The sequence below is a fragment of the Oxyura jamaicensis genome, chromosome 8 (assembly GCF_011077185.1).
Source record: "Oxyura jamaicensis isolate SHBP4307 breed ruddy duck chromosome 8, BPBGC_Ojam_1.0, whole genome shotgun sequence".
Lineage (NCBI taxonomy): Eukaryota > Metazoa > Chordata > Aves > Anseriformes > Anatidae > Oxyura > Oxyura jamaicensis.
The window spans coordinates 1,700,492-1,772,411 of record NC_048900.1 but is presented as its reverse complement, the minus strand read 5'-3'; the positions used below and the strand labels follow the sequence as shown (position 1 = coordinate 1,772,411).

General features: G+C 41.5%; 1 protein-coding gene and 1 long non-coding RNA gene across 4 annotated transcripts; one reads left to right on the top strand and one right to left on the bottom strand.

The window, feature by feature from the left end:
* Positions 1 to 2,960: 2,960 nt before the first annotated feature.
* Positions 2,961 to 11,349, bottom strand: LOC118170446. The gene is made up of 3 exons (XR_004752720.1): positions 10,216 to 11,349; positions 5,008 to 6,087; positions 2,961 to 3,300 (listed from the first exon to the last, which is right to left on the bottom strand). It is a non-coding gene; the product is annotated as an uncharacterized LOC118170446 (long non-coding RNA).
* A 975-nt stretch (positions 11,350 to 12,324) lies between these two features.
* Positions 12,325 to 71,488, top strand: CNN3 (calponin 3). 3 transcript variants are annotated; one of them, XM_035332674.1, is made up of 9 exons: positions 12,325 to 12,484; positions 14,019 to 14,170; positions 18,974 to 19,096; positions 65,773 to 65,894; positions 66,322 to 66,388; positions 67,869 to 68,006; positions 68,890 to 69,006; positions 69,756 to 69,902; positions 70,378 to 71,488. In XM_035332674.1, the coding sequence occupies exons 1-9, from the start codon at positions 12,340 to 12,342 to the stop codon at positions 70,723 to 70,725; spliced, it is 1,359 nt and encodes a 452-aa protein (XP_035188565.1). In that variant the 5' UTR covers positions 12,325 to 12,339; the 3' UTR covers positions 70,726 to 71,488. The 3 variants fall into 3 exon arrangements, with proteins under 3 accessions (XP_035188565.1, XP_035188566.1, XP_035188567.1); XM_035332675.1 differs by lacking the exons at positions 12,325 to 12,484; positions 14,019 to 14,170; positions 18,974 to 19,096 and adding an exon at positions 48,151 to 48,317; XM_035332676.1 differs by lacking the exons at positions 12,325 to 12,484; positions 14,019 to 14,170; positions 18,974 to 19,096 and adding an exon at positions 50,108 to 50,137.
* The last annotated feature ends 432 nt before the right edge of the window (positions 71,489 to 71,920 follow it).

The following is a 71,920-nucleotide window of genomic DNA, read 5'->3' as shown; positions in this document are numbered from 1 at the left end:
TGGGCAAAGAAATTCCAATGAAATCAAGAGTGTTCTCATACTCTTGTATGGTGTTTCATGAATCACAGAATATCCTGAGTTGGAAGGGACCCACAATGATCAAGTCCAATTCCTGGCTCCACACAGGACCATCCAAAATCAAACCACATCTCTGAGAGCGTTGTCCCAATGCTTCTTGGATGCCGGCAGGCCCGGTGCTCTGATCACTTCCCTGGGGAGCCTGTCTCAGTGCCCGACCATCCTCTGGGTACAGAACCTTTCCCTCACACCCAGCCTGACCCTCCCCTGTCCCAGCTCCATGCTGTTCCGTCAGGTCCTGTCGCTGTCCCCAGAGAGCAGAGCTCAGCACCTGCCTCTCCACTCCCCTCATGAGGGAGCTGCAGGCCGCCATGAGGCCTCCCCTCAGCCTGCTCTGCTCTGGGCTGAACAAACAAAGAAACCTCACCTGCTCCTCATAAATCTCCTCCATACCCTTCACCACCTTTGTGGCCCTCCTTTCAAGGCTTCCTAATAGTTTTATGTCGTTTTTATGCTGGTGGTACCCAAGGCTGCACACAGTACTCGAGGTGAGGCCACACTAGCACTGCGCAGAGTAGGACAATCCCTTCCTCAACCAGCTAGCAATGCCGTGCCTGATGCACCCCAGGGTACGGCTGGCCCTTTTGGCTGCCGGGGCACACTGTTATTCATATTTAACTTGCCATCAGAGTCCCTGGGTCCCTTTCCACAGGGCTGCTCTTCAGCCTCTGTACAGATAGCCAGGGTTGCCCTGTCCTAGGTGCAGAATCTGGCACTTTTTCTTGTTGAAATTCATGCAGCTGGTGATTATCCAGCCCTCTGACTTGGCAAGATTTCTCCGCAAGGCCTCTCTACCATTAAGGGAGTCAACAGCTCCTCAGAATTCAGCATCATCCACAATCTTACTTCTTAGTAAGTTTGCATTGACCCTGCATCCAAGTCATTTATGAACTTACCACACAATTACTTTCAGCATTTACAGTAAGTCCTAAAAGTATGAGGCTTATTGATGTATCTTGTGCATCTAATTTTTGCATTGAAAATACAATGCAAGGCCCAAGGGTGGGGTAAGCAATAACCAGAGTAGTAACACAGCCAGTGGGTTGCTATACAGCAACCATGGCTCAGCTTTCACAGCTTATGCACTGTTTCCTCACTCCCTTGTGATGTGCAGCCACCATTCTCAAGCCGTTGTAAAGAAGTGTTGCCACCAATAAATGGTAACTGTCAAGAAGTTCCCCAGTAACAAATACAGCTTCTGGAGACAAGCTTCAGAAGGGAAGTAAGGGCAATAGGGTTGCTATGGTGTGGTGTAAAACAAAGACACAGGAACACAGGGAAAATATATTTCCATGTTGATAAAAGGGCAGATATGCTAAGAGAGCACGGGGGTGGGGGACAACGACATGGAGGTACTACAGTACATTTGCAGGTAACAGCCTAATTCTGGTGGCTTCAATTGGATCATTTTATTTACACTATATAAGAGAAAACTGGGCTTTGCCTTTCATCTTCACTTTAATTACAATGAAACTTCTTGGCTATATTGATAATTTTAAGCTTCATGCCAAGTAGGCCTAAATATTCCATAAATGAGGAGCAAAGCTGGCTGAAATGAAGTGGGTCTGCTAAGATGGGGTAGTAAAGAGAAGGCAGTCCAACATAAGTTGAAGTCTGTAGTAACCCATCCTCAGCCAAGTTGTACACACCTGTTCCATATCCTTCTCCTTCTGTAACTGACTTTCAGGGTAGCATTTCAGACATGGTAAAAATTTCTTGTCAGCTGACTGCTTGAAACTCCTACTAAAATCTGTGAGAGAGGTGACCACGAATAGAAAACTACATGGCACCCTTTTCCAAGTATGCCTGTTATTTCAGAACTGTGCTTTCTCAGAACTGAACTTACCTCTGCCAAGAATCAAGCTTTTATCATGGTTGCTGTACTGAAAAGTGAGGCATATGTGAGAAAGCAAAATACTTCTAGAGCAGTCAAAAATATTTTGGTTGCAGCTTTGAACTTAAAACATAACTAACCTTCCTGTCTGAATTTACCAACCGTAGAAAGAATAGAATCTTAACATTTAAAGAACAACCTGATCAGTTTATGAAACAAATTATATAACATTGTGCTGTAGCAGCAGTGGATTGAACTCAGTGACCTAAAAAGTGCTCAAATTTATTTCCATCTTACAAAGTTCCTATGTCTACCTGTCAGCAGGAGGAAGTATTCCCAGAAAATCAATTATACATGTAGGCAAAAATATCATGGAGAAGAAGGAATGTATGAAAGAGAAAGCACAATTCTCCTTTCACAACGTTGTGAATCAAGAGCAACTCCACTGAAGCCAACAGTTACACTGGTGTGAGTGAGAAAAGAGCCAGCTCCATTGTCTGAAAATTGCTCATGCCACCCCTGGAGTCCAATCACAGGAACTGTAGGCAGCTAATATTACAGCATTTAATTCAGACAACCCATAACTGAAAAGACACTGAAAAGAAAGGATCTGAATTTGGTGTTAGCCAAAATAGCTGAAAAATAGCAGGGAAGTAGTGAATGGAAAAAGAAAAATAAGAAAAACAAAACAAACAAAAAAAACCACTGCATTTAAGAAAAAAAATCCCTTCCCCCCCCCAAAAAAAAATTGCATGGAAAAAACGACTGTTTCTGCATGCTTTTTGTTTGTATGTTTTTTTGTTTGTTTGTTTGTTTTGTTTTTTTTAACACTCTGCATGCTCCCAGTTAATAGCTGTTGAGTTGTTTGCTTGCCTGAAGGAAAAGTGTAATCCTCACTTTCCCACTTTTTGTATGTTGATACATACTTTGTTATACCTACTCAGACTGAGCGCTACAGAATGTGAATCTTACCTTTTCAGCACATGTCACTGTATCATACCTTGTCACATTTTCAGGTAACAGTGCACTAAATATCTTAATTTCCCCGTGTTAGTTTACTTCTTCCAAACACACCCTCCTTTTTTTCATGTCAGATCAGTTAGTTGAGCTTTCTCAGCTCCTGTCACCTCCCCATTTGAAACAGCATTTCTGACAGCAGTACTTACTCTCAGTGATCAAACAAAGGCTTGTTCTGGAAAGCTGTCTGGTCACTAACCTCTTCCCGTATCTCAGCCTCCCTTCTTCAGTTTTCTTCCAGCTTTTCTGTCTTCTCTTCTCCATTTATCTCTCATCACATGCTCTTTCATCTAGTTACACCTCACCTGCAGCATTACCCTCTCTATTGGTGTTACTGTCCTGATTATAACCATCCAGAAGCTAGTGAGGACCTGTAAAACAGCACATTGTGAGTTTATTATTCTGCATTACAAACCGTTACACTGATGTACCTTGTCAGCATTATGACAAAACATCAAACTGCATTAAGACAAATGTGCTGAATGTGATCCACAGAACTTTCAAGAACACCATCTCTCTCTCTCTCTTTTTCTTTTCCTTTTTTTTTTTTTTTTCCCTCCCCTTTTCCAGGTCACTCTTTTTGGCCTCTTTTTGCCTTTCCTACTTTATTCTCTATTTTCTTAGCATCCTTCCCTTTTATGTCACATTTTCTTCCTCCTCACAGTCATCCTTCCTGCCTTCCTTCACTGGCCACCTCACACTCCTGCCTGCATTTTCTTTCCTCTGATGCACCCATACAAAGGGCTATAATAAAGGCAGTACTGCAGCTTTGTTAAATGTGTCCTTTGCTCTTTCAGAAACAATGCTGCACCTGGGTGCATCCTTGGGATCTGCTAACTGAGGGTCTAGAAAGCATTCCATTCCCAAAGGCTTAAACCAGACAGCTCCAAGAGTAGCATGACTCCTCAGTTCCCTAATGGGTGAGATGGAACACACCAAAAGCAGTAGGAGGAAGCTTGAAATAATACAAGACTTGTTTTATTCACATGCACATATTTCCTTTTGCATTGTGGCAGTTGAGACTCTTAGCACCAAGAGCCCAGTAGAATTGGGTAGTGACTAGAATTGGTAACGTCAGAGCAGCAGAAAATGAAAGAAGATGTACTTTGTAAAGGCATACAATTAAAAAGCATTAAATTGGTGCCAAACTGTACTAAAACCAAACAAATTATTTCCCAAATATTCAAAGTGTGAAGGGCCAGAAAGCAATGTCTTTTTATTCAGACTGTCAATTAAAAATTAGCATAATTTAAATAGTGAACAAAATAGCGTACGTTGACTCTAGTTTTTTTTTGTTTTACGCATCAGCATCGGATTTTCAGAAGCAGCACATCAGGTAACAAGACCGAATGCACACTTGGGAGTGTATCACTCATCTGTATGCTAAAGACAGCTTCCAAGCCTTGCTTACATCAGTTTAAACTTTGGCACTCGCCATAGCAGCTGCACGGCATTCAACTGTGCTTCTTTCAGAACGCACCATGGTGCAGAAAGAATGGTTTATTAAGATATTTTAATGTCAGATGTATTAATTTGAAAAGGTTACGTAGTTTCCTATGAATGTCTCTGTCAATTTTCAAGATTTTACAAAAATTTATCTATCACTTCTAGTGATTTTTCCCTCCTTTGCTGCTCTGTGAAATTCTTGAGGAAACAAGGAAGGAAAATTACTTAGTGGCACAAAGAAACAATGAAGCCTCCTGCACACTCACATCATGTACGTCTAAATACTGTTGAAATCCATTTGAAAAATCTTGAGTAAGAAAATAAAATCATTTTCCACACAGTTCCCAAATACAGTGCTCATTAAAATTTGCAACAACTATATATTTTCCAGAGAACAACATGATTTTTACACTGTTCTCTCTTCAGTACTAAAACTTTTAAATCTCATATTTTGGGGTAGATATTAAAGTGGTATAATTTATCTGCTTAGGAGCCTCAGAATGAACTATTCTTCCTTGCTAAAAGATATTATAAGCAAAATAAAGACCCTGCTTTTAGAAATGCTAATTGTTAATACTGTATTTTATTTAAATTTTTTGTATTGGCACTCTTGCCAATTACTAACTCCTTACCTAGAGTTTAATTCTTAGTTTCTGTTGATATCAGCAGGTCTTGTGATTTTGCCCCTCTCTAAAGCCTTGATCTGCACGTTATTTCGTACAAGCCTCCACACAATTCTAGTCGTTCGAAGGAGATCGCATTCTGTCCTGTACCTTGCAAACCTATTATCGAAACAGCAGTCCTGGTAAGAAAGATTTAAAAGAGAAGAAAAACTATTTTTACATCCATTGGGGCTAAAGCACAGAACTAAAGTATGCCTCTCAGATCAAGTGGAGAATTCTTTTAGGTATCTTTTTCACACCAACACTAGTCAACACCAGATATATTTTTACAGATATGCAACACCCACTCTGATCGACTTACTCAAATGTCTACAAATATTAGAAAAAAAAATAAAAAACCCACAGATAATTAAAAATAAGTTCAGAAAAATGCAAAAATAAACCTAATCGTCTAATATATATGAAAAAATGCTACGGTGGAAGTTTCACCATAAAAATATATCATGCAAACATTATAAATGAGTTTGAAAAGTCTCTTTGTGAATTGCAACAAATAAATGCAATTTTTCTGGAATTGGATATTCACTAATTACAACAGCGTGATTTCTTCCCAGCGTTGCACTTTTATTTTGTTGATCATGCATATTTTGCTATAATAATCCTATTGGAACTTCTTATAGAACTTCTTAAAGAAATTCAGCATTTGTTCATTTGATTTGCTGCATTACGAGTATTACACATCTGGAGTTCCTCTGGAGATGTCCTCTTTTTCTAAGTGGAAATTATGCTTCAGCAGAAACAAGAGCTTCCCCACTGAAAGCAGGAACCTTCAGATTCAAGGTATTTGGGTCAGCAGTGCTGTGCGTACGCAGACCCAGTCCTGTGGTCCGTGTGCTGTGCTCTGCTATGCACAAGTTAGGTACGTTCTAGCCATGCTGTACTCCACGTGCATGCACGGAGCGTTGGGCTGACTCACTGGATGTGCCAGACTTACCAGGCAGCAGGTCCACAAGTTTCACAATTCAGCAAATTCGATGCTCACGTAGACAGGCCATCTGGGCACTAAACAAACTTATTTGTCAGGTTATCCTAGGGAAAAAACATGAAACCAGGTTCCAGGGCAGGCAATGCTCTGCACCTTGCACAATTAATCTATCTTAAAAAAAATAAAAATACATCTCCTTAAAACAGGACAGCCTTTTCACCTTTCTTTTATATTGTGCCTGTCCCAAAGAATTCCTGCATCCCATAACAATGAAAAACAATCCAGAAAAGAACACAGTACTTCATCCCCTTGTAACCGTTGTGGAAGCTGCAGGAACACAAGCTTCTCATGATCTGATTCTTAACCACCAAAATAAACAACGTAGGGAGAAGGTAACAAGTACCGGGCTCATAACTTTGTGTCATTTTGAACAAACTATTTTTTTCCTATGGACAGAACCTTCTACCTGAGATGGCAGCTTTCCTTGCAGTTTCTCAATTGATGCAAATAAATAAATCAACACGTATATGCACTCTTGGTGTGACTATTTCCTGCTTAAGAACTGCTTGTACCTACAATCATACCAGCCCTCCCGATACAAAGGTCCAATCAAAAAGACAACATAGTTTGTATTCTAAAAAAAATAAATCACTTTTAAGATCTCTATTTGGAAATTCTATTTTTTGTCTTTGGTCCAGCATTAGTAAATCAGAAGCTACCATGAAATCTTGTGTTTTCGCATGCAGAAATGTTTATTCTTTTCAGTAATACATTCATCATCAGTCAGCAAAATACTTAATACCATAACATACCTCTAAGCAATGGTCTCATCAGCGTTTAATTCACAACAGGAGCTGACCAACTCCTCGTGACACCTTAACAACACATCAAACTCACACCAGCTGATACAAATGATGTATTTCTTCCTAATGTTCATTTTATCAGAGAGAGAACAGTGTTGCACATTACCTGAAGTTGATGAAAAAAAGGTGAGGGGGTATCTGCCTTTAAATTGTACGTGATCACGCACTTGAGGACTTCTAAAATGTAGTGCAGAAGGTGAGCCATTGTGTTCTATCTGCACTCTTAGCTGTGCAACCTTTTTATTACCGGTTTGCTGCATTTCACATTAAACAAACTTGTAACAAACCAGATAAAAGCAATAGAAGGAATGTCAGATTTCAATTTTTTAATATATTGTCTTTGAAAGGTTATGCACAAATTTACACAAATTAAAATACTGACATAACTTAACCACTCCTTGCAAATTCTACAAACAATTCAATTTACCTCCATTGAGAGTTAGTGGAGCTGTCACGTTCAGCTGCCTTTAACAGGATCTGGACAAATCCCCAGACCTGGCGGCATCCCCAAAACAATAGTCAATAAATGACATTTTAAAATATTATTGCAAAAGACACGAGGAAAAAGGGAGGAAGGGAAGAGTAAATGAAAGACAGCGCAGAGCCAAACCAGAGTATATCATCAACTCCAGCATTTCACTAACTCAATGCTAGACCTTCAGAAACCTAAACAGCTCAGAAAACCATCCTCACTTCCAACTCAGGAGCCCGTCTTTACTGGAGAAGATATCACATGTTCTGTCCTCATAAAGAGGGGATGGAGAGAGCAAAAAAGGGTGAGGCATTTTTCTTAAGCCTAAAAACGCTAAGGGTGGAGAACAGGAACCTAGAAAAAGACCCGTGATGCCAGCAGCATCACCCCAAGTGCCTGATTTCCAGTCTGAGGGAAGAGGAGTGTGCTGATAGATGCGACAAGGCTATCTCCCTTCACAAGGAGCATTTGCACTGGCCAGAAACCCCCACCTTAGTGGGGCAATGAATATGTACAGAACACTACAAGTCAACCCGAGTACACTGCAAAATTTCATCTTGCAATATAAGCAGATTTGAAGATCTATTTTCAGGAAGATAATATCAGACTCCAAAGCTAAAAGAAGGGCCTTATTTTTACTGGCTGAGCAGCCAGAGGCACCCGGTGACCTCCAGGTTGCTCACTACTTTTAAGTTATGAAACAAGTCTCCTTCTCCTGGCTTTTGGAACAGATAAAAGAACATGAGTTTACATTATGTTACACGGACTGCTCCCTAAGCATGTTACCTGGTAATTACAGCAAATCACAATATGTAATTTGGTGTTGCCTACTATAAATGTTCTTGCTTCATAAAATTGCAGTCAGAATGCGTCCAAACTGTTACCAAGCATTGTGTCATCAAAGCAAGGCGGGCTGGCTCTGATGTAGCAGGCTGAAGCAACATCTGCTCAGTGTAGCTCATGCCTATGAGAAAAACGCCTTCCCTACAAATTGCTACTGATTGTAAAATTCATATACTGCACTTAGACCAAGATGGATTTCTAAAAACAACCTCTTCCCTCCTCCCCCACTTCCTCAGACTATATACAGAGAATTTATCGTGGCCAGAAAGACAGAAATCTTTAGGCAGTTGGAGGGAAGGCTACCTTATTCCTTCGGTTGGTGTGAACTAACGACCACTTTGCTCTCTGTTATTTAGGGCAGTTAGACACCAAAGCACACCAGTGAAAATTAAAGTGGAAAGAATAGCAAGTGTAATTGGGAGAATTCATACAATCTTAATAGAGAACAAAGCCCATTATTGGGGGAATTGGTTCCAGCTTTTCAGTTATTTAGGACAAACACTGTTCAAGTGTTTGCAAATGTTGTATCTTTGTGTTTAAACAAACAAGAGCCATCTTAAATATATATGAGAAGTGCCATTGAAACACGGCACTAACTGTAATGTTAACATAAATATTACAGATGTTATTGATTACAGATACAAATCAGGGCTTCTAAGACTGCATTTCTGTAATAGCAATGACAGCATCTTTTGTAAGTTCCTGACTCATGAAGAAGTAAAACTGCACTTAGCCCAAACAAAGCAATCGAAAGTAACTGCTGCTAGAAAGGACAAATTTTGCCACAGTCTGGCTCTGACATATCCCAATTCTGCCATCAAGTGAGATCAGCCGGCAGCTTGTACGCTCATCAGCTGCCTGCTCCATCTTGTCCCCAGCTGGTCCACAATGGTCGAGTCCCTTGCTTTAATTTAAAAGCCCTTTTCCTCCCAACAGCCGAGCTTTTTACAACATCTGTGATGATGTTACTGTTCTAAAGTCTTCCAGATGCAACTTGAATTTCTATTATTAAAGAATAATCATTAGAAGCCCAGTCAGAAGCCTTCTAATTAGAGGTTTCCTCTAATCAGAGGACATGATATCACTTCCCTTTATGTTTCGAAGAACAACTGGAAGCACATAAAAAGTGTGTTCTGCAGAAATCACATTTACTGATGTAACATTTTGTTTTTCAAATCACTTCTCTTATAAAAAATATCTTTTCGGAAACTAAGAAAAATAGATGCATTTAATGCGTAACTGGCATTTTAACATTGTAAACAGTTCCACAGTACATTGTTTCCAGTTGCAGAGACTGGCTAAGAGGATCCTACCCTCTTCCTCGCCCCTTCTCCTATCATTTTGCTAGTTCACCCCACAGTTGTGCTGATGCAGCTGTTTGTGGAAATCCAAACAAGGCAAAATGACCTCACTTAAGAAAACAAGTTCAAAAAGTACAGGGTGCAAGTGTCTTGGGGTTAGCAGGAATCTCTTAAACAAGCTCTCTAATGTGAGAATTTGTAACGTAATGTAATTAAACTCTAGGAATGCTTGCGTGGAGGCTTTGTCCAGAATAGATAGCTTCACGTAAACTTACACCTGAAGTTATTTTGGAGTAAAAATCCTAGACTGACAGATGTGAACAAACCTCATCAAATGGATCTAGAATTTAAGAACTGTTTATCATCTAGAAAGCCAACAAAACAAAATAATATCCAAACAGCACAAGTACTTAATTTTCCTGTTGCTTTTTAAACTTTCATATTAATAGCTTTATGTCTGCTTTTAGAATTCATAATTAAAAGAAGAAGAAAAAAGTAATTATTCAAAGTTCCAGTTAAGAAATTGTGAATATAAGGTATAGTTTAGTTACATGGAAAGAGTTTCTTTTTTAACAGTTAAAATTAGATCACTTAAAAATTGAATGTCAGAAAGTTAGTGACTATTGGATAGTCAAAGCTGCCTACATTTTTTTGAAAGAAAAAAATACTTTTCAGTCTATTTGCAGCCTTTCCTACTGAAGACAGAAAAAAAATGAAACTAGATAGTTTTCTCCAATTCAATTTAATACTCACCAGTGTAACTTTCAAAGGAGACATGCACCAGATGTACTAGTTTGCTTCCACAGAGAATAGTCACATATAAAAAGGGCAGCAACAGGTTTTTCTTCAGAGCATTGTCTTACAAACGGTAAATGGAAAAAATACTATACCATTTTATATATTTTTTTAAAAAAAGCTTTTTTCCTATTAAAGAGTTTAAAAGTTTTATTTTGAACAACAGTGACCAATTGCTTGGAATGAGGGTGGTTTATTTCTCCTTCAGTGAAGCAGTTCAAAGGTACTGCCTGCATAAGCAGCAGAGGTACCAGGGACAGCCCTTGTAATTACTGCACTGACACCACTCTCTGTCAAATGACTCTCAGGGCAAGTGTACTGCTTCCTCTCAAACCAATAGGTTCTACATTCACTGGCAGCACATGACATCTTTGTGGGCTAACTCTACTCAACATAAAGAAATAACGAAAACACCTGCAAAGCTTTAGGTTTGCAGGTTGCATATTGTCACTTCAGTCTTTAAGAAATTCCTTTAACCAGCCTCACCAAGCTCTGAATCTTCCCTCCAGCCTTGCAATTGGCTGTGGACTCTCCTTGGAAGCTATATTCCTTATTCAAGCAAAATTCCCGACGATTAGGACTTCCAGCACTTGTTCTAGGAGATTACGAGGCAAACTCACTGGGCAGCTTTCTAGACTCCTTGAAAGTCGGGACCTTTGCTTTGAACGGTCAGCTTGTCAGTTTCATAGTCCAAGGAACACTGAAGAACGTTTAAGAGGGATGGATACCACCGCAGACCAAGTTAGTATTTACATTGCCTACAGAGCTTACTAACTTGTTTTAACACAGTAGTTTATTTTCTGAAAGAGGACTGTGGTGCTTTCTTCCTCTTCTGTAATTTAGGGGCATGTATCTCTGTTGTCCCTAATTATTAGTTTTATGTAGCTAATTAAGTGGAAAGCAAAACTAATTTTTGAGATTTATGCATCATCAATATAACTATTAATTAAAGCCTTGTTGCTTCCAAATGTCAGTAATGATTAAGTAGCGAGATATATTTTGTGAGGCTGCCGACAAACAGGTTACTCACTTGGGTGGAAGACCTTACTACGGTAACACTTTTTAATAGTCCCTGCTTCAGACGACTGCCAATTTACACACGGCACTGACTTTAAAAAAAAAAAAAAAAAGACAAAGGATAACGTGTAGAACTGCAAGACACAAAATGGAAAGATTCACTTTACTTCAGATCCTAAGATGGCAAATGGTAGCTAGGAAATTATACAACTTACTCATAAATTATGCAAGAGTTACTTGAATCCGTGACTGACACGAGTTTTCATTAAAAATGAGAAAGAAATGTTCAGCTTCCAAGGTTGGTGGGGATACAAAAACTTGCTAAGAATGAACAAGAAAAAAAACCACCAGAGAAACAACAACCGACAGGTGCAGAATTCAAGCCTCTGCTCTATCGAGTTTGTGAAGCTTCCAAGCAGTTCTCGAGCTCATCGATCCCCATTGTGAGGCCTTCCTTCCCAACAGATGGCTTAAGGGCAGTGATGGTCAAACACCGCTGGAGCTGGCTCTTTCCTAACCACGAAGGGTGATCTCCTACTCTCCTTTAGCAAATGTACACCCCACCTGAAGTCAGTCCCAGCGGCTGCACGATCACAGCCTCCTCACCAAGGGCTGGCTGCTGACAGGGCTGGAACGACTGCTGAGATGGTGCTTCGCCTTTCCTACTGGAATGAAAGGCTAAAGCGTTAGAAGAAATGAAAACAGGGCTCGTGAGAGGTAGCAGAACACTGGCATTCCCACAGTTATGCAGCGCTGTGCGTTATGTGAGTGGTAATTCCACGTCTGCATACATACCTGGATAGGGGTCATGTCTGGGAGCGTTTGCAAACTCCCTCAAGACTCAGTGGACTCACACGGGTATTTCTTAACGTATACCTTAATCGCGGGGGCTACACCTGCTGCAGCACGGAGGACCAGCGGCGCGGCAGCCCTCACTCGCCCGCCGGTGTCCGCCTGCCCCTGCGCTGAGGCTGTGAGGGAGGCCGTGCCGGGGCCCGCGCTCCCGCCCAGCGCGGAGCTTTGAGCCGCGCCGGCTGCCGTAGGCCGGGAGGTGCCGCCCGCGCCATGGAACCGCCGGTTCCCCCGCTGAGCGGCACCGCCGCCATCCTGCTCCTCCTCCCCCTCCTGCTCGTCCCCTTGGCGTTCCTGGCGAGGAGACGGCGCGGGCGGCGGGCACCCCCCCTCAGCCTGCTGGTGGTAGCCGGCTCCGGTGAGTAGGGGTCGCCGCCAGCGGGTCGCGCGGCGGGGAGCCCGCGGAGGACAGTGGGAACTACAGCTCCCGGCATGCAGCGCGGAGCGAGGGTGAGGGCGGGATTCACTGGGGCGTCCCGGTGCCTGCTGGAAGTTGTAGTCGCGGCGGAGCTGTACCGCAGGGCTTCTTACACGCAGACTGGCGAGAAAGTAATGCCGGTCTTTGTGTGTCGGACGGCGCTTTGTAGCGTCTGGTGATTTTACTCCGGTCAGGGCTGGTGATGTGCTTGTTTTTCTTCAGTCCTGTCAAATCCAGTTTGCACGTATTAAAAAATAAATAAAAAGGTTTCCCAGGTGAAATAATTCATCAATAATCACACAATGCTGACCCATTATTACAGACTTCTCTGAAGTAGGAATCTCCTCTTCTGTGAATGCACAGATGATTTTAGTAAAATCTGTGAAAGCTTCAACACGCCACCGCTCAGGAGAAAATGCCTCCAAAAGTGTTTGAAAACTGGTGCATCAAATGACGCGGGGAGGGGGCAAATTCTTGCACCTAGTCCAGCCGCCGCCGTTCCTCGCCGGCCAGGGACGCTTGGTTTCGGTAGCAAAGGCCTCCAGGAGGCTGATGGAACCTGGCAGCAGGAGGCAGCAGGGACACCTCCGCCTCACTGTGCTGGTCAGCAACTTCCAGCAGCGCACAAAGCAACGCATCCCATAAACGCCTGTGCACATCCTTTGGGGTGCAGTCTGACATCAGGCTGATCCAGCCCCAGGTGAGCAGACTTCGTTCTACACAGCCACACCGTCTTCCCCCTCCCCACTTCGCCGTTATTCACATACCCCCAGTTCTGGAAACTAAACTGACAAAAAAAAAAAAAAAAAAAAAAAAAAAGAACAACACGCCCTTCTCTTCAGCCTACTGCCAGTTCAGCTCCCTGAACAAAGTGACCTTGCAGTTAAAAGCTCGACACCCGTGCAAGGGCAGTGGGTGAGGCATCTGGCCGGGGCTGGACGGGCTGCTGCGTGCCAGTCAGCTTTTGCGCTGACCTAGCTGCAGAGTGAAATTGCTGCCTGCTCGCTTCCAGCATTACGAGCTGGGATGGCGCCGTCCCCGAATCTGGTCTTGCAGGCCGTAGGCTGAACACTCGGGCGGCTCAGTGAGGTGCAGCTCCTGGTGGGCTTCCCCCCCAGTTTTATTTTGACAGCTGGACTTGGTCTCTGAATATGGACTGCTGTGTAACTCTACCCAATTATTTTTGCATGATGTACAGGACATTAAACACAAACGTCTCACTTCTGCGTGATGCTGTTTCAGTCTCATTTAACTGAAAAACTTCCATCCGTATAGCTTCAGTGGGACCTGCATTGTCGTCATGTTACTTCAACAGTCTCAATCGTCCTTTAATTGAATCTTCTCCTTTCAGAAGAGCGTGACTGATACTATTAGTACTAAAAAATTTTAAAAGGAAAAGCAACTAATTCAACTGAAGAAATGGGAAATTACGGAATATTTCATATACTAACAGCATTTTATTTTGTTTTTACAGGAGGGCACACAACAGAAATCCTGAGGTTACTTAGTTGTTTGTCAGAGTCATACTCGCCTAGACATTATATTTTTGCAGACTCAGATAAGATGAGTGAAGCTAAAATACGCTCTTTTGAACAAAAAAGGGCTGAAAAGTTCTCCAATTCCCAGGTAACTTGTTAAATATGCTCTTGTAAGATAAATTGATCTCAACATGACATTCTAATTCAAGGCGTTTTGGAAGTGATTCTTTAAAAGGTTGTTTTTAAGATCAGCATGTACCTTTGATTTTCTAGCTATTGATAATCACTCACTAAAGTTCAGCTAAAGTGCCATTCTGTACATACTGGATTTTATGTTGCTAAAAGTGAGCTAAATAAATGAAATTGATTTATGTTGTATTAGAGAGACCCTGAAAATGCAAAGTCCTTAAAAATAGCAAATGCCATTATCGCTTGCAATTTTCACTCCTACCTTCCTTACTTTCTTTTAAAATGGTCCTTACCCCTGGTTAACATGCTAATCCATTTAAAGCAATGGGGGAACATAATTGTAGCAAGAGTGACTGTAGAAAGAAGGCTATCTATTGCTCAAGAAAAGCACACCAAAAAAAACTCTCTTCATTCTGTAAACTAGTTAGTCAGAAGCGTTACTTGTAGCTATAAAAAACATTTGTATAGAAATATAGTGTGTTTTTTTTGTGTTTGTTTGTTTTTGGTGGTGTTATTTTATTTTTTACTTTGGCACTTCCCTCAGGGACATAAGTATATTTTTGAAAGAATTATTATCTAAGGTTCTATCTAAGAAAACCTTGATTGAAATTGTATTCCTTTTGTGTTTCTAGACTGCGTTTCACTTTGTTTTTAAAACTGAGCATTAGTTACACAAGTGTTTAAAAGTATTTAATGCATCTTAACGTCAGTAGTTTTCTGGTTGATGATCTGAGCAAACACTGAACTCCTAAAAATAATGAAAAATCATTAAAATATCCTGAGTATCTTTTTTTCAAATGTTTGCTTGCTTTGAGCCAGTTGACTGTATCACTACCAGACCAGCAGTATGACTCTCCGCTGATGTAAAGTGCAATCTGATGCCCAGCGGCATTAGTAGAAAGATTATGTTTTTATTTAGAAAATGGAACAAGTACAATGGAAATTAGTGTTTCAATTACAAAAATCTCATTCCTTTTGAGCAAGCTGTACAACACGTCATAAATGACTTATTTACGTGGCATTGATTTCTAATGGTGCACTTACAGTATTTCTGTTGTTTTCAGCAACACTGATGGGACTGAAAACTAGGACTCAGTACTAGTGATTTTTAGAATAGACCTTTTCCTTGTAAAGCAACTGCTGCTAAGGTGAGCAACAAACTCACTTAGGAATGAAGTTTCTAAGTTTGTCTACCCCACTTCTAACTCTGAAAGTGAAGGTTCCTTGCATTCCACAAATGGCTGAATCGAGTGGGGATGACTTCATTTAAAATTCAGTGCGGCTGTCTCTTCTCTTGTTGTGTACCGAGGATGAGTTTAGTTAAGTGGCAGGAGGTATTTCATAATTCAGAGAAATCTTGTTTGGTAATTGGTCATTCGCATCAAGAACCATATTCACTTATCTGAAAAATGTCCAGCCCTAAGTTATTAAATTTATTTAAAAATACATATTTCAAGTATTAAAAAATAATGTATTTTTCACTAGTTCACTTAGTTTTGCTAAGCAACTTCCCTTTCCTACCCCCAGCCAACGGCTAACGCACCGTGTAGTTATATTTTCCTTGAACATTGAAAGCCAGAGGAACGTACTTGGCTGCATCTGAGTTTGCTGTCTGGATAACAGATGCTTGCTTTACTTTGGCCATTCTTTTTCCACTGAGCAAAAATATTCAGAGTGAAATAGAAGATACGTTTTGGAAAGTGAAGGTCACGTGCCTACAGCATATATTTGCCAGCTTTCAGAGTATGCTTTCAACTAATGTGTGTTTTGGCACTGAGGGTGCTAGAGTACATACCCGTTTAAAAATCATGTTAGTGGCTTCTTGCCGCTTTGAATAAATGAAGGGGAAAACTCTGAAAGCTTCAATCCCCAATCACTCCCTTCCTCAAAAGCTTCAATCCCCAATCACTCCCTTCCTCTTCTTGTCAAGGAAGTATATTTTACCAGAACTAAGGACTGGACAGAAGACAGATTAGAAGAGAAAATCAATGTACTTCTGTAGCAAATTACCATGTCAAAACCACAAATATAACCAATTTATCTTTCTGATATGTGGTTTAGCCCAGATCTAAAAGCTGCAGTATTCAGGCAGAAGGAAAAGAAGCTAAAAGCAACATCTTGCTTACAAGAAATGAAATGCTGCACACCTACTCACTAAGTCTTCTGGAAAATAAAATCCAAAAAGCCTCCTAAGAGAAGTCCCTGGTCTTGCTATCACTTTTATTATCTCTGGCTCCCAACCTGTAACCACAGTAACTCTACTTGGTCGCCCCCAGAGCTGATAGCCAGGTTATCTTCTGCACTCAGCGGAGAACCTGCTTCAGCTCCTGCTGACTTAGTCTAGCAGCAGAAAGACAATTTACATATGTTGACTGAATAGCACACATTCTTCAAGGGATCTTGTACCCCCATTCACCACGTCTAAGAGGACAAGCCAGATTGACTTGCCTTTACATAATGCTCATTTGACCACGTTCTTTTCCATTATGTTTCATGAAAGTTATCATGCTAGGAAATCCTGTTTGCCAGCATGAAAAAGAACTACATAAACCCAGTTTCTTGGGAAAAAATGCAGTATATTCAGTTGAGGATATTATAACAGTTCACAGCAATGACAGTTTTCCATGCAACTCTTCCCTGCATGCTTGCAAAACTACGCTATTAAATAGGTAAGGACTACATCGCTGGTTTTAAAATTGCAGTATCCCATCAACATCACAGAATTACCGGTTTGGAACCTTTGTCTTCAAATAACGAAAAGGTTTCTGATTCTGCTACAGCAGTAAGAAAAATAAATGCAATAGTGTGAGACCATATGAAGTTAGGGAAGAGTTTGTTTCTGATATCAGACGTATTATGCAGTTTTCCAACCAAAGATTCAGGAGGTGCCTTTGTCCAGAATACTAGTAGTGCTCCATTAGATGAGAGACTGGAGAAACACCTGGCAGTGGCTTTTAAACAAACAGAATCCTATTTTGTTCCCCAGCTAAATATTCAAGAGTCGATTGATGCATGGGCTGAAGTTCTAACATACGATACAGATGTCAGTGTGCAAAGTTTCAAGCATCTATTGTGAAGAATATAGATAAAGCCAGTTTGATCTTTACTCCAATTCTACAACTAAATTTCTACTTCGATACTATTTGGGGTCGCTGCCAAATTTTGATGATTTTTTTTTGGATAGAGAAAATTACATACAGTTCTTTGCCAAGAACTTTATTATTTAATACCATTCTTGCAGTGAAGGGAACATCCAAATACTTCTACTAAAACTTGATCTGTCTAAAACTACCTTGTCAATACATATTTCTTAAAGGGTGGCATACTATGAAAGAGTCTAAACTCCATTTACAGCATTTCTTTTTATCAGTTGATCTCTTCCAAAGCTTTAAGAAATAGTGATAACCAGAATCCTGTTAAATAGGGAGCAGGGGACACGTTTGTTTTTCCATGTTTTATTATCAGACTAATGCAATCAGTTTCAACACCTTCAAATAAAATAGAAAACAGCCAGTTTGTAACATCTGTTAATGCCTTCCAGTATTACAACAATTAAAGAACCTTATTGCAACGAAACAAGATAATTTCAGTCAAGAAAATTATCTTAATATTCTGCATTTGTAAGGGTTATTTTTTAATTCTTTCCACTTCACATAAAAAAGACCTCAGTTACAGCTATTCAAGACCGATTCGTGGTTTGTATTTAATGTGCAACTATTGGTAACATCATCTTTCCTTGTCACAAATCAGCAGGGCTAAATTGTGTCAGTCAGATATGGTGTAATTGAAGTAAGTGGGGACTTTTCAATCTGTCTAATGATATTTAGAGTCCCTCCCTCCCAATATGAATTCTGCCAGAACGTTACCAGTCTGGTGTCCCACGTGAAGTTAGTGTCCACTGTCCAGATCTAAACAATATGTCAACATCACTGGACAGCACAGCGTACTTAATGTATTTGTTTTTCATCTCAACAATGACAAATTGAATTGGCTTCAGGACTGCCCTCGGCTGTAGCAATAATTCTTAGGTGTGGTTCCTCTATGTCAAAGACATCGGAGGAAGGTGCACGAAGCCTGGTCACTGTTGGCTGCCGTGTTCTGAGACAAAGAGAAAACATCCATATTTTGTTAATTTGATACCTTTTACACACATTGGATGATCTCTAATTTTGCCTAAGTAAAAAGCAAAGAACAGTATTTCTTAAACTTGTTATTAATTTATGTTATGTCTTGCATATTCTTCTGAATACTTGAGTACTCGCTTAAAGGAGAGTGACATTTGCTATTACATTTTTAATAGCATGCGCTGGACATTAATTGAGAAATGTTACATTTTCTGCAACGTAAATCCACAACGAATTTAAGCAGGCAATAAAAAGAGGAGAGTCACCTTGTTTGGACTGATTTATGGAACCTAGAAATGTGTGTCGGTGACCACTAGGAGGGGCACTAAGTTAACATACAGCAGACGAAGTTGCTCCGGCTGAGTTGTTTTTAAAGCTAGGAATGTTTTAAAGTAACATTGGAAACGATTTTACAAAAACAGATATATAGTTCTAGTATTCCGTTTAACCTCATTCCAAAGAGCGCTAAGCACGATAGTGAATAAGGCATCTAAGAAAAGATTTCATACCCAAATATTTCCAACCTAGATTTAAAAATAAAAGAAAATGTTGGCACAGATAGGTCTAATAACTCTATAGAAGGAACAACAACATTCTCAGAAAAAATAACAATTCAGCTTTATCATGCTCTCTTGCAGTTCACCCTTGATCGCATTCCCAGAAGCCGCGAGGTTAGACAATCTTGGACCTCCTCCGTGGTAACAACCCTGTACTCCATACTTTATTCCTTTCCTTTGACCTACAAACTGAAACCAGATTTGGTAGGTAAAGTAAATTTTAAGTATTGAGAATTTGTTAATCTTCATTGTAGAAGCATTTGGAATATCGAGACATTGCAGACTGTATCACACGTGTGCTTAGTTTTACAGTTCACAGGACATACATTTTTGAAGGTTAAAAGCTGAAAGAGATTCTGTAGCAATACACCAAGAAACAGAATGGTTTCACGCAAGTGAATGAGACCAGGAAATCTAGTGTCCTTTCTCAAAGTTTTCAGGTAACATTAGGGAGTGAATGCCAGTAGAGCCACCACAAACAGGTTTGCAGGTTCTTGATAATATCTCTTCAGGATTGCGACAGCACAAACTGTGCCTGAAAGCCTGGTTATCCTGTTGGCTGGTCTTGCTCCAGAAATGGTATGACCAGTCTGGAACAGACAGGTTCAGACCAGCAGAAGTGTATACAAATTCAGTTCTTGTGCTTACATGGACTTTTCAGCTAGATACATACGTATTTAGTCTATGGCAGACTAACAGTTATCTGATGACAAAAAGCATCACTGCCAAAACATCAACTAGAGCCTCTCACTTCTCGTAGCTTTTTCTAGGAGTTCTCAAAACCGCAATCCCATGCTAATTACAGCATACATTTAAAAATATTCCACACACTTTATCGAGTCAGGCTTGTCAGATTCTAGAAATAAGATAATAAGACATATCTGATCGATAAAGATTTTTGTTAATGCAAGACTCAGAAGGTAGTGCATTGGACTCCCTGGTTTGAGTCCTACCCTTCTTTAAGAAAAATTTTGGCAAAATCTGACGTTTTGCTAGAGTTGTCATACTAAGGTATCAGATATCCAGACTTGGGATTTAAAAGACATTTCAGCAGAATTTCAAATTATCATTACTTTTAATATTTAAATGAGACCTGTATAAACTTGTGCAGTTGCAAGTTATTCTTCATAATTTAGTAACAATGTATATACACCCACAGAGGGTGTTGGTAAACAAACTTTTTTAGCTCCCACTGTGAACTGTATGGCTCATTCCAAAGAGGCTCAAATATGTGTGTGTTATTTTGAACATTGTGAGTTGCTGCTGTGAGTTGTATGATCTCATGCACTTCAGTAGTACTTTTCAGTTCCTATTAGATCAAAAGCTACTTGCTTGCTGAAGTTTTCAGAACAGCTTAATGTGCAGAACAACACACAGTTTCTTTTCAGTCCTTTTTTTCCAAGCCTATAAAGTTGGGATGGAGGACGGGATACTTTTCTTTCTACAGTGATTTTAATTTGGGAGGGGAAATATTAATGGGTAGTTTGCATGAAGCAGTTATCTTACAGGAAAGTTATCAGATACTTAGGAATCGCCTTGCTACACCACTGGTTTCATATAATGTATATATATTTTTAAACTAAATATTGCAAAAGAAACTGACTGGAAATCCCACTGTGTAGCTTAATATATTACCAAAAGTGTCAATAGGACACATCCTAGGAGAAGAGCAGGAAGTTACTAATTCCATGGTTCCTCCATTTACAAGAGAAATTTAAAGTGACAGTGGGATTTACATGTAGAATTATCAGAAATGTGGCTGGAGTTGAAGAACTATGATAAGAAGTCAAAAGCTTAATGCTTTTGAAAAACACTTGTCCTCATAAAATTAAGAATACATTTTAGCAAGGCCCGTAAGACCTTTGCAGTGTTTAAGGGAAACATTAGTTCAAAATTCTATCCAAAGATTCCTTATCCATGATTAGAAAAGGGCTCGAGGGGAGGGAGTTCCCCAATATTTTTTGCCAGGTTCTATCTTTGGCCACAACAGCAGCTGGTACTGCCACTGGCAGGAATATTTCTGGCTTTATGCCAAATCTTATACCACTTCAAAGTAGCCTTGCATACTACTTGCATACTATACTACTAGTTGTGTATATATGTGTCTCATAGCTTAGGAATTCTTCAAAACACAGTAAGTCAGAGAGCTGTAAAGATTTTAAAGCATTTATCAAAGTAAAGCGATATGGGGATTAAAATGCCTCGCATTGCCAGTGAAAAGATTCTGTGTGATACGTGAAGCAACGGGTAATATTTAATTGCCTTTAGAGAAAAATGTTCTCCATGAATTGCATCTCCCCCTAATCTTGGCAGAACATAAACGATTAGTAGCTGAAAGACCCAGAAAGGGTGGAACAAATGCTGGAGTTTACAGGATTAATCTATAACTTTTGGCATGGAAACGAACACCCAAATATAGAAGCAAGCACACTATTACATCATGCTGAGAGTTTCATATTTTTGAACAGCAGAGCTTACAGGTAGAGTACAGTTTCAGTCTAGGCAATTGTTTTTGTTGAACTGCAAAAAGGAAAGACACATTTGAATTGCTTCTAAGTCATTTATACATACATGTGATCCCCAAATCTTTACACTTGCTTTTAGGCTTGTCACAAACTTGTTTGAAGGAATCCTAGCTCTATCCTTTGAAGTCTTTTCCAGACGCCCAAAAGCTAGAGAAAAGCAGATTTGTTGCAGTTTCGGTTTAAGGAATGCGGGACAAGAGAAGTAGTGCAAAGGGAGACAGAAACCATTAGGTGCACAAAGGCAAGTCTGGAGCAGATAGGCTTAGGCTGGCATAACTAGCAAAACTATTGAGCCAAAATACCTACAAGGGGGAAAACAGCAAACCTAGCAGCACAGGGGTTACTTTATATGTACTTATTTACATGAGCACTGTGTCCCCTTTGTATCTCACACTGATCTTCTGGCAAAGCTTCTTAGTTTACTTTACATGAGAAAGCAGTTTCATCTAACCCTTCTTCAAGACAGTGAGTTCAGAAAGAACTGAACAACTTCCAGGAGACCTTTACTGTCTTGCAGGACTTGACCCGCACTAAAAATGGGTCCCCAGAGGGTTTAAGAAATGTAAAAGTTAGTTGAGTTGTTCAGTTTGAGATCATATTCAAGAGGCCCATTTCTGAGTTATGAGCATCTGCACTCTGCAAAGTTAAATCCCTTTAGAGGTATTAAACCAAGTAACAGAATTAAGACGTCAGAAGTGATGATTGTCTTGTGTTCTTATAGCCAAATACAGAATTCTAGAAATATAGGTATCAAAATGTTTTGCAGGCGCATCTATGCTGGGCAGTTTTTACAACATGTCAACCTTATATGGGCTTCCTATGCAGAGACCTAAAATTCCAGGGAAGCAAGGCTCATGCCAGCACGCTCTGTCTACACTTTCCTTCCCTCCCCTCCGCAAAAAACAAAACAAACAAACAAACCACCATCAGCTGCAGCCAGATTTAATATGTACGTATAGCCTCAAAGACTGCAAAATCCTACCAAGGAAACAGGCAGCTGGTCAGAGAAGAGAGATTTTTATTGCCTTCATTGAGAGGAAAGTTGAGAAGGAACTTAAACTCAAAATAAGGTGTTAGAAGATCTGCTATCTAGGGAAAGATGCAAATCCTTCTTAGACAGATACAGAAAAATAGACAAGCTGCACAGAGATTTTCCCAAAGATAGAGAAAAGTTATTGAATCTTTTACAGACTATTTGTTGTCCAAGAAGCCTTTCTATAGCGTGCTTACAGTCAGAAGCTACAAGTTCAGAGGATCCTAGTCTTCAGTTTTCTTGCTCCTCACAGAGCTATTGTCTTTGTAGTCTCTGGGCCAATCTGCCAACCCTGAAACCAGGTCTTCAGGTGATCTAGCCCTTTGGCTGGATCACAATTACTCAAGGCATTCTGGCATACCACAAAATCAAGCTGAAAACAAAGGATACACACGCCCCACACAATAGGAAAGCATACAGAGGTTGCATCCAGCCCTCATTTTCAGCCACAGATGGGATGTGTAATTGGGTCAGTGCTGGACTCTCCTGCAGAGCTCCACAGCTCCATTCATTACCGCATCATGCATCCTAAACTTTGGGGACGCTCCTCAGCAGTGTCTGTTGCTTCAGTGCTCTACAGAGCCTGAGATAAGCAGATATTTTCAGGCCACAGCTGTTTGGAAAAGCCGGGGTTAAATCAGGCAAAGAAGGCAGTCCTTCCACTTTAGAGCCTCCTTCCCGTGGGAAGGCTCCAGTAAGAAGTTTACATTTGCACAGCAAGTACAGCAAGCTGTGCTGTCTCCCTCCCCACCAGCTGTCAGCTGAACAGGACTCTCCTTTTCAAACTTTTATAGAAGCCTGAAATCTGCACAGCTGATTATGCTTCTAGCAGCCTACCCAATTCTCGTCTGACTCATCGGAGGCCTGCACATCCCATTACACATGCTGGTCCAATTCACTACAGCAAGCTTCTGGAGTTGTTACAGAAGTATTCACAGCAAGCTATATGAAAGGAAATCATTATTTCATTTAACTAAGATTTTCCATTCTTTGTACCCTGCCTGAAATGTCTGAAGTTCATAGCACTTTGATAAATTGCTATGATGAATAATATGCTATTGTCCCGTATATCACGGTTCTTATTAGAACTTGGTGGAAAACTACAAAATCTGGGTGGTGACATTTTTTCCTCTATTCACTTCATAACAAGTGAACTTTGTATAATACAGTATTAAGACTAGATGGTTCATTTTTTTTGTTTACTGAATCCTTCTCCCCTGATTATAATTCTTTTGGATCAAATTGATTTTACGCTGTCTGATCAACTGTTGTTCTTCTGAGATCAAAACGGTCAAAACAGATGAGTGAGAACATCAGGTTAAGACCAGCGATTTAAGTTGTGTAGTCTAAAAAGAAAACAAAGTGAAGACATCCAAATTTGTGTTGTAACTTCCTCGTGTTAATGAAAATGAGTCATATTTGCCCCTCCTCTACCTTGTATTTTGCGTGCTGTGCACAGCTACCCTGCAGCCACTATGTCGAATGAGCCTCTGCTGAGCAGAGAAACATCTCAAGCCACTCAGGTTAGCTGCTTTCAAGCTGGCTTGGTAGCCGTGCCTTCTGTTACCACCAGTCAGACGTGCCTGTAGATAGCACATTTCAGAAGGGAGATCACAATAGCAGTAGAGATTAACTGAGATCTTAACTTAGATTTAAGTCCAATTTAAACTAAAGGCTGATCAGTCTTAACTCATTAGCTCTGTCATGAGCCTAACGCACATCCTGGTCACACCACTTAGCCCTGTTTCAAGCGAGCAGTGTCACTAAACCTGACAGCTGAACCAGGCCCCTGCCATCCAGCGCAGACTGCTCACACCTCTAGGATCTGCGTTGTGAAGAAGTTTTAGACAGGTATTTGATGCAGATTCTTGTTACAGCAACTACAGTTAGTATAGTAGTAGCCTCAAAAATGTTAATATACTACAAAATATAAGTTTTAAATAACCTAAAGTGCCTATTCAAAGTTCTACTTAAATGAATGCTTGACTAATGAAAGACACATTGGGATTTGCAATTAAAGGCCCATTTCAGGTCACTGTTAGTATGTGTGATTTAATTTAATCTTTGGATTTCATTTCTCCTTTCCTTCCAAGTAAAAGCAGGCTATTATAATAAGCATTACTTTTTGCCATGAGGAGATGAGATGCTGTCTTACATTTAAACAGGCTCTAGAAGGTTTGATGGTGTTGCTCGTGGATCTCTGACCAAGCCCATTGTCAGGTTGACTCTCAGGCAAGGTGACAGTAAGTGCAATAACAGCTTGCTGAAAGACATCCAGCACCTAGTGTTTGTAGCTGCAGGTGTGCTTTGGTAACTGCCATTCCATGTGCATGGCGCAGGCCCTTTGCTGAATTGCATTATGACTAACTCTTTCAACTACACAAAGTCAAATTTCTTTTACTTCCCACAAATTTAGAAGTAGCAGCAATAAAGAACAGGCCGTTGGTACTCCATGGTAATGTAGGTAGGGAATTAACTTATTCTCCAGCCTGCATCTGCCATGGTGATCTTGTTCTTTTTTAAACAACCTTTTATCCATCTCCCAGTTTCTTACAAGACTCGCTCATGCCACTGTTTCCTCACACAGACGTCAAGCAACGATGCTTGGCTGGTCTCATTGACAGTCTGGGTGTTAATTTAAAGTGTCAATAACCAGCACCAACCTTCCAACAGACTTGAGTATTAGTACAACTTTCTTGCTTGTTCTTCATCATTGTTTTTGAATGATTGGTTCTGTGATTCTCATTTTACGTTTGGCTGGGGAGAATGTTGAGCTCACATCCCCTTCTGCTTCCATGTATCTGCAGCATCATATATGGGGATGGAAACCATCACTCCAAAGACCTTTTCTTTCCAGTCACAGACTTGCCACCTTTTGCCTGATTACAGGGGCAGTTAAGTAGGGTAACTAAGGTTAGTTTAACCCAAAAAGAAGTCAAACTTGCACATTTCTGTATACATCCAAATCTAGATTTTCAAACTTACCTTCCTAAGCTGTTGCCTAACTCCTGAGACTTTTCATGACCCCCGTTATCTTTCTTTTCAACATGTAAGCCCTTAGGCATACCCAGGAACAGACCTGAGCTGTTTATGGCTTGACAGCATCAAGTAGCCACATTCCTGAACTCTGCTGAGGTCCAGAAACTGGGAGTTTCTCTGCTACTACTTTGCACGTGGAGTCTGACGCATGGCACGTCATGTGCTCCTTGCCTTGTCTCTTACCTCTGAGGACAGTTAGCTAGTACCTCAGGGCCAGGCAACTAAGTGCCTAGAAGGCAGAAGTGACAATGCTTATTGCTGTTACGATTAAATCCAATTGTATCTGGTCCCTAGTATTTTGTGGAACTACTGTTTTTCACCTCTAGAAAAACCCACCAGGTAGGATTTTTGTCCCCCTCTCTCCAGCATTTTTTTTTAATTTTATTTTTTTTTAAGTGAGAGCTGGGAAAATGAGGGATTTGATGATGCTTCCTAATATGTTTTTATTCTTTAATGAAAATAATACTCCTGTAAAAAGCAGAAAAAAGTAGTGCACATTAGGAAGCCAACTGCACAGTTTTCTAATTTAAGTCATCGCTCTCCCACATCTCTCTTCCAGTCTGGCGTTCCCTGTGCTTATTTACCCTTGTTGGGTAATCTGCCTTAGAACCACACAAGCCTCTGCTTGTTTTGAAGAGCACCTCACCCACTGTGGGTATTAGGTGATGATAACAATGGAACTGTAGCAATAAAATGCCCAGGAGTGGACTAGAAATGTTTCATGGCAATTCTACAAGCTGTAACTGATGACTAGCTTGGACACAAGCTCCTGCTGTAGAACACTGGAACTATTGTTTTGTACTCATGGTCATTCCAGGGCTTGCAGAGTAGAAGATAAAAGTGTATCTAGGTATGATTCAATTCCACCTTAATTACCTGATTTACATCAGACTACATATCTAGATTTTTTGGCCTAGCCTGAGAACGCAGGTATATTCAAGCAGGAAATAGTGTGAAGTTTTAGCTGCTTTTACACAGGTTTTAGAGGGAAATGAACTGGGTAAGATCTTCATTTTTCAAAAGGAATAGGCCAGTAGGTAGTTTAATGACCTTTATATTGTTCAACCTGACTTTTTTCTTCCTCCCCACCAATAACAGGGAATTGTTGGAGAAGGACCCTGCTTAGAATTCCTCATTTCTGTCATAACTGCAGTACCTCCATGTACACCAACAATTTATCTTTTGAAGCCTTTTAGATTGCTATGAAAAAAGTCACAAATTTGCTGTGTTTGCCATCAATGCAAATGCATGCTAGTAAAAGCCATACTCATCATACCTGGAGATCTTCACCAAGAAGGATATACAGGAATCTTGATGCATCCTCCTCTGAGCAGTAAATTACTGTTCTCCTACTGTTAAAGTAGAAAATATTGATATGAGAGAAAGTAAGTACTAGGTCCCAAACCCCGTGCTGAGATCACAGCAGAGTCATGAATACAGCCTGGGTTTCGTGGCTCTCCATGCTAGCATCTTGATCATGAGCTCATAATGTAAATAAATTTACAATTAAAGTTTGAGATATTTGCTCATCAATACTTTTTTGTTTGTTTAATTTTTCATTAGAAGAGTCTCCCATATTAAGAGAGCTGGTACCACAACTACAGGGCTGTAATGCTCACAACTGTGTTTCTCACAGACTGCAGGTGCCGCTTAGGATCCCCTGAGCTGAATCAGGTCCCTGAGAAGCTTGGGAAAAGACATGGTAACAGCTGAGACCAAGAAGCCCATTACACCTACCTTTGTAGCCACTCAGTACTTCTGCGGGTGAAAAAAAAAATAAGTTCAACTGGATACTTCACTTTACAATGCATTAATGTGAGATTTTCATACACTAAGATAATATTAAAAACAAGCAAGTGGAGATGAGCTCATAAGATGCTGTAATTTGCATGGTGGAATAAAAATGAATTCACTGCAGATTCTCTCCTCTCATGCCACAGAAAGGAATAGCCCCCTCCCCCCCAGCAAAATACCCACAAAACACACAACTTCGTTATTGTACTCTGAAATCACAAAAGGCAATAAACTCCTGAAATGTTAAAAACCCTAGCTCCTACTTAACAAAAGCAGAAGTCCAAAAACAGCCCATGCATAAAAATGAGTACGTTATTATGGTTTCTCTTTTAATTGTCCTCTCCGTGTCCAAGCACTTCTGCAGAGCTTTCACTAAATCTAGCTGTTCAGTTTCCCTCTTGCTGTAACCATTCTCAGTTCCATTTTTCTTATTTCTGAAAGATCTTCAGGTTATTCAATGGTCAGATCTGTGGTTTCAGGAGTGAGGTTTCTTTGTATCAAGACAGCCTGTTCTGCTCCCTGTTAGTTTCTTGTTTATGCGACATTGAATTGTGTTTGTTTACTGTTATTTTTACTGCTTTTGTGAAAGGCTTACTTTTTTGTCCACCCTTTTTTCTAGGGTTTTCTGAAGCTATTTCTGTAAGGTTTCATACATTATAATTTGATAAGGTTTTGTTGTTGTTATGCAAGTCCAGCCACCAACAGCAGCACATTTGGGTCTGTCATTTTTAAATGCCCTCTCCTTTTCCTTTGCCTCGCTTAAAATATCAGAAACAGCTATTCAGATTTCCTTGGCCTTCCCGACAAACCTCAGAGATATCTTGTGGGCTTTCATAAGCTGAACAGTTACTTTTTTGTTCCCAAATGTTAATTAGCCATTGAAATTAAGCATTTATCAACAAAAGCTGAGTTTTAGCAGTCCAGCAAAAATATGAAGAAAATAAAATTTGTAGGCAAGCATTTTAGGCTAGGAAGCAGAAGATACCTAACTGCTTTTTATTTTTCATTTTTTTATCATTGTTAAACATTGTTTACTGGCATAGATAAACAAAGGTCACACAATTTGGGTCAAACCCAATTTTGTACCATCCTGTTTTCCTTTACCTCTTTCAGCAGCTCTCTGCCTCCACCATCCTCTCCCTTACTCATGTCCCCTGCTGTTCAGTCCCATGGGGAAGGGGCACTGCCAGGGCAGCAGGGAGGCACGAGCAATGCCCTGACCCCGTGCTGGAAGCTAGCCGCAGGGCTGCTGAGCTGCATGGCGTTTGGTTCAGGTGTGGGCATCACCCCACAGTCAGCACTTCCATGCTACAAACTGCCCTGGCTCCGAGGAGTTGCTCTGCTCTTGTCCAGGTGGTAAAGGCCAATCTCTGTGGAAATCATTAGGAACAGCAGGTGTTAACAGTTTCTTATGCAAATCAAGTCTCACTTTTTTTCTTTTTTTTTTCTTTTTTTTTTTTTTAACTTTCTGACTAGATTTAGAGTTACTGATGTTGCTCCCATTTGATTATCCTAATTTGGAAATGTAATCAGGACTCAAATACTTGTTCATTAAAGATTTACAGCAAATACATGTTTACATATTTATAGGAAAGTCTACAAGTTTTCTGCTTTTCTCACTTTTTGTTCTAGCCAGTGGCTTGACATTTAGTCCCAGTGAATCTGCGAGCTATGGTTTCAGTGTTTGAGCTGGTAAATGTCACTCTGCTACAGTGCTTCATTCAGCAACTCTAAAGCAGTTTTTATCAGCAATGGTGCCATGTGCCAGAGCTCCCTGTGTGCCAGACTGCTGGCTTAGCTTGTTTTCTTTCAACAGCTGTAGGAAATATCTGAAACACAAAGGCAAGAACTATTCCATTTTGATGGGAAAGTGATTATTATGAAATTAGATTTGTAGAATCACTAAGCATACGTTTTATACTGATGCTTTACTTACAGACCTCCATCAATAAGCAGATTGATTAGTTTACTGTTCAAAAGACAGCTTCTGTTGACGTGCTAGAGGATTTCCATATGTAGGATTGAGCTTCAAGGCCTCGCTGTGAAGACAGGCAGCCAGTTCAAGAGTTGTCTGGAAATTTCTTTGCATTAAAGCGGAACACAAATGGTGTAAAGAGACCTGCTGTGCTGGCTTCTGGAGTGATCCCTTACAGCTTGGACCAGTGACCAAGAAAGTCCGTGGGCAGTTGCAGCAGAGGTCACAAAGGCAACAACACAAAAATTGTCTTTGTCACTTTTTTTTTTTTCTCTTTCTGCTGCTTCTTTGAGCAAGGCTGAACCAAATAAACCAGAAATCATCAGTAAAATATCTCATACAAGGCAAATATGCTACAAGCAGCCTTATAGCTAAAGTAAACAGACATTGGGAAACACTTACCCTAAATAGCCTGATCGACCTTGTAGAGGCCCTAGGCCTTTCTTGCCCAACAGATGCCTGCGTCTGCTGCATGGGGCACTAATAATTCCCACAAGATTCCCCAACAGATTCTGCTGGGGGGGGGGGGGGGGGCGCGGAACAATAGCCTTGATCTTTGCAAGATGGAAGACATCAATCATTCTCCAAAAGTTACTTTGGAACAGTGTTTTGAAATTCCCTAGAGGGAGAGCTTATCTTCTCTTACAAGCTTTGGGAAGGTTGCAGATCATTCAGCTCCTTTCCATCTTCACGAAAAGTTTGCTGGCTGGGAAGAGGTGAATGGCAGCATTTCTAGCTTACAGGTCTGTAACGGGTCCATGCTCCTTTCCTCAGAAGTTTCCCTTGCATCTCTCAATGAGTGTCTAGTGTTGCATTCCACGCGGTGGGAGCACTGCTGTCTCCTCCCGGTGACAGCGGGAGAGGGAGTAAGTAGGGCTGGTCAGACAAGATTTTTGGAGGGGAATTGCCCTAATAGTTTCAGGTATGACATGTCTCTAGACACGTACTGAAGGTTAACTGAAGGTTAATTTTTAATGATCAGAAAGGTTGATTAATAGTTCTGACTTAAAGATCACAACCCCAAATTCAGATAGGGATCTATTTGTCCGCTGGGTTCAGCAAGTTCATACCAGAGTCTTTTTCAGGGCAGAATTCCTAAAACAGAGGATTTTAGAATATGAACATCTATAGCCAGAGTATCTAATGGACGTTTTGAATACAGAGGTCCCGTGGAGTCACATCTGCTGGCTCTTGTTTGAAAGGGTATGTGTGAAAGGGCATGAGTTATGATCAGATAAATCCTTTTTAGAGATGCTTATTCCACAATTTTCCTGATCCTTTTTCCCCATGCAAGGAGTTTTCCACGAATCAAAGAGCATCTAAGAAGCAGATCACAAGTTATAAACAGCTAGTAGAAGGTATAATTGAGTATGCCGTATCTAAATCTATATATAGTAAAGATGTTTTATTAGGATTTTATTTTTGATTATTGCTTTTCTGGCTTGTAGCTCAGCAAAGCAATAGCACCAGCTCATTGTGGCCTTTAGATCTCTCTATATATTCACAAACATACCAATTTAATATTATTTCATTACAGGATCTTTTGTGAGTACATTTAGTTTGTAATTCATTACAGTACTGAAAAGACTAGAGCTTTTAGCCAAGTGTAATGAAGGAGGGAAGCAGAACGAAGTATATGGCACAGTCGCTTGATAAACATCATGTCTATTATTAATTCAGCTTTTTATAAAACCTGTTGTACCATCCTCAGCTTCTGGGATGACGACAATGTTAGGATTTCCATGCGACATAAATCCCATCAGCGATTGTTATTTTTGGTGTCAGACTGTAGAAGGTAAGGGGACAATGTGAAACTCTTCCCTTGCGTTAGCCAGCGGGGCTGAGCTTTCACAGGGGCTGGAGGCCAGAAGAATGCAGAGCCAGGGCGAGTCCAGAAGAAAGAGAGGTGGAAGTATGCCTGGGAATAGGGTAGCAGAAGGAGGAGAGTACTGAGAGCACAAAGATGAGGAAGGAGAGGATGGGTGGAGACATCTCAGAGGGCTGGGCAGAGTGCAGGGAAACACTGAAATGGAAGACAACGAGGAAAGGACAAGGGAGGAGATGGGACTCGAATGAAGCAGAAAAAGATCCTGGAGAGCAATGAAGACAAGACAGGCAGTACTTGTACTCCAGGTAGCTCTACTCAAGGGAAGGATAAGTAGAGTTTCTCTTTAGCAGCAGCACACATTTTTATCTGTCTAGTTAAAGTGGAATTTTGAAGCTGAAAGCAGTAGTCAGACTGAATGTTCAACTCACAAGAAAAAGCAGTAAATAATTGGACTGTTTTGGTGCTTCTTATATGTTTGTCTGAAACACAGCAGGTTCTGCAGCAGGTTTCCTGGTTGATTTTGTTTCTGGTTTTTGTTTGTTTGTTTTTGGTTTTGTTTTTGTTTTTCCCCTGAAAATTCAGAAAAACACTCCAGGTTGATTCATACACCTATGTCTACACTACAGTAACATGATATTACAAAACAGAGATACACAAACATGCTTTAATTCAAGTATCAGGAGCCATATACCTATAACAGGATCACCATCAGGGCAAATTAATCAAGCTTGTCAGAAAATAGGGCAAAATGCGTGGTTTAGTTAACAGGTATGGAAATTTCTTTGAAATGTTAAAAGGCCAAGTGTGGTTGGTTTACATCCTTGTTTGCCAAGCCAAATATATTTTTAAAAAACAGATTTTCATTCTCATCAGATTGTAGAGTAGGTTTTTAAGCCCCAACATGGATTTACTTGAAAGCAAGTTCAACAGGAGGTTTGAAACCAAAGAATATGACTTTGATTTCAGAAATATCATATGCAAAGTGGATGTGTTCAGCCTAATCACTTCTTTGCTACGTAACTGTTAACAAAAGAATTACGCTCTTTTAGTTTTCTTATGCAAGTGTTTCAAGACAAAAACAGTATACAGTATGTTGCTTCAAAGGGTCTGCCAGAAAACCAGCAAGTTTTGGATAAATTAAGATAAACAGTAAAATCAGAATAACGTTACATACAATATCATGTTTTAGTGGATTCTGATAAGAAAGTATTACATTATGGTCTTCACATCCCCAAACTAGATTTCTGGGTCCATTTTAGAGGCAAAGGACAGTATATGTGAGCAGGTCAGTAACATCAAAAGCGCCTACTTTTAACCGAGGCAAGGTGCTGTCATCCAGCTTATCGGTGGGATCTCGCCATGAAGCAGGGAAGGAAACATTCTGAAATGTTTGTTACAATCCTGAAACAGAAACTCTTTTTTTTTTTTTTTTTTTTTCCTCCTCCCCACCAATATGTTTTTCACAAGCTGTTGAACTTGGAACAAAAATAGGATTAGGTTCATAGGATATAGGACCACGATTTTGTAAAAGAACTCTTTATTTCCACATAACCCCCAGCTGTGCAGAAAAGTGCTGATTACATGGTAGCAGTTAAATTTAGCAAGAAATTCCTTGCCCGAAACCAATTTTGATACTCAAGTAGTACGCCTGCTACATACCCTGCTTTAATGCTTTTAATTTTAAGCAAGCTGTTTGTCAGTTTATCAATGTCTAAGTTTGAAAGACCACTTTCTTTTGCTGTTAACATTTACATGTGAATTGGAGTCCCTCTACTACAAGTATGCAACACATACATAGAAATAAGCCTACCTAAGGAAGGCATTTTGGTAAATACTGGTGTTTACTAAAATAAAAAAGAATTCTGGTCATGCAGATCAGCTAGTAGGTTTTGATGAAAGTCCTAATTCATCAGCACATTTTTGATGAACTCTCAAGTGCTTTGCTGACTTAAGCCAAAGTTCAAGAGGTTTATAACTGAATCCAAGGTTTAGTAATCCTAATTAAACTTCTTTGGCCTTATTATGCTTTAATCTGTGCATAAATCTCATGAGTGATACAACACAAAGCTGTGATTGAGAATGGAAGCTGTTTTAGTTATAAATCCAAGAGTCGAGGAGTTCTTTCTGCTTCCTTCTTAGGCAGACTGTACCATTTCAGAGCTCTTCTCCTCAAAAAATGAAGGGATGATCTCTTTTGGCAGCTACTTTGAAATAATGTCTTGGGTTTGCCCCCCCACTTTTTTTTTTTTTTTTTTTTACATATTCAATTGCTTCTTCTGTTTAAAATATCTTTGTAATCTTTTTGTTGTGTGTAGCATTTAATGTTACTAGAATATGTGCATTTTTAATTCTTTACTATATGAAAGGGACTCACGGTTTACCTCTCTCTATAAAATGTTTCTCTTTTAGATACTGTGCAATGGACCAGGAACATGTGTTCCTGTCTGTGTATCTGCTCTTCTTCTTGGGCTTCTAGGAATAAAAAGAGCAATCATTGTGTACGTAGAAAGCATCTGCCGCGTGGAAACTTTATCCCTGTCTGGAAAGATTCTTTACTACTTTTCAGATTACTTCATTGTTCAGTGGCCTGCTCTAAAGGAAAAATATCCAAAGTCAGTCTATCTTGGTCGAATAGTGTAACAACAGAAGACAGGCTTCACCTAAAATAAACTCTGAAAGCTCCTCACTGAAGAAATTCATTCATTAACAATTTATTTTCAAGGATTCCTGTTGGAAAAAATATCAGCCATTACTGGAAAAGCAGACAATAATAAAGATCTCTCTACATTAAAGTCCATTTTTGTGTAGTTGTATTTATTGGCATCATACAGGTCTGTTCACCAATACCCATAATGGCCTTAAGTCTATGCCATCTGTTTTCATCTAGTTTTCCTGCTACGTGAATAGCAATTTTTGTCTACAAATAAATATGGGAATTTGTATGAATTGTAACATTTCCTGTAAGGAAACTTTGTGTAGTTTTCTAAATTGTAAGAAACAAAGTCTTGTTCTAGCACAACAGACTTTATTTCCTGTATGCTAGCAGTGAAGTCCCTTGTGAATCCTTAGAGTATAAAAGAAACAGTTATATTAAGTTGGCTTCATGACAGTTTGTACTCTGCAGTCTTCCAAACCCCCCAAAGCATTAAAGCAGTATCATTTTTCCTCTGGGCTTGTCAACACCGTCCTTATAGTCTGTAGTACACGGTTCGAAAATTTTTGTTCAGTCCTTAATATAAATAAAGAGGTGACAAGTGTCATGCACAGGCACAGTATTTATAGATACAAGCAGTACTTCCTTCAAAGCTTACATGCTTACCCTTATCGGGGTTACATCACAGAGCAAACTGTCACTTGGAAGAATTTGAACTGGTTCACGCTCTAATATATAGAGGGGAAAAAAAGCCTTACTATCTGTTGTAGGGGAAGGAACAGAGATTCCCTTCTCTTTTCCCCATACAGGGACTTTGAGTTTCCATATATCATACCTTCTCATTTTGAGCACGTTACTTTCAGCATTATGATATGCACTTAAGATTTTGTCGTGGAAAACGGTATGCTATCCATAGGAACCATTTTTAAAATCTATTTTGTCAGAGCTAAGCATGCGAAGCCCACTTTAATATTTCACATTCATCTGGCCAAATGTAACTACGCACTGTTCCGCCTCCAAAGCAATATAAACACATCTGTCATCTGCGCACACACAGAGCTATGTGTCTGGCTACAGAAATATATACAAAGCAAAAAGCTCAAAGAAAAGTAGAAATACTTTACAGACATTGTGGTGAAGCCAGCAGCAGCTCCTCGTGCTGCCACGGAAGGAGACTCGCACTCTAAAGCCTTTTCCTCAGTGTCAGATGTCAAAAAAGCTGCAGCAGTAATTCGGGAAGGGAACGGGGGATGGCATTCAGCTGAACAAACTGTGGGTCCTGCTGTTAGAAAGCAGCAGTTAGAAGAATATCTTGCTTTTTGTAAAACATTAAGTAGAAAATGACTGTCATGCCACTGCGAGGCCCTGTGGGGAAACCAGCCGTTATAACCTGTCCAACAGGCTTAATAATCCTGAGCTGTGGGAGAGACACAATTAGAGTCCCTTGATGTGGTCACATGTGAGTTTGGAACAGACACTTTTTGTGGTTTTTACCCCAGATTGCGTCTGACATTAAAGAGCAGCTAATAGGTTAAGAATACGTGGGAAGGGATCTGTATGAAATATACTCGGGTCCTTGAAAATGACCTGAGTAAAGCACTTCTGAGCTGCTTAGCATCTTTTTTTTTTTATTTTCCCTCCCTCAAACTGGTGTGAGGACTATCTTATCAGGACCTTCTACACAGTTGCAGATAGTTCAGTAAATTGGAGATAGGCTGGACTTTATTATGGCTAACGGCGCGTTATTTTAGATCGGTGCTCTCTGAGCTGAACCTTGCTTTTAGTTTTACAAGGAAACTGGAGTAGAGGGGAAGGAGGACAGAGGCAGCCTCTTCCTCCGCTCCTGGTTAGGGGCAGCAGCACAGGATCGCACCCTGAGGCTCAGAGAAGCATGAGAAGAGAACGGCAATGAATGCTCCCATTCATGCACCGCATCCGTGCCTGAATCGCTCGCTGGCCCGGCAGCACGGCCACCTCCCAGGCCGCCCAGCGCATAAACACAGGCAAGGCTCCGACAGCACGGAGTTCACGTGCTGCTTCTGTTCAGAGCAAAGCAGAACATATCCCAGCCTTCATCCTGCTGATTTATACCTTTGTGAAAGCATCTCGGGCTGCTCTGTTGCCCCTCATGGCCCTGCCCAGGGCTGGATTTAGGGGTTTGGTGTGCTTTCAAACTGCGGGTTCATAAACTTTATGGGTTTGGCTCTGAACACCAGAGAGTTCCAAGAATGTTCTTCCATCTGTCACCTGCGCAGTAACCACTGCTGCAGAAGGAAATCACTTGCCTGTTTAGACTTGTAACCCCACATATAAGTGCTCTGAAAGTAGCAGTTGATTTCTTTTCAAGAGACTGCTCTGAAAAACTGAGCTGCTCTAGGCCTTCTGATGTGGAAGAATTTCATCTTCAAGGTCTTGGGAAGACTTTTTCCCCTTAACTTCCCTCCCAACCTTTGGGAGCAAGGCCAAAAGAATCTCTGCCTGTGTTCCCCAAAAAGCATGTTCTTCACTAAATTTCCCAGATTGACCAAACTGAGTCAAAGCAGTGAATGCAAACTGTTTTTTAATCTGGATAATCAGTTTGGGTGTGAGCCCATAAGAGAGTGGGACAATACCCCAGTTCCTTGTATTTGAAGCTATTTTCCTTACTGCTTGCTGGCTCAGGCATCGACTTGAGTTAAGGAAATTTACATTTCAGCAGTTTATAATCAATCTTAGTAAGCTTAAATTGGGTTAGAAATGACAGAAGTGTGTGAAGTTAAAGCAGCTAGAACTACTTAGGAGAGCTCAGAAATGACCAAAGCCTTCAGCAAGAAACTGCATTTGTAACCATACAGAGTACCGAAAAGAGTTCCTGGCTTAAACTCTGTTCAAGGAAGTTTTGTTATCAACCAGATGGACTTTTCCTTGAAAAGATCATCTCAAGTAACTGCTAGTTCTCTCCAAAAGCAGTGGAGCCGAAGTCAACTATCGTTTTATTATTGACTAGCTCTTATCTTTTGTTTGTAGTAGGTGGGTACAGCCAAACTGTCATGGTTCTGAAGGAAAATTGCATTCTTCCTGCTCCCAGCAGTGAAATGCAAAAAAGTATCCTGACAATCTCCTCCAAAGACTTAGAGTTCACTGACTAGATTCTTTCTGTTTAGCTTCTCGCATTTTGCTTTGTCTCATTCTTTCCCTTAAATATTAACGTTGAGGCAAACAAGTTTGTGTTGTATAAATTTCACTCCAAACCTCTGCCACATATTACCTCTTCTTTCTCCATGTCCAAAAAAGGAAAACATTATCTTATGGATTTAAAGAAAAATGGGGAATAAATATATTTTTTCAAATAAAATAAGTATTACTTTATTGAAATACCATCATCAAAACTGGCAAAGATTCAAAAGAGAAGAGAAGGCATCCAAAAATTCCTTCGTTTAGTCCTAGCCTGGAAGCCAAATTTAAAATGAGTTTTAGTTATCAGATTGTTTTATCAAGATATGCATTAGTTGACATGCATTAAATATTCAGAGTTGTTTCACTTTTGACCTGGTTGTCTTCTAAGGGAAAACACATAGTGCATATACAATAAAAGCTGGTTAATTTTATTTAAAAGAAGGAAGGGAAAATAAACGAGGAGTGCCAGTTGGACTGCAATAAAATAATGATATGGGAAGAGAACTGACGCTTGATAAAAACAGCTTAAGAGATTATTTCTACGTTATGCCAGAAGATATCTAAACAGGCTGATCTACTTTCAGCCAATAAAGCAGATAGCTCTTAACTTTCACACTAACCATTTTACTAAGGTTATGCCGCTCTGTAGCATGTTACAAACCATTAATGATTTCAGGGGACAAACAAATTTCTTGGACAGTAAGTCAAAATCACAAAGGTAACTTATGAGGTTGTTCTCACACAGATCTATAGACATCTCTTGCACTAAAAAGTGCACTGTCATAACAATGACAGCCAGTGCCTTGAAACAAAAGATTGACCGATGCAAATAGCACACAGACCAATTTGGAGATGTTTACAAAGCATGTTTGTAAAGCCAATGATACTCTTGCATCTCTGCAAGGGGCCACAGAGCATAAACAAACCCAGCTTAGTCCTGTGAGACCATCTTTTCCTTCTGTCAGCCCCAAGTAAGCTTAACAGCATGCCTTAGCCATCGTGGTATCACAGATTGCATCCAAGAAGCAACCTTTTTTTCTTGGGACAATAGAGACAATAGGTTGCTTACATGGAAGAGTGTCTGAGACAGCCAGCCACGGAGGCACACAAATCTGCTTGGTTCAGAACCAGCTGGCACAACCCAGCTGAACAGCTGTTTGCCCCACACTTAAGTCCTTTGCAAATAGCACGAACACCTTGTACCATCAACTTTTCTCTTTAAAGACTGCATGTCCCCCATCTTCACGATGGAAATGAAGGCTACAGACCTGCGCTAGATGCCGTAATGGTAGCTCAAACACATTATCTGCACAGTGCTTGAATTCCCCCTCAAATCATCTGTTTACATTGTCTTTCCGTGTACTGATCGCATCTGAAACCAACAGTCAGCTTAGGGGGGTAGGGAGTTACAGCAGTGTGCAGATACAGGCTGCTGATCTTACACAGCTTTCATTTCTTCTTCAAAGGAACTTCAGCTCTCACAAACGGCGGCACCGGGAATGAACACAAATGCACAAGGACCTCACTTCTGCTAGTTCAGGGCTGTGCTTTGTTAAAGCCCGGCAGACTACTGTTAGCTCATATATTTCAAAACGCTGAAGCTTGAAAAAGTCACTTTTTTCCTTTGCTTTACAACGTATTATGCAAATTAGAAACATAAAATAGCCAATTTTAGATAAAAATGTAAGGCATTATAGCAAGGATAAGCAGAAATGTTTTTTCTTCATGAATATTTTCTACAATGGAATGCAGTCCTGCTCTTATGTATTTGCTGTTAGTCTGGGCATTGGCAGAGTCTTTCCTTTCAGTCAAAGAAAGGGACATCACCAGCTGTGATGTATGCAAGAGCTTTGATCATTGGAGTATGTGTTAGATGTTTATCAGCGCTAGGAATAGAACATACAACATTTAATCTGCATCTAGTTTCCTGAAACGAATCTGAATTTCATGAAAGTAATTACAAGCTGGCTGTTGAATGTCGTGTTTAAGATATCCATTCCCTAGGACATTACTTTTTAATTATAGTTTCAGCAAGCTCAGTCTTCCATTCACTTAATAAAGCTGTGTGAAAGAAGGACAGCTTACATGGGATGAACAAAGATCATTTCAGCGGAGCTTATTTGTGAGTATTGCACTGGGGAGTGTCTATGGTGGGACAGAACAAGTTCTACAGCAGAAAGCAAGACCTTTCAGAAAAACGTATTTTTAAACAAGACTGAGTTATATTTTTGTTTTAGACCTGACAGTCAAAAGTTAGAAGACTGCTAGTACTGGTCGCAGTGTCAGAGCACAAGCGAGTACAATGTAAAGTCTTTGTAGAAGCTCTTTGGCTCATTCTGTTCTTTGATACTCCTGTCGTTGCCCCCCCGCCAAGGCTGCATGCACATTGCCCCGATAACTGTTCTAGGAGGTGGGTGAGGGTCCATGAAAGTAAGCATCAAGCCCTTCTTGTTCCCTACAACTGTTTGAATTTAGGTCTTCCTGAAACTTGGATGTGACTTGCTTTTTTATCACCATTAATTTAGATCTTCCTGAAACTTGGATGTGACTTGCTTTTTTATCACCATACTTCCTTATAGCATAACGATACTCTTATGACCAGTATTGTTAAAGTCAATAGGAATTACTTTGATGCAGAAGTCATCTTGCAGAAAACAGCTTTGAGAAGGACAGGCAAACCAGTAGCTTCCACTGCAATAGCTGCAGACAGCATTTTTCATCTGCATTACTGTTTCACGCTGCAATGGTAATGGATAACGAAGAGAAAGCATCACGTGCTACACACAGATGAGCCTCTGCTGACACGCTGTTTAAACTCCAGTGACTATCCTGCACAGTGCAAAATTTCTCATTTAATAGCTTCTATTCTTTTTTCTACATCCCTACTCCAGAAAGAGTTTAGCATGCTCTCTATTACAGTTAGTGGGTCAGACAAATATGCCTGTAACAAAAATAAGCAATCCCACATTTAGCTATGCCACTGATGGGCTTTAACCATGCACGTATCTAAAGACCTATTTGTTGATAACAGTTTTACGCATGCCTTTTGCTGTCTTTGCTCATACCTGAAGAATAAAGCTAAATGAGGTGTTTAAAATTTATTATCTAATGAGAGAGACTTGAGGCAAGAACAGTATTTAACAGGCAAAAATGGAGAAAGTAGGGGGTCTCCGCAAGTGATGTGTGCTGTTTCAAACAAGCTATACCACTTCATCAATTAAGATATTACACATACTACACAAGACTACCGTGAATTGATGCCTCATTAATGGTAGCACAGACACTACTCCAGTATCGCCATATTCTCATCACTGTTCCACCCAGAGGATTTCATCTGAGTTTTTCCAAGAACACAGGTCAGGTATTCACGACTGCGGTCTTCCGGAACAGGGTTCAAGTACTCGGTTTAGACTTAACTGTACAATTTTCAAGAGATTTTGTACAAATTTCATTCATAAAGAAAGGGAGAGATAGTATTCGTAGATGAAGTTGTCCTTGCAGTATGCAGCAGATAACACTGTGTCACGACTTCTTTAATATATATATACACACACTTTTTTTTTTTTTTTTTTTTTTTTTTTAATAAGGGTTAAGACTTAGGAAGTATTCTAATCCATGCAGTGAAGTTGCAGGTCAGAACAGTCATAAATAATTTCAGAGGAGGAACTGAAGAGAGTAGATAGCTGAAACTGCTTGCGCTGTTGTGCCTGATTGTGCCTCTTCTATGCCTTGGTGCACAGTAGGTTTCTAAAAATCACACCCCCTCTATTTCATTTAAGAAAGCATGGGTATTTGTAGTGTTGTATCAGGTGGATCTGCTCGGTTAGCATTACTGTAAATTCTCCTTTCAGTTGCCGGTAGTCTGGGAATTAGTGTTTCCTGCTTTACTGTTACATAGTGCAATCGAACACCCCTGCTTTTCATTTATGATCCAGCCTGGGTTGTCAGCTGACACTGAAATGAATGTCCTAACCTCAAATCCAGTGGCTTAAAAGATATCTCCCTAACATTTGTTGCCAAGATGAAGTCCAGAAATTACTGTTCAGTAGAAGCAAACAAGGCCTGTTTTTGCAGGCAACTATTTGTATTAAAAAAACCAGCATGACAGCTGAGAATCACAGTTAATGGTTTTTTATATCTACACTGAAAAGCAAGATAAAAATAATGCTGCAATATTTGTAAAGCAGCACTTGAAATGCTATCTTAACAGCTCTAACTTAAATACTTGTAAAAATTCTGTTAAAAAAAAAAAAAAGCATGGCTCTAAAAGGGTGCTATATCTGATTTTTCACTGTAGGTAGACACAGATGCTTTGGTAAATTGTTGGTGTGGGTATTCTCTGCTCTTCTGTCATGGATTTACAAGTTTACCCATATGATACAGAGATATGAGCATATTTTTAATTTCTCTCCAGACGAGAGAGAATTCCTGAAAACCTTCATCTAGCTTTTTCCTTAAGTAACAATAATGGGGGTGGAATAGGAAGGCTGAGGAAAGAGAGCTGCTTCCATCTCAGACCTACTTTAGGAAAGATTTAACAATTTTGACAGGAAAGATGTTATCACTGCTGCCTTGCCACCTTCCCCTCCCCCCAGTTCTTTTAGGCTTTTCTTTTTTTGAAGATCCAGAATATAACATAGCAGTTAAGGTGCTTATACCATGTAGGCTGAATTTACAGCCGGTCTGTAACACTGAACTGTGCTGGCTAGGATGTCATGAGTATTTCTAGAATATCACGCTCATTTTCCAAGCTTTTTCCCGTTTATTACAGAATGCGGATACAAAATAAAGCTGTCTGTTTACTTAGCATTTTTAATCTCCATAAGCTTCCTTTGTAAATATTACCAGTAAACACTACCCGTACTTGCACTGAGTTCTCCCTCCCCACCCCTTTTTGGAGGCACGTCAACAGGCAAAATGCACAAGAGAACTTCATGTTCCGAACAGTAGCATCTCCAATACTGCATTTACTACTGAGTAAGCACACCTAGCACACACAGTACAAAGTATTACTATTACCTATTGTTTAAAACTCAGTATTCCTTTCATTAAAAGTTAACAAATAACTACAGCTATTAAGCCTTTCTGCCGGTTTGGGAAAGAAAAGACTTCTCCACACCACACACAAGAGGAAAAAAAAAACAAACCCACCCACACTCAAGATCTTCTGGAAATTCTGAAGTTTTGTGGGATGCAACACAAGCATAAAGCAGACAAGATTAATGATCTGGGATGAAGCAGCTGAAAACCTCAGGATTCTGTATTCCGGTACGGTCTCAGTTATCTGAGCATCAGCTATTCCAAATTCCCTTTTCTCCCCCAAAGTCTGAATCACATCCTCCAACATCTACTGAAGTACATTAACAGTGACACCGATTATTTGAAACCTCTCTTATGCAAACAGATTTGAGATCCCTACTATTGTAATAACAGAGTCTCCTCTCTGTGGTGGCGAGCCCCTGGCTAAATGCCACTGTATCTCAGCCACTCACTCATCATGTGCAACACTCATCAGCCGTTTCTCCTTTGACTCAAATAATCTTGTAAAGGATGCTGTGTATCACTTATGTATTGTTTTAAAGCTACATTAACTTATTCTAAGTAAAGCTCTACAATTGAAATGTTGAAAGAAGGGTAATGAATTAAAATTAACAAAAAAAGCAAAAGATTTCTTCAAGCTTTTCAAGAGCATTGTGTCAGAGGTGGGAAACACTTCTGATTAGGAATCGGTCTCACTTAGAAAATACAGCCTAGATAATTAAAATTGAAAGAAGTCGCTGAACTAGGCAGTAAGGGGAAGGGTTTCTATTCTTCTTTTCCGTACTCAGATTTTGAGAAGGAAAACAACAGTATCATTGGATCATTAAGCAGCCATTTAAAATATCGGCACTGCTCAAGCATAGGCTTGTTTTCAGTCAAAGGCATTCTGTATCAGAATTAACTGCTTATATCAGTTCATTTTTAGGTTTGCTCAGAGCAGAAGACAGGACACTTAAAACCAAGCCTCTATATTTTTAAGGTGCTTGTCCAGCAGTGCCTTCCCGCTGGGCTGGAAGCGCCCCGTGCCTTTGGGCACACCAAGCCCCTCAGCTCTCCCTGTGCCTGGCGCAGCTTGGTAAAGCAGAGCGTGTGCTCCTAGGATAGCCTCACCTGCTAGCATCCTTTCAAGACCACTCATCATTTCTCTTTGTCACTGATGCAAACAGATACAGGACGCTAAGTGTGTGCACACATCCTCTGTCCTGTCACTGGGAGAAAGTTGCAGCATGTGCTGCTTGGTGGGTCCGGACCTCGGCTTTCTGATGCTGAGGGCTGCCAGCAAGGCTGCCTGGTGAACCTGGGGAGCAACAGTGAGACTGAAACAGAGCTTCACATGGGAAATTTGTAGAGATATCAGAAACAATTAAGGAAAAAGCCACCTTTTATTCAGGGGTCTTGTGTTCTCTTCAACAACAGCACGAAGATAACAGTGCCAAGTTATCTGCCTACCAAAGTCTGCCTTCAGGAGGCATGTGAAAGCCAAGTGCTTTTCCTTTTCTTCCTTTATGAAGAAGAAAAAGGAAGATACACTTCTGTCAACTCCTTCACAAGGATGATTGCTGGTAACATATACTGTCCATGCATGCATTGCCTTTGTGTGCTTTGCTACAGTGTTCTTGTATATATATATCAAAAAATAAGCAGATGTTTGTTAACATTCTTTGTTGACAAGTGGAATAAAACACTTGAGTACACACATGCTGGTGACAAAGATTGTCTGCAAGTGGTCTAGGTCCTACTGATAGAGAAATGAGGTTGCCAGATAGGAGGGAGAAGTGAAGCTCTGCTACCTACTGCAAGCCAGCAATCGTACTTGTTGTTACAATGCTTGAGGAAGAAAACTGACATCTCAGCCATTTTGCATAGCGAGCAATCTGAAGTCCTTGTTTGCCTTCTGTGTGTATATTAGTTATAGCAAGTTAAAAACCAATACCAGAATCACACCCATCAATCATATTTGGGATGGGAGGGGAGGAAATGCATAACACTAACCAGGCTGCAGGTAAGTTGTGTTAGTCTTTAATATAAAAGCTCTATCCAGGAACCTACTTTGGCATTGAATTGTTGTCTAGCTGTACTCCCGCCGGTAAGAATTCAACTATCACATTTTAATAGGTGATGGAGCTCAAAAATAAAAAAAACACAAATGTCCCTCTTAAGCTTATTTATCAACAGCGAGCCTCGCGAGGGGGGGGGGGGGGGGATATTTTAATAGGAGAACAGAAAAGGATTTCAGCACTAGAGTCACTGAAGAAAATGGTGAATTAAGAAGTGAACATTCAGATATTGAAACAAAACTGAATATGTATGTGAAATAAAGCTTAGACTGCTACACATTTGTATCTGTAGAGATTTTCACTTCAGGAAGTTATTTTGTCATGTATGTGAGTAACATTTACGTTGTAAAAATCTAAATACAATGGGGAATCTTTCTTCAAAAGAAGACTAAAGCTCCCAGTCATAATTTCCAGAACTTGTGCTTAAAAACCCTTCCCACAAGCAGAGATTTCCACTACCGCTACTTCTCAAGGATGGTCTTGGTTTATTTTTATTTATTGTTTTCTCCTACAGTAGTTTAGGTTTGGTCCTATGCAATTCTCAGAGCATTTTGACATTGCATATGTCACTGAAGTCTCCGTATGAGTTTTTTTTTTACTCAAACAATACAGGGAAAAAACACAGAACATAGATATCAGATAATTCCATCAAGGCTGAATCTGACCCCGTATTTCAGTTGGTGGTATTTGTAAGAAGCATGCACGCTTTGTTTTTCCAGATGTTAGTTTTTGAAACACTTGTAAATGCCAGCCTCTTAGGTAGAATTAATGACTGCCAAGAAAATGTTGTCTTCTATAGTCTGCTTGAGAGGAGAGTGGAGTGGCTACAAACACCTCATACAATCTGTAATTGTTCTACAAGGCAAGAGAATCTCATGTAGGATGAGAATGGAGTCTGTTAAAGTAGACTTGGAGGCAATACCACATACATACAGCATGGCATGTTTCCTTAAAGCACAGAGGGGAGGACTGCACACCCCCTGAAATCCCCCCACATAGTTACAATTAGCAGTTTGAAAATAGCAATGTTTTAAATAGATATTTGAGGTAACATATCAACAGATGCTACCTAAGTTTGCCTAGGCAGACATCACTGATTATTTTCAAAAGGAATCTTAGTAAATGAATAATCCAGGACATATATGAATACTGGTAGGGTTCACCATTGCCTGTACTGTACAGCTCTTTTGGAGCATTTTTTAAAATATTGCTGCATGCTATTCTAACATGTGTTGTGAAAAGGAAACAACCAGCAGGGAGATGCAAGGCTTGCTGCAGACAGCCTCACAAACTGTATCTGTGCTGCAGTTGGTTTAATAACTTCAGCCCCACACATCAGTTAATCAGACTAAAACATTAGTGAGCAGCAGTGTCTCTAGCACCCTAGGACAGGCCATTCCACAGTGCCAGGACTAATTAATGCACTGACGTGGGACAGAACTGCCCAGGAAAGGCACCACCAAGTTCAGAGGAAGTGCAAGAGGTCTTAGCTCCTTGTCTTTCAGCTGAAGTGCATCAGAGGGGAAACGAGCAGTACAGCCTTGTCCTTTGCCTCACCGGGTCAGTACTCACAGGATTCTCCCCCCAAACTCAATGCTCAGAAAAGGAACGGTTGTAACTAAGCCTAGAGTGCCTTCCCTTCCTTGAGGCACCCTTTCTGCAGCCAGCTCCCCCATGGTTACCTGCAGCCATGAATCACACAGCGTGGGACTCCCCACACCAGTCACTGCTGCCTTTACCCCACGGCACGGCCCCAGCTCCATCCTTCTCTTGTGCTACAGCCCCAGGAGCCCACTCCTCTGCTCCAGGCAGAACTACGCCCGTATCTGCTACTACAAACACCTGGTGGCATCATCTCCCACCAAGGCTGACGGCACCTCCTTCCCCCGAGGAGCTCTGCTCCCCTCCCTAGACAAGCCCCCTCTCAGCAGAGCCCCCTTGTGTATCACCCTCCGGAGCCAGACTTGGCAAAGGAACTTCCTGAGCACCGTTTAGCTCTCCTAAGCAAACTCTCTCTATCCTTCAGGGAAATGATCCAGCTCCTCCTCAGCTAAGCCAGATAATTAAACCAAGGCACTTTATCAGGATCAGATGGGTAGGCAAGAGAGGATGATCTGTCCCAGGCAGGGCTAGGCCCGAATCCACGTGGACGACTTGCCAGTCACCCCGCTACATGGCTTCAATCACTGACGCTAAATAGGGCCTCCATCACAGAGTCAAAAACCAATAAAAGTGCGCGTTTGATAGTTTTCCGTTGAGCCACATTAATTCTATAGATTACAGTGGAATTACACAAGGGATAATTTAGGCTCAGGGCATTTAATAGGACTACACATATGCTTACAATAATTCATGTGCAAGAATGTAAGATTATGGTCCATGTTTCCAAGAAAACAGATTGTGTCTCTTCATAGCTCTTTTTTCCTAGTTTCTAGCTGAAGTCATCAGCGCATGTTTATGATATTACATGTGGTTGCTGAAGAAGTTATTACAATGTCACAAAGAGGATTATGATTTCAGGTGGGGAATAATTCTTGTACAAATCCTCTTTCCATACAAACAGCCTTGGTAATAAAGAATGTGGAAAAATAGGGCAAAGATAAGAGATTTATACATAATGAGCCAGATTGCCCAGTATGGCCCAGCTGCTTTGTATGGCACTGAGGGGTTTAAATTTGCTTTGTGTTGTCAGAGGGATGCAAAACAGAATGCATTTCTAACTATGCTCAAATATTTCTCTCTTGTTGTCATTGTTTTCCTGTAGGGTATAAGCCTGATTCCGTGATATTACTGGTCACAGAATAAACAGCAGCAGTCACCCCAAGAGACTGGTAGCTTTCTTAATGGGTGTGCAGTGTCAGAACAAAAACACCAAATGGCATTTGGGTCCTGATCAGATGAGGTAAAAAACAGAAATGCTAAGTGATTTATTTGAGCATTATTTAAACCTGATTGTTCAGCGAGAAAGTATTATCCCGTATTTGTCTGCTACTAATCAGGAACATTTTGTTTCAAAATTGATGAAACATATAATTCATGGAGCTGAGAAAAGCATACCAATTGTAAATGTCTGAAACTCCCCCAGCCACTATGTACTGTAGCAGAAATGATTGAGCACATTAAGAAGTAAGGTTCTGATCCAACATTTCTTAAGTCAATGGAAACATTTCCAAAGACATCAGAGGTTCTAGCCCTAAATCATATGTTCCCTTGAGGTCACGAGAGATGAGTTTCTACCAACGTTAATGTCTAAAAATTAATGAACTTTCATTATGTTTACATGAGCCACCATTTCCCTCACCCCATTCTTTAGTTTCCTGCTTCTCCTGCAGTTTCCTTTTCCCAATGGGTAGCTCAGGCAGCTCTGCTTCCTTTAATTAGGAACAGCCTCGGCTGTTTTCGTTAGAGGCTGAGCGGCAGAGTGGTTTGAGCTGAGGCGACTGTGGCAGCCTGACGGGGCTCCCACCCCAAGCTCCTGCAAGAATCCCGCTGGTTTCAGCCGGAGCTGGGCCAGGCCTCCTCGCTCCTCGATTTTTGCTGCAAAATTCAAGTGCAGAGCAGTGGCTCCTGGGCGTACAGGACAGGCAGCACGGCAGGCCACCTCACAAACCACCATGCACCCATTCCCCAACACACCCCATCAACCGAGGGGCTGCTTTTCCCCACAAAGATCTCGACGCCAAACTTTTTTTTTTTTTTTTTTTTTTTTTCCCCAATATTTTTATTTGAAAGGCCACCCCGCGTGTGGGGCAGGGCTGACAGAAAGGCGTCCCTCCCGACTTTCCAGCCGCTTCGCCGCCGCTGCCCAGGGCAGCCCGTGAGGGGATCTCACACACCTGGGGGGCGCGGCCCGGGAAGGGAGCCGTGAGGGGCGGCAGCGGGGCCGCGTCCTCCCGGGCCGGGCTCTCCGCGGGTCCCCATCCCCGGGGATCCAGCGGTCGGTGCCCCGTGTGGGAGGGCAGCACTGCCCTCGCTGGCAGCGGATTCCTTCCCGTTGACGTCTCCCTCCCGCCCCGCTCCCCCTCAAGCGGCGCCCGGCGGCGGCGGCGGGGCGGTCCCGGCCTCTCCTCCTCCTCCCCCCGGCCGGCCCGGGAGGGGCTCCGTCAGCCCGGCGCCGCGATTGGCGAGCGGGCGGCTCCGAGGGCCGCGGGGCCGGGCCGCGAGGGAGGGACTAGAACTTTCCGCGGCCGCGGGCGGACTCTTCCCTCAGCCCCGCCGCAGCGAGCGCCCGCCGCCAGCGCCCCCAGGCAGCGGGGAGACCGCGGACAATGACCCACTTCAACAAGGGGCCCTCGTACGGGCTCTCCGCCGAGGTCAAGAACAAGGTACGGGGCGAGGCGCTGGGCAGCTCGCCGGGGCTTTGTCTGCACGGGGGACGGGGCGCAGCTGCCGCCGGCTCCACGCGGTGCGGCGGGGCGGGAGGGAAGGATGCCCTCGCCCACCCCCGCGGCGGGGAGCGGGGCGCTGCCGGTGCCCGGGCTGCGAGGCGGCCCCGCCGCCCCCCGGCTGCCGACACCTGCCCCCGTCGCCCCCTCCCCTCCCCTCCGGTCCCGTCCCGCCGGGGCCGCGTGGGCGGGGCCATGCAGCGCATTCCAGCCGCGTGACATCATGGGCACGGCCGGCCCGTGGCCAATCGGCGGGGGCGCCGCGCTGAGCGCCCGCCCCGCCCCGCCCCGCCCCGCCCGGGCACACAAAGGCGCGGGGGCGGCACCGGGGGGGGGGTGGGGGCTCGGCTCTGAGGGCTGCGAGAAAAAAAAACAACGAAAAGATTAAAAAACCGCCAGCGCTGACGTCACCTGCGGCCGCGGCGCCGGCTCGCCGTTGTAGCTGGTGTTGGGCTACAAAGGGGGATGAGAGGAGCGCGCCGGCAGCACCGGGTGCGAAAGGCGGCCGCGGCGGGGGCTGGAAGGGCTTCGCCGCCTCCCTCAGGCGCCTCCCGACACCGGCCCCGGGGGGCCCCTGAGGAGCTGTGGGGGCGCACGTGTTAGCGGGGGGGCTGGCGCCGCCGTGTTTCGGGCCCCTGGAGGTTTTCTGCCCCGTCTCGCTACGGCTCCGGCCCTGCCCTCGCTCGCACGGCTTCCTCAGCGCAGGTAGCGAGGAGGGCGGGCGGGCGGGCGGGGTGCTGTGCAGGCAGCCCCGCTTCGCTGCTGGGCAGGCTTCTCCTGTGCTCCTGGGGAAGCGTCAGAGCAGCGTGGCCGTAACAAGTTACTCCAGTGCACCGAAGACAACCCCCCTTTCTGTAAGAAAAAAAAAAAAAAGTCCAGCAAAAACACAGCTTAGAACTCGGAGAATGTTGCTCTTACTGCGAGAGATCAGATTTCAGAGCAATTGTGTTATGGGCAGAAATGCTGCATCCCTCCTAGCCCGAATCTTGCATGGCTCCATGCATTAGATGCGTCTCTGTTTCCCTGTGATTCCGGAGGATCGGACAGGAATGGCTTTGTGAAGATCAGAAATTCCTTTTTTCCAAATCCATCTGTGTCATAAATGAAATGTTTAAAGATCAACACCCAGTTTGCTCTTGGTGGGCCATTTATTTGGTACTGATCTTAATCAGGCTTCCTAAAACACCGACCTTCACGGAAACCATTGTGTGTTTTTTAACATTGTCAGTAGCTGCCGTACTTCCCTGCTTGAATGATGCCGTATGTTAGCTGCCCTTGTCTGAAATTTTCAGTGCTAATCCCCAAGCAGTTTTTTTCCTACAGAAAACAGACATGTTGGTAGCTGTGCTGCCTGAGGGCCCAGCTCTGATGGATAGAAAAGCCTCTTGGTTTTGGTTTTTGTTTATTTTCTCATTTGGCATTGTATTGGTGTTCAGAGGGACCTTTTGTTTGCTGTGGTATTTGAACAGATGAATATAACATGTCTTGATGCTGCCTGAGAAATTTTTTTAAATTTATGTTCCAGATTCTGGCTCTAAGCTTCAAATCCTTGTTTAGTTCAGTTTGGCGTTCAGGGATGTATATTTGTTTAAATTTTATTTTCTTCTGAGGCCCTGCCCTTCTCTTGTTTTGCTCCTTACCTCAGTTGACCGATAAGGTACCTGCTCTCATTACTGATCTTCCCCCTCAACCAATAAAGGTTGGAATTTGGGTACTGGTTCCCAGCTAGAAGGAAACTTGTCTGCATGAGAAATGTGCAGGTAGTCAAACTAGCGTAATCCCTTTGAAGTTGGTTCCCTGTTTACTTGAGATCATAGCCGATACTTGATCCAAAACAAATGTTCAGCGAGGAGCCTTTTAAGCTGATTTAAGCGGATAGTTTCGTCTGCAGGCAGTAAATTTTCTTCTTAAGAAGTGGGACGGTTTCTGGTGTGCACAACGTTAGCATAGCTTGAGACAGTGATGTAATTAAATAAAGCTACAAGCTGGTGTTGTCTTGGTTTCTGACGTAGGACCAAGGTAGCAAGGCGTTAGCAGAAGCTTGTGCTCCGCTGTCTCACGGCATAGTCCAAGGAAAAAACAGGAACAGGGGTAGGAGCCGAGCAGGCTCCGGGTCGCTCAGCTGCTTCCTCGTGGCTCCACCCTTCCCATGTCAGCCGCGATGGGTTGGGGCATTTATCTGTCTTCTCCCTCTTCCCAGCTTTGGTGCATTGCTGCTCCGTCTCAGCTGCGCATGGAAGGAGGATGGCAAAAGCGAGGTGTAGGTGGAGAGCCAAACTTTGCGTGGCCTTCGGCTGTCCCGCGTCTCGCCTCCAGTCTCCATCGTTCCTCCCACGCCGCCACCCATCAGGGAGTTGGCCTCAGCCCAGACCATTTTCTGACGTTTTATAAAAGACGGGGAGTACCTGGAGGGAGTCTGGCTGTCCCTGCAGCGGTGACCCTGAAAGGCCAAGCGCTGGTGACAAGCAGGAGGCAGGGGTGAACAAAACATCGCCTGGCATGAAGGCGTGGGGCGGGCAGCGGCGCTTCCTGCGCTCATTCTCAAGGGCAAATATGAATTAATTAGCATGAAATCAAGTCCACGCTGAATAAGACCAGGCAGACCTAGGTATGATTATTATGTTCCTCCTGGAAACTGCTGAGGAGAAAAATCTTGTACTGTATTTCACTTGCTACAGGCCAAATAAAAACAGATTTAATTTCTTCATCCAGAAATTACCTTTTCGTGAATACTTTAACTGGGAACCAGATTCAAATTACTGCCTTTCAGACTTTTTGCCTTTGTGATCCAGTTGGCTCAGGATCTAGGTGAAGTTTTGTCTGCCTGTAGCTGGCCTGCTGAGTCCTCTCCTTCCCCTTTCAGTCTTCCTTTCAACATAAAGATAATAAATACCCTTTTCTTTTTAAAAAGTAACTTAAAAACAAACTGTTCCAACTGCACGCTTTTTCCCTCTTCTCACACTTCCTATATGCTATTTTCCTTCAGCAAACCTCTAGGCTTGCTCACTGAGCGTTTTTTAGGAACCTTACGTAAGAATTTTTGCTGCTGATGAAACATATTTCTACTAACATTTATCTATAATGACATAACAAAAATTAATAATAAGGCAATAGCGAGGCTAAAGGCAATGAGAACGCTCTCAGAGCACAGGTGATGCTAACTGACAGTGCAGGATTTCTGCTTGCCCATTCTCTTGTGCAGAGCAGTCTAACCTTTAAAGAAATAATACCTTTAATTTACAAGTTATGAATTAAACACAGGCGATTAGTTTAAAATAAAATCAGTCTCTGACCTTTCCCACGATACACGTCTTAACAGTTTGTTGCATGGAGAGTAAATTAAAAATGCAGTATTTTGATGCTGTCAGAAACATTATAATAGAAGTATTATATGCTGAGATTTTTCACAGGGAATTTCAGAAGCAGCAAAAGGGTTTTAAAGGATCAAACGCTGAACTCCAGTTTGCCCCAATTAATTCATGGTTTCTGATGGTTGCTCTTGAAGTTAACATTTACCAGCTAAATATAAGGTTCATTGTGCACAGGACTGATTTTTTTTCTCTTCGTGTCTGATTTCTTTATATTTTTCCAAAGAACTGTGAAATTTTTCCAGCTGGATCCAGGCTTTAGTAACAGATCTGCCGTTCAAATGAACTACTCATAACTTCATCTTTTATATTGATTGTCTTCCAGAAATCTCAGAGCGCAAATCTTCAAGGATGTTATTTTTGTGATACACGTTCCCAAACCTCCTTTATAATTGTAACATACAAAGATGAATGAAAAGCTGAAAAAATTCCACTATAGATTTAGTTAAGAAGTCTATCCACCAGATACGTAGAATGCACCCAACGTAAGAAGAGAATGGTACTTAGTGGTGTGGTTCTGATAGCGGAGTCAGCACAAATCTGACCGCAACCCACAAATGTTACAGTGGCTATTCCATAGCTAAACTAACGTTCAGTCTGTTTGGCACAACATACATTAAATAAAATACATTACTGATGCAAACACAAGAAAACACAAGAAAACTTGCATTTTGTAAGTTTGTCTTGAAATGCCAGATTTTTTAATGTATCAGCAATCTAGGTTACTTCTAAGTTACCTAAAATATGCTCGCTGGTTACTGCTTTCCGAGGCTTAGTTTTACTTTGGTAATACTAAGTTTCAGTAACTTAGGTGCAAGGTCACTTCGAAAATGCCCCTGCCCCATGCTTCCCTTCACGCCCAAGTCATGCGTTGCTCCCTCTCTGGACAGAAGTCTCTTACGCTTCTGAGCATCCTGGGTGTGAAGAGCCCTCACACCAATTCAAGTGGCGTGCAGAAGCCTAATCAGCAGCTACACGTTTCGTTCAGATCTCTTTTCTAAACGGCAGCGGGGAACCTGAACTGCGGCGTCTCCATCCATTGCTGTCCGCTCCCTACTCTGGCTCTGCGTGTCCGATCCCTTTTCTGTCACACTGCTCGCCGTCCGAGGACAGGCCTGCTCTCCTGAGCGTCTCTCAGGCGCAGGTTTCCAGTTCACTGGGCATTCCTTAGAAGCGTTGATACTAAAGCAGCGATAAGTGGACCTCCTAACGAGCTGATGGCAATGAAACCTGTGTAGTAGACAGTTCATACTTAGAATACTTCTCTGTGATAAGCAGAGACATGTATTTTGCCATGGAACCGTTTCCCTTCCAGCTAACGGGGATGCGAGCACCCTTCCACCCAAAACACAGCCCTTGTTTCTGTGTGCCGAGCGCTGCCCAGCCTGCACCCTGCCCATGCCCACGGACCCTTCCTCGGCCGCCACGCGGGTAGGCCCGTCCTGCGGCCACTGTCACTGCGGGTAGCCCCACGGAGCTGGGGGGAAGCACGCCACTGGAGGCGGCTGCCGGGAGGACATTTGGCCGTCACTGCTGTCACCAGGGATGTGACAGTCGATTTCTTTACCCCGTGGTTTAAATCCCCAGTAAACCTTGGCGTGTCACTGTCAAGCTGACAGCTGTCTTTGGTAGTCCCGATGTGTTCCCAAACTGGCCTGGAGCAGCATCCAGCAGGAACTCCTGAACTGCGGGACTTGTATCGGCATCCTCTGTAAAGCCCTGCACGACGGGTGGAATCTCAGGGCCGTCCCTTGGCTTACCCCGTCTTTTCTTGGGAGGAAGGTGATGAACGGCAGAGCTTAGCAGGGATTAGCTGCTGCTGCCCCGTGAACGCCTCTGAAAGCCGGGGTGGTGCCTGAGAGACGCGGGGCTGGTTGCTCCATGCTGGTGCTGTGGTGGACCTTGGCAGCGCGTTGGCTGCACTTACAGTTCAGAGCTGTTAATTTATAAAGCGCGTTACAGAAACATTGCTGGCGGATTAATAAACTTCTCAGTAAAACTTTCACTGGTGATAGAAAAACATAAAACTTGAGGTTAGTGTTTAAGGGTGGGGAATAAGTACCAAGTTTTGCAGCCTTTATGTGCAAGCTAAAAGTATACCTCCCGTAGCCAGAACACATCTGAGGAAAGCAAATCGAATTTACACAGTCGTGATGACTGAATAGGATTTGTAGTCTCAGAAAATAGAAAATGTAATTTGCACTTCAGTAACGCTTGCTTGTTTCAATTGTTCAAATTTTGTGTGTGTGTGTGGATTCAGAGTTTGACTTGGTTCAGAATTTGGAGAGAAGTACCTAATATATATATATTCCTGTTGCTGAGTCAATACTCTTTAAAAGCTGATGGATGCGTGCACGTGTTGTTTCAGGATAATGGCACATGAGTAATTTATTTTTCATCTCAGCTTTCTTTGTAAGTATTAATTCAGAGGCTTTTTCCCGGGTTATAATTTACCTTTGGGGAGTAAGGGATAGAAACGTCTCTGTGTGCAGGGCTGCTAGCTGCGGTAGCTACGTAACACCGTGCATCTGACACATCCTTTTAAGGAAAACTTTTTAGAGATTCCCATCCCCTATGGAACAGTACAGGAAAGGCCTTCAGTAAAAATGGGCCCGAGGCCAGGACACGTAGGGCAATTTGAAACAGATTTTTTCTAAGTGAGATCATGTGAAAATCCCTCTTTTCTCTGTAAGAGGGACTCTTTTGCTTAGAAATGCTTTTTGTAAGTGTTTGATTCTACACAACTGTTAACTTGTATGGCTATAGTCAGCAGCAAACATTTTCTTTTGGGTAAATATTTTTGGTTTTGCAGTATTGCCTCAGTAACGTATGTTGTTTCTGTTTAATTGGATTGAATTACTTTGTGTTTTTCTCTACCGTCTTGACTTTCTTCAGGTGGGTGGTTCTATGTTCTGGTTTTCTTTTAATAAATAAATAAATAAATAAACCAACCCTTTATTTTTTCTTAAACCAGTGCTGATTTTAGTAGATATTAGGAGGGGAGACAGTGAAAATTCTTACTACCTTTATAAAGCCATCTCTTCCCTGAAGCAGATGCAATTCTGGCATTTCCTTGCTGCCCTGAAAGGTGTTCATGACGGTGGGATCTGCTGTCCTGCATCAAGGACTGAAGAGTTACAGATCAATCCCAAATGAGCCTCCCTAGCTCGCCTTGCGTGCTTGGACCATGGCTGTTCCCAGAGTGAAACCAGACATCACATCTATAAAAGCTTTACCTAGCTTTCCTGTTAAGAAAGCTCTCCTGTTATATTGCTTTCCTGTTGACATTTCCACTGCTACAGCCTCTTATTTATAGACAGATACCCTGATTTTAGTACTCCTTGTTATGCTTGAATAAGAGTGACTTAACTGAAAAGTGTTTTTCTGTTGTCCCTAATCCGTTGGCTAAATGCTCCCAAGTCTTGCCAGCAGAAGACAAGGCAGAAAGAACAAATGCATACAGGAAGGCGATCACTTGTCCCCGGAGGCTCAGGGGCAGGGGCAGCTCTGATGCGGCCGTGAGCAGGGACCCCCATGGAACATTTCCCGTCCGTGCTGAGCAGGGCCAGGCCGGGAGGAAGGCCTGCACACAGCCCTCCACCCTGCTCCGCAGCAGCTGGGTCTCGTGGCTGCCTGGTGAGTGCTGGGCTGCCACTGCTGTGGCTCTCGGTAATGCCACTGCTCCTGTTCCAAGTGACCCTATATATAGCACCTCTGGAAGTCAGTGCAGCGTTAACTCGATGGAGCAGATACCATTCAGACATCTATCACTAAATGTTCTTTGCATATTGTTGTAGGAGGCTGTCCCCTTACCTTGCGGAAATTCTTCTAGTAATCACGTCCAAATAAAAGTAAATGGTTCAGGAAACTTTCTGAGAAAATAAAGACTACTGCCTCTTCACTATGGCCTATCGTAAGAGCACCCTTTATCATTAGTAAACTTAGTAAATTAGTAAGCATGAAAACTTCTGCGATATGGCAAAGTACCTCTCTTTGGAAATAATGAAGTGGTTTTAACAATAATTTTAAAAACATCTGTAAGATCAAACATCGGAGAGAAAGAACTGGTCTCTTAATGGGTGGAAAGGAACTGGAACAAAACGTAACTAACAAAGGTAGTTCATTCAGGGCACCCCAGCACTTTGTTCTGCAGAAGAATGATGGAACTTAAACACTTGAGGTCAGGGACCTCTCAGTTACACTTCGTCTGTAATGCAGCATCGCCCTGCTCTTCATTCACCTTGCATTTTCCAAACTTACGCTGCACACCTCAATTCATGGTAATGAGACTACAACTTACCTTGCAGTATCTGGAGCTCTGGGTGCTGTGCAAATGTGCATCCTCTACCCACCCCTAGTGGTGCTGACTACTGATAATCCTGTAGGATTATCAGGGTCTTTTACGATCTGTGCCATTCACTATCTGAGCAGAAGGAGCTGGCAGGAAGTTTCCAGAAGCCCAACCACGACCTGTAAAATGAAATCTGTTGTATGGTAGGGGAAGACCAGTAACTGCCCTTTTTTTTTTTTTTTTTTTTGTTACAAACTATCTCTGCCCAAGGTGGATTTACATAAATTAGCAAGGAAGAAACCGCTGAAATAAACCAAGGAATGTGTTTTACCTGCAAAGTGCAAACAAATCTATATGCACTTTCTGAAAAGCTTTTCGTTGGTTACTAACAGTAAAACCACAATCTTTAACTTTTTAACACTTTTGTAGTATATACCATTCACAAACATTTACATGTGATTAATTAAGCATGTGTATGGGTTACTCTCCATTTGGATTTTTAACCAATTCCAACTCTTATACTGTATTCTGTATGTATGATGTGAGTACAGCTGGAATTGAATAGAGATGAAAATTCTGTTAGATGCCACAATAGTGAATAAAGCAAGTGAATTAAAATAAACAAGTATACTTATGGTAGTTTTCTGTGTAGAACAGATCGTCTTAAGCTCCATGCTAAGAGTATGGTTGTATCCAGTGATGTAAATGAGCCATTTCATTTCAGATCAGCGTGTCCAGGATCCCATCTGCTGGGATCTTTGTCTTTGTACGGATTGGAAGACGTAATTGAACTTACTGTCACCATTTTTTCATGTTAAAATAAATCCAGTTATTGAAATGCTTTAGTTTGAAACACTTACATGAAGAAATACTCTTCCAGTACTTGCTTAATTGCTGAAAAATCCTGGCTTAGAACTTACTACAGGGCGGTTAAACCAGAGCATCTTAGCGGTTGGACTGTCTTTAGTACTTTAACAGTAGGACTTTCTTTCATACTAGTTATAAACTTCAGTATAGCAGGTTTGTGGCTTGATTTTCACATAACTTAAAACATAATTTAAATAAACAGTTGATCCAAAAGTTCATCATAAACTTCTTAAAAATACCTATTCTACTGTCTGTTACAAAGATTTTATGATTTCTAGAGAACTGCCTACAGGATCTGTGTAAACAGGGAAAGTGTCATGCTAAATTTCAAATGGTCTTAGCATATGTTTTCTTAGACTTTCTTGAGTAATCTTCCAGATTTTAAATGCTAGACTTTTAAAGATGGATATTATTACAAAATTAAGTAAACATTTTCTAAAAATTTTGTACTTTTTTTTTTTTTTTTTTTTAATATCACAGTAATTGCAGATCATATTCTTCTTGCAACTCTTTCTACGTGGTTAAAGCACAGCTTGCCTGGGTGGCCATATCCAGAATATTCTTTGATGTTTCCTGGAATACAGTCAACATTTTTTATCTCCTACTGGGACATTTTAAAAGCTGTTCTACTGGGGGAGAAAAGTATGTAAACTTGAAAGAGCGCATGATTTCGTGGATAGTTGTAGCAGCAGTGGAGAAGTACTCTCGAACAGAGATAGGGATCCTTGGTGCTATTGCTTTCTGGCTGCAGGCTGTCTAGTCCCTGAGAACACCGTTCCACCAGCGTCACCCTAGGAGGAACCTCAGGAGACACTTTCTAGTTTGCTACTAGGGAAAACATGACGTTGTTGGAATTTTTGTTTGATATTTGATGTTTATGTACCAGGTTGCTCCGATATTTTTTTTCCCCCACCCACGAAACAAGCAATTAGGTATCATTGGTCTTTCTGGATGGCATGGTAACAATATTTTCAGTGCATGGCTCAGCACTTTTCTTTCAGAAGTAGTCACTGCTGCTGATAGGGTGATCTGCACCCATTTGTTGCTGTACCAGGGTTCAGTAATGTTGGGGGAGGGTTCAAAACCAAGTAAAATCTGTGCTCAGGAGGTAACAGATCTCTGTGCATTGTGTGGGATCAATACTGTCCCAACTGAGAAGAAACTTTACATTCTGGTGCTTTTTGTGCAGTGAAGACTGCCATGGTTTCAAATAATAGGTAGTGAATATTACTGAAACCATGTTCTGCAAAGAATTCAAACTATTCAGAAATACACAGAGTAAACAGTACAATGCAAATGGATTCGGTATCAAGAATAATAATGTACGGTGACAGGACCAGATCATAGAATCATAAAATGGTTGGGGTTGGAAGGGGCCTTAAAGCCTACCTGGTTCCAACCCCCTGCCATGGGCAGGGACACCTCCCACCAGACCAGGTGTACTGGGTCTGGCCAGTACCACCACACCAGGTTGCTCGCAGCCCCATCCAGCCTGGCCTTGAACACTTCCCAGGACAGGGCATTCACAGCTTCTCTGGGCAGCCTGTTCCAGTGCCTCACCACCCTCTGAGTAAAGAATCTCTTCCCAATATCCAATCTAAACCTACCATTTTAGTTTAAAGCTATTACTCCTTGGACTATCGTGTTGCTGCAGTTGGAAGTAGGAGCTGATCAATGAGAACAGGAGTTACAAGCCAGAACTCTGTGACTGTGACAAGAAATGATAGTGTGAACTCGAGGGGAAAAAACTGTGAAAACAAATGTCAGTGTGAGAGAGCTGCAGTAACCCAGCTGCACGAAATGGGGTAGATCCAGTCAGTATTCAGGATGGATGGACACGAGTCTGAGTTAGAGCGTTCTGAGGGAAGCGATGGTAGCATCTTTCTCTTGACTGGCTTGTAAGCTGTCACAAAACCGTACTGGACAGCCAAGGAAGAGAACACACAGTTCTTCCAGCCTGCTGCTCTGGCAGCAAAAGCCCATCGTGACTACAGGTATCTTGTCTGTAAGATGGCTTGGAAACTGTGAGGCATGGCTTCACACAGCTTCCACTTGTGCAGGTGGAAACAATGCCAGGAAATTTGGATTAATTCTCATCCATTCCTCTTTTAAGGTTTGTGGTCTAAATTATGATTTACAGAGAAAACAGTGAAATGTGGGTGAGTTACCAACTATGCTACAAACAAACAAACAAAAAACACTCTTTAATATTAAGCAAAATGGATACAGCTGCAAAAGTTTTGTGCTAGATAGTGTAGTGTGCTACAGTGAGCTCTTAACATTAGCGTTACACACTGTTTCCTGCCTTTCTGTACAAGTCCATAATGGGAGAAGAAAACTGTGTGTTCAGACAGCAGGGCATGCTTAACGGTGGCTTGCATTTTGTACTGTACCTTCCCATTTATTTTTCATCTGGCTTTCTGCATTTCTTTTTACATTTGGGTTTCTCATTGCACAAATATGCATCCTGTGACATCTGTTTGTGCATGGAGCCCTGGTCAACATACATAAACTTAACAGGGAATTTTAATTTGTCCTTATGGTGAAAGTTCATCAGGGTGGTAGCTCAAATGACAAAAGGCTCCACTTGATGGTGAGCTTGGTGCTGTCACTCCCTCTTCTGCCCCACCTTCAGTAAAACCGAACCTCTGTAGTTTCCCACTGTCTAAGATTCTTTGTCTCATTTTAAAGGTTACACTCTTTTATTCTACAACTAAACCACTTCGTTGACAGACTTCCTTGCTCCAACTAGAAGCGTTGTGCCAAGAAATACCGATCATGTCCTTATGTTACTCTCCCTTAGCCCTAAGTTTAGACATGTACAATAATCAATTTACACTCTCAACCACAAAGTTTTAACTCAGTTGTATAAAAAGTAAATCCAAACAAACTGAAAAAAGTGGGGATTTGAAACGTGTTCTGGAACAACAGGCAATGAGCACAACAGGGCAGTTCAGGTGCGAGGAGCAGACATGCTGCAGAATAGTTTGGGATTAGCCTTCTAGACTGCCTCACTCCCGCTTCGACAAGCACATGCTCTTAGGGTTAAAACTTCTGACCAACGATCAGTTTTTCAGCTGTTTTCTGGTACTTCAAATACAGCATGCTGCGTGCTAAAGGCCTGACTCCTGCTTCGGGGGCGTGAGGCCTGAACTGTAACTCAAAAGTTCCAAAAGAAGGAAGAGTTGTTGGCAGATGTAACACGATAGGGAACTTTGAAAGGTTCATCTTTTATAACTGTTCTTTTTAACTTGCTAAATGCTGTGTTTGTTAGTCGTAGTGACTTGTAAAAAGGTATGCAGCGTGTTTAAACCTTTTCCTGAGATTCCGTTACAGTATTTTTCCAGAGCAGCAGCAAGATAGCTGAACTCAAACTGGAGATTCGGCATACGCATAGCCTGTAACGTGCCGTGTGCATGTAATTTGGAAAAGATTAGTATAAACGGACAAATGAAAGTCCATATGAGATCATTTATGGTGTGAAATACGTGTTAACATTATCACTCAAACTCAGCACCCTACAGGCAGTAACTTCCGTGATCTGCCCACGGTAAGGATAAGGTCACGTTTGTTTCAAGGAATCCATACACTTGATAAAAACAGTGATGATGATTTCTCTTGTACTAAGGATGGAGGGAAGGTTTTTTTTTTTTTTTTACACTGTAAGAGGTCCCAAATGGGAAAGTCCTACCTGAACAGAACAAGATGTGAGGATCAGAGAGAGTTCAAGAATCCTGAATTCTCTGTTTGCCAAGATAAGCATATTATAAGCAAGCATGGATAGCATGAAATGCTGCAGTAAGTCTATCAACGTATACCATCCCCAAAGAATATTTCATTGTACATCTAAGTACTGTGAAGTTTCTAGAGGAATCAAATTTAACCCAAGGATTTTAGCCTAAGGCATATGCATTGGCATAAATGTACATATCCTGATGCCTAGTATTATATGCATGTGACATTCAACGATGAAACTTGGCATTTCAAATGGGAATTGCTAGTAAAAGTAAGAGCTGACCTACTGGTACCCCAGGTTCTAAAGCTGAGTCTGCTCCTTCCGCTCCAGAAAGACAAAACAAAACTAGGAAACAAAAGCTAAAAAAAAAAAAAAAAAACCTCCACCTTTAAGAGTGCATCAGTTTTAGGTTATAAAAGATAATGTGTTTTAAGTTGTGTGTCATTGAAGATTACTATATGGAAGAGATTTTAGCTACATTTCATACTGTGTTAGTAAAACTGTTTTTGTTTTTTTTTTTTTCCTGTTTCTGTGCATCATTAACGAGGCAGTCTTCTATCCTGGCTCTATAAGACAAGATTGTATACAGGACAGACCGTGTACAGCAGCAGCACATAAGCATCTGAAACGGCTTCTGATAAATTCAAATCCTTTAATAAAATGTTAACATTGTATGACTGCATGTGAAGCTCAAGAAGACAAATTTAATGTCTGTGATCTCAACCACTACAAAAGAGTCAAGCTCAAAATGTTCTTTTAAAGCATGGAGAAGTTTTCCAGATTTTGACCTTCCCCAAAAATTCAGATACAGCTGGAATGTTTTGCAGAGATGCAACTAACTCAAGTATTTTATATAGCTCTATTTGAAAAGGAGAACTTTTAATCAGAAAAGTTGTCTTCAATTGTCAAAGTATTTTTTCTCTGCTGAAAATGAAGACAGCTCTTCCATATTATGAACTTTACTAACAGTCAGGAGCTTGTAAAAGGCAAGTAACGTGTTCTTGTTTCCTCCCACAACCATAGAGCACCTACGATTTTCACCACTTGCATAAATTTAGTTTCCTTTCAGAGAGATTTCTTTGAAATCTGTATCTCAGAAGTAACAAGAACAGTAGGATTTATAGCTTTATACCTTTCAAGAATTATCAGAACAAAGTAAACAACTTATATTAATAGTTGGTTTCCTGCTGTTTTTAACCCAGATTTTAAATTTTTATATCCATTGCTACAATTGGATCTTTTCTATAGTGTTCTGAATGGTACCTTTTTTCAGTGGCACCGGTGATGAACAATTTGAATTAAGTTGCTTAGCTACTGCTATCATCTTCACTAGACAGTGCTTTCTTTTTTGTGAATATAAGTTTTAAGCATCTTCCATCAAAGTTAGTACTTTAAAAAGAATCAAATGTTGGCATGTTGATAAGCAGTAATGGAAAAAGCCATAAAGTTTTTCATTTATATTAAAGCTTCCAACTTTCCCCTCACAGATAGCAATCAAAGGAAAACTGGAACAACTGATAGTGATAGACATGTGGAAAATATGAAGTATTCAACAGTTTGGTGTTACATAACTTCTAATTGTGTCACTGGGAGTAAAAAAAAAAAAAGAGCTAACAATTCAAAGCAAACATAATACTTTGCTCCTGGTACCTGACCCAGGCTCTTCCTGCTTAACTCCTTCTTGTCACATGTTTAAGATTCTAAAGTTTCTGTGTCTTTGCCTTTCAGATAGTTTCTCTGAAAGTTATACTTAATCTATCACCACTCTTTACTTTCTGTAACCTAGTTGCCCACCAGTTCAAGTACATCAAAACCTTTGCCATATTTAAGTCAAACCACACAGTACTTACTGAAGATAATGCAGAAAGTTTTCAGATTTAATAGCAATGCTTTCAACGCCAAAAATGCAAGTTTCCTCACGTGTTTAAACATTTATTTCCTATCTGTATTTAAGCAGAGGAGCGATATCCCCGAGACTCTTTAAAACCTCTTGAAAAACTGAAGGTTTTAACACATGTGAAAGTACTCCAATATAAAGTAAATATTTAAGAGACATGATAAAATTCCATCTGACTACTTCCAAGTTACCCAAGCAGTGGGGGCAGTGATGCAATATTCATCTCGGTTCTAATCTCATATGTGGAATGTGCTTTGCATTAAATGAGGAAAAATGTTACCTTTCTTTTTCCTTTATATACTTGCAAAGAAAGACTGAAATAGCCACACATGTAGAAGCATTTGGTGGTACTCTGTCTAGTAGACTTCTCTATGTATTTATTGTAAACAGGGGGAGGGAGATGAGTGATCTTTGAAGCGTGTCCCTCAATGGCACGATTACCAACTTTTCTATAACCTCGTTTACTTTGCACTGGCAATTTTTTTATTCTTTTAAAAGGAAACTGAGTTGTAGAAAGACAACTCCAGCTGTACTCCAGACCCTTCCAGCTGCAGGATGGCTGACCTATCACTTAGCATTGCCTTTAAGCTACAGTGAAACAAGCTGCCTGAATTTTGAGGTAGCATAACGTTTGTTACCTGTCTAAGTCTAACTAAAGAATAGTGGAAGAGAGCATAAACCCCTCTCTGAACCCCTGTGCATGTAGGAGCTGAGATTTTCATGTCGTGTGAACCGTCAGCACAGAAGCAGCCCGCCTGCACAGTGCACTCCCCTACCCGGAATTGGGAGCAGGCCGCGTGCTGGCCTGCCGACAAGTTCTGGCCTCTGCTGAGCTGGGCATGTCGGCGTATTGCCTACGGCACATCTCGTCTGTACGTCTAACTTCAGATTTGGTCTGTGCGCTTCTGTAGGTTCTTTAACATGTAATAATGTGATGCCACGTTTTGGTCTTTGGGAGTGTTTTGGGCTCTTTCTCCTTTGCCCGGATACTCGGACGCACACACACAATATGACAGATTCAGTTGTTTCTGAGGCTGCAGCTCCTCTGTGAGTCTGGCACAACTCAAGCAGCTTGTTCAGATGTTACTAGGGAGACAGACCCAGGGTGTGATCACACAATCCTGGTTTCCATAGGAATCAAAAATAGCCATGAAAAGTCGTTTGTAAGCTAACCACCAGGTCAGGAAGGAGAAAGACAATAACCTACTTCCTCATACACCATTTTCAAGACAATTAACCTTTCTGGTAGGCCTTCAAAAGGGGCTACTCTCCTTCCTATTATTAGGTTCACTGAATAACGTGGTAGCACTGAGTCTTGGGTTAAACTTAAAAAAAGGGACAAGAGGAGTACTTCTTAGAAAAAGAAAAAAAAAGACAAATGTGGTGGCTTCTAACATGATGCTGTGAACTTAGCAGCTAGCTTTTCTAGACAACTTCTCAGCTATATAATATCTGAAAGGTATGATTAAAGAAAGTCATTTTCCTCACACTAAGCAGGATAACCAGAGCTTTTTTCCTTTTTTCTCCAATAAGAGAGAGCGCTTGATTATTTTAGACCACCATTGGTCTAAGCACTGAGGTACTTACTGTCTTGTGCAGAACGCTGCGGAGTTTCATGTATTAATCAATAAGGGAATTACCCTGATCTGTAACTAAGGCACCAGAGCAGCACTATTACAAATAGTTTAAGGAAAATAACTATTACTCACCCTAGTTTCTGAAGTAAAGCCAGAGATACGGGAATTTTCCATTCCCCTTAGAAGAAAAATAGAGAACAACATACTGTAATTTTTTAGTTTGGTCAGTTTGGAGTTGGGGATTGCTAACGCTAGCCAAAGTGCAGTAATTTCCTCTCTCCCAGTAATTCAGATAGATTGGAATTATAATGTCCTGCACCATAAAATGGTTGCTAATACCTAGTCTTAGCCTTTCTGGGATGGTGTCTGTATGCACGAAGTATGAAACTTACATTTTGGCCTGAAGGTTAGTGGCTTTGCCTGAGTTTCCTGTTAGGAATCTGTAAGGGACCGGAGGCCGGGCGAGGTGTCAGTGAGGAGTGCTGCAGGCACCCCTGTGCTCGCCCATCACTCAGTCGTTGTGGCAGCTCCCTCATCCCGTCCTGCTCACTGACCCACGTGGGACAACTTGCAATGCAGGTGGAAAAGCGTTGCCAACCTCCGCACTAGGGAGGTTGGTTATGCCCTAAAATCCCGTGCTCGGTTCACTTGTTCTGTTTGCAGAGAAAGTAGCAAGTTATAGTACTAAGGATTGCTTCCACTGAGGTAATCCCTTCTCTCCAGCTTGCCCCAATGCTTTTCAGCATCACCTGTGAAGAGCAGGGATGGGGAGAGAGCTTGCACCCTGCTGGCTGCGCAGTTGAAGCGTGCTGGTTCGCATCGACTTCTAGTGAGCGCGGCATAAGCTGACACGCTGAGTGGTGAACTCCGAGCATCTGGAAAAGGCGTTGAAGTCACCTTGCTATCAACTCTTGGCCTCTGTTTGGTGCCTTGAACTTCCAAGACCAGGCTTTCTCTCTCTACCATAATAGTGCACTAACTTTGCAATTAAGACATGAGATCACAGCTTATTCCATCCGAGTCTTCCAGCAAACCCAAAGACAAGAGGAATAGCAGGGATACTGACTCTTAACTTGGGGGGGGGGGGGAGGAAATGCCACACACAGCCCCCAGATTTCCTCGCAAGGTAGCTCTGAATGTTGTAGCAACAAGGGGAAAAGCTAACAAGCCATTTCCATTAGTCATAATCTAGGTAAAGAAGTGAATCCACCATAATCTTCTGGTAAATAACATCAGATCCATTATGCTAAAGTTCCCATCTGGAAGTCTGTGTTGGAGCAGCACTACTGATGCTGTGGCAGTTAAAAACTCTTACTTCCATAAAACATTATTTTACTTTTTACTTGCTGCTGAGGTACAACTTAGATGTAAAATATTTTTTTCAAAAAAGTCCTTATTCCTCCATAGCTATCAAAAGACTGTTCACAAGTTCTAGCAAATCTTACAGTAGAAATCTTACTGTTAGAAGTGCTTTAAAGGACTATTTCCAAATAAACATTTAGTAAAGCCATTATAGTAGAAGGAATAAAGACGTATCTGTAGCCTGATAACTAAAATACCGTACTAAATAAATGCTATGGCTTACTCTTTGAAACAGGTTTGGGAGAAAGACTTGCAGTTTTCTCTCGTGATATAACTTTATAATTGCTTCTCTTACAGATAGCTCTCAAGTATGATCCCCAGATAGAAGAAGACCTGCGTAACTGGATAGAAGAAGTTACAGGACTGAGCATTGGTGCAAACTTTCAGCTGGGACTAAAAGACGGCATCATCTTATGCGAGTAAGCACTAAGTAACCTTATTTTTAGCAATTTTCCACATTTGCAGAACTAAAGAGGGACTTTCTGAAGATTCCCTTCAAACACATCAACAATGACAGTCAAAGATAGCAGACGGTAGGGTGGGAGATAGCTTCTTTGAAATTGTGGAGGAGAATGAGAAATCTCCTCTATACTTCAGCAAAGATATCTAACTATTTCTAAATTTAACAATGAAGCTCTTTTCTATGATAATGAAATGGCACACGACAATAATGACTTGTCTGTTAGACTTGTTAGACCTGAGGCACTCTGTATAAATCAAAAAACTAACCATTTTGATTAAACTAATGCAACTAATAAAGTATGAGTGAAAATATTATATGCCTGCACAGATGGTATAAGGATGAGATTTATTGTTTAAGCATTTCCCTTTTTTTCACCTCCCCAGGCTTATAAATAAGCTGCAGCCAGGATCAGTGAAGAAAATTAATCAATCAAAACTAAATTGGCACCAGGTAAAACAACAGAATAAAACCCCAAAACTACACCTCTAACCCCTCCAACCCCAAAACAGTTCTTTTGTATTAACAAATTTCCTCTGAATATCTACACCTTAAATCTTCATAGCATCAAGTTTTGTGTATGTGTAGCAAGATAGACACACAGCAGTTGAGATCACTGCATACATGGAGAGCATTCAACAGGAGAAATTCTAATAACTGAGATATCTCATAAGTGGCAGTTAACTATGCATATTTAATAGTAACGCTTCAGCTGTTAAATTAAGTTTTAAATGGCGAATGAACATAGAGCAACATAGCAAGGCTTTTTCCAAGTTTAAAACTGACAACACCTGTCCTTCCGTCTGTCTTTCTCTCCCCGCCCCGCGCCCCCCCCCCCCCCCAGAAAAAAAAAGGAGAAAAAAAAGCTTTTTAACCCAACAACAACTAGAGTATTCCATCCAGGCAGTGCTGTAAGGCCCCGAGGTCAACAGCGTGGCTGTACCAGGACATTTGAGGTCACCATACAAAGCATCCTCCTGAGAAGGCAGCTGGGGGACACAGGGGAGGAAAAGGACCCAAACAGTCTCAGAGGAAGTAGTTGTGTAACAAAACTCAGAAGATACATGGTGCAAACTACAGTGTGTACTTGAGTTCAGTATATCCAGATTGGATTTCATATGGGTGGTCTACCAAACACTTTTTTTTTTAATCCACAAGAGACTATCAACAGCACCATGCTTTTAGGGCAGGCGTTGGAAAGGTTGCTGGTTAGAGCTGGCTGCCTGTACTGATGCTGGATCGAGCTCAACACTGCTGTGTCAGCTTCTTATTTTTATTGGTACCAAACACTAATAAATGCAGAGGAGGATTTTATTTTTTATTTAAGTTTTAATCTCTTGTGATTCCAAAAGGAAAGATAAGTTTCAGTATTCACTTATGTACTCCCTGTTACTTACTTTCTGTTTTCTACAGCACACAGTGCTAAAAACTAGTAGTAAAACCCAAAAGCTTGTCTGGATTTTTTCCAGTAGGTGGATCAAGATAATAGTTTCAGACCAAGTTTAGTGTTCGTACTGATCACATAGTTAAGTTTTTGATTCTTTTACTCAAAATTATCAATTGCTAAAGTCAAGCAGCATCAACATTTAAATAAGTTCTTCCTATTTGAAGGTTTTGAATTTGATTTTCTCTTGGGACACAGTTGAATTTTGTCATTACAACCCCCCTCTAACAGATATTCGCTGACAGAGAAATGCTAGACTAGACAAACCCTTAAACTGATTTCAGAAGTCAACATTAAAACTACAGAAAGTAATCTCAAACTCCCCATTAGTCACTCTTAACCAGGCCAGCTGTTTTGACAGACTTCACAAGGCAAAGAATGTGTGTAAAGACAAAACCAACACCAAAAAGCTGTGAAGTTATGTAAACTAGTTACTTAGTTTCTGAACTGAAACTGAACAAAAAAATGGCTTTTTTTGTTTCTGTTTAGCTGGAGAACATTGGGAATTTTATCAAAGCTATTCAAGTCTACGGCATGAAGCCACATGATATTTTTGAAGCAAATGATCTTTTTGAAAATGGGAACATGACTCAAGTACAGACTACCCTCGTGGCATTAGCGGGTCTGGTAAGTATTTGTACCCCTGGCATTGGTAGAAATCCACATGCCAGTCAAGATACTCCCTTGCCACTCATTTAAATACAGAAAACAGCATCCAGCCTGTCAGGAGGCGATAGATACTATCTACTAGATAGTTGCTCTTGAGATAGCTGTGTCTTCATTCCTTGAGCAAAGGCTGAAATGATGTTTTTTCCAGTGAGATCTTATAGTGGCCTTCCAGTAACCCAAAGGGGGCCTACAGGAAAGCTGGGGGACTCTGTCAGAGAGTGTAGTCATAGGACAAGGAGTAATGGCTTTAGACTGAAACAGGGTAGATTTAGACTAGATATTAGGAAGAAATTCTTCACTCAGAGGGTGGTGAGGCACTGGAACAGGCTGCCCAGAGAAGCTGTGAATGCCCTATCCTGGGAGGTGCTCAAGGCCAGGCTGGATGGGGCTGCGAGCAACCTGGTCTGGTGGGAGGTGTCCCTGCCCATGGCAGGGGGTTGGAACTAGGTGGGCTTTAAGGCCCCTTCCAACCCCAACCATTCTATGTTTCTTGACTGCAGATACACAGAACCAGGCAATATCACAAGAGAACATTAATGCCTGCAGATTGTCCTTCTCACTGTGACAAAAGATACTTAGCTTGGGATTGCCACCTTCAATTGGTGATGGGAACAGTTATCTCCTCCCACCCACAATACAGAGAGTTTCTCATACAAGTTAATCCTGCTTGTGGCATCATTTGAGAGACCAGAGGATCAGGAACAGAGGCAGCCTGCCTTTCAGCCAAGGTCTCCGTATGATATCAATTTCAGTAGCAGAAACTATATTTTTAATAAATACTTCAAGTAGCAGAAACTATACTTAATACTAAATACTCCTATTTTCCTTCCCCCCTAAATAGGCAAAAACCAAAGGTTTTCATACTACAATTGATATTGGTGTCAAATACGCAGAGAAACAAGCACGAAGTTTTGATGCAGGAAAACTAAAAGCTGGTCAAAGTGTAATTGGCCTGCAGGTAAGTAAGAAATTAATGTTTGCAGATACTCTTGAGAACAGGTTTCTTGTTTTGATTAACTGATTTATTCTGTATGCAAAAATAAAAATGAAAAAGCTGCAGTTAGAATATGTTCTTATCATGGAGGAGGTGTGAGGTTTTAATTCCTGTAAGCAGTTGATTGCCTTTCTGTGCTCATGTGACTGTCTGGAAGTATTTTCTGCTTGTTCTAAATCTGCACTAAGGGTAATGAAAAGAGTAGCTAATATTATCAGTATTATCTTTGTCCCCAACAGCGGCTTTAAAATTAGTAGGAGTCTTTGGCTATCAAAAGCTCCTTATATGGTAGAGGATTTTTTTTTCTCCCCCCTCTCCCTCCACTTTCCATACTAGTCATAAAACCCAAAATAACTGACATAAAATCCTAAAATTCCTGTGGTAAACAAGTTGTGGCAGTGAAATTGAATCTTTACTGTCCAGAGTAGAAGCCGGTTATTACATTTTGATGCATACGTTCATTTCTAACTGCATATGCAGCTGGGTAAATGCCAGTCACTGAAACGCGTTAGGAGGACAGTTGCTTTATTTTGAAACTCAGTATGGAGAAAGGGTAATTCATTACAGGTAGTGGTCAAGCTACATGAGAAAAGCATGCATTGAAATTACTTTTTCTGTCAGCCATCAATTACCAACTGTATGTTTCCTTGCAATAATGCTTGCTGTACAAATAGACCTCTTACTCTGTCTACCTCTTCCTTCTCCCCATAAAGATGGGCACCAATAAGTGCGCCAGCCAGGCAGGCATGACTGCTTATGGGACTAGACGACACCTCTATGATCCAAAAATGCAAACTGACAAGCCATTTGACCAGACAACGATTAGCCTACAGATGGGCACTAACAAAGGAGCCAGTCAGGTAAGGAGGACTGCGTGTGGTATTTCTAGAACAGAGCTCCCAGCCTGGGAGAGTCTGCAGGATGGACAAGTGAGTTCCATGGAGTAATTTAAGAACTTCAATTTCTTATTATTAACCAGTGTGTTCTGTGCTGAAAAATCTTCAAGCATAAAGGTGACCTGGTGCTTTTGGAATTTTCTGCTGGCTGTGTTGTATCAGGAGAAGGCAGTAACTTCATTTCCAGTACTAACTAGACAGACACAAGAAAAAGAAATTACTTCCTGGGCGCTCCCTCAGTTCAAACAGTATATTCTTTCCAAAGAGGGAAAAGTCCCTTTCAGCAGGGACTTTCTTCCTAGTGAACACGTGTGCTGTTCTGTTGTACTTAAGTTTTTACTTTCTAGCACTTCCAGTAAGTCATACAAGTTGTAATCATAAACCCTGTAACCGCAGCTCCTGACCTTCTAATTGAACCTCTACAATCCTGTTTCACTAGGCTGGTATGCTGGCACCAGGTACCAGAAGAGACATCTACGATCAGAAGCACATATTGCAACCTGTGGATAACTCAACTATTTCATTACAAATGGGTACCAACAAAGTAGCTTCACAGAAGGGAATGAGTGTGTATGGGCTTGGACGGCAAGTGTACGACCCCAAGTACTGTGCTGCACCCACAGAACCTGTCATTCATAATGGCAGCCAAGGAACAGGAACTAACGGGTCTGAAATCAGCGATAGCGATTATCAGGCAGAATACCCAGATGACTATCATGGAGAGTACCAAGATGACTATCAAAGAGATTACCATGGTCAGTACAGTGACCAAGGCATTGATTATTAGATTTGCATCAAAAGTTCAGTATTAGTCCATTATTTTATTCAGTAAGAACGAAACTAGCCTTGTGGAATTGTTACCTGTCTTTCCTACACACTATGCTTAATGTACCTAAAGAAATACTGCCTTACGTACATTCCTTTTTCCTTTCTCTTCCCTTTTCCTGTCTAGTTGCCTTTAGTGCTGTAACAGTTGTAGTCTACAGCATAAACAGTAACTGCATATGAAGTAAAAAGGAATACTGTGAAAGGGGGAGTGCTCTCGTACAGCCAGGCCTTCTAATAAGAAGCTATGCATTTTCACAATCTACTCAAGTAGGTTTACATACCACGTTAAGCCTTCATTTGACATATTTACAGCTTTTCTGTTTTCCAGATGAGATAAAAGAATTTAATGCTTAAAATTACATACGGTCTTTGCCAATTAAGTTTAAAGACATCACACTAGTGATTTAAATATCATTACTATGTTTCTACGGTATTGTTTGCTAATGGTAAGTCCTGCATTAGACATAAGTGTGCATTCGTGATCGTGTATTCATTCCATTATCTACACTGACCAAACTCATAGAAATAGTTGTCTTACTAAAAAGGGAGCTTGTACAAAGTCTTGAGCCAACAGAAGTCCCATGTTTGATGGTGCATTTACCTTTTATTGTGCCATAATATATCCATGTAGAAATGCTTTTTCTTCCTTGAACTGTATTTATTGCCACTTCTCAAACTGATCCCAGTGTATTTTTATAAATAAATATTTTTTCTTAAAGGTACGTAGAAGATTCTGCCTCATTTGTTACGCTACCGTTATTAAAGAATAGATGGCAAAAATTATTCCCAAATCGCCATCACCCTTGCCTCTGTTAAGGGCAATGTAAAATTGCTGTCTGCTGCTGTCAAGTTCTTTATTTTCCATGGGATTTAATCTAACAACCTTGTAAAAATCTCTTGTGAGTGAGTGACAGTGACTTAACAGGAAAGGAATGTAGCTCCTTTACAGCAGAGTTCACTTCCCCTCTACATCACTGTGAGATTACAACCAAAGATCATTAGATGTTCACTAAATCCCTGCTCTTCTCTCAAGGCAAATGAGGAACTGCAGATACTTAACACTGCCTCTGCTTCAGCCTTTAACCTTCCTTCATTCCATCATTTTGAGAAATTAAAAGACACTTGCTTTAAAATATGAAATGAGATACCCAGAT

Bases quoted from the DNA above. Each gene is read 5' to 3' on its own strand.
- CNN3 (XM_035332674.1), top strand. From the start codon at position 12,340: ATGGAACCGCCGGTTCCCCCGCTGAGCGGCACCGCCGCCATCCTGCTC. The intron at 14,171-18,973 runs GTAACTTGTTAA...GCTCTCTTGCAG, and splicing joins AAAAGTTCTCCAATTCCCAG to TTCACCCTTGATCGCATTCC. The intron at 68,007-68,889 runs GTAAGTATTTGT...CCCCCTAAATAG, and splicing joins TCGTGGCATTAGCGGGTCTG to GCAAAAACCAAAGGTTTTCA.